The sequence below is a fragment of the Heterocephalus glaber genome, unplaced genomic scaffold, assembly GCF_053883595.1.
Source record: "Heterocephalus glaber isolate CG9 unplaced genomic scaffold, H.glaber_assembly_v1.0 deba00000768, whole genome shotgun sequence".
In the NCBI taxonomy this organism is placed as follows: Eukaryota; Metazoa; Chordata; class Mammalia; order Rodentia; family Bathyergidae; genus Heterocephalus; species Heterocephalus glaber.
In genome coordinates this window covers 67,204-136,819 of record NW_028258162.1, presented here as the reverse complement: position 1 = coordinate 136,819, position 69,616 = coordinate 67,204, and the positions used below count along the sequence as shown (strand labels likewise).

Below are 69,616 nucleotides of genomic sequence, written 5' to 3'. Positions count from 1 at the left end.
AAATGTCAGATGGAAAAAGCAACTGAAGTCCTAGAAAATAGAAAATGTAATTTTAAACTATTCCAATAAACCTGGAGGAGGAAGGGGAGTTTGACTAAAGTTCTCTTTGTTTCAAATTGTCATTAATGTTTTCTTTCTTTCTTTCTTTCTTTTTTGGTACTGGGGATCAAACTTGGGTCCTTCCGCTTGTGAGGCAGGTGGTGGAACACTGAGCTAAATCCCCGGCCCACAAATTGTCATTAATGTATTTGGTGCAAAATGCTGTATTAAAGAGGGGAAGGTAGAGGACTGAAAGCTGGAAGTTTGAACCTTTTTTTTTTTTTAACTTAGTTGTCTTTAGTAAAGAAAAATGGTGTTATAAGAACACATGGCGTTTGGATACTTAGTTTTTGCAAAACTGTAGAAAACTTTATTCTCATTATAATCCATTGTAATAATGCCCAGTAGTGCTGTGGTCATCCTGAACAGTTTTAGCACCACTACTATGTATGAGCATTTTCTGTTTTTCCTCAGCTTCATAAGGATCTGGAATGTTGGAGTCCATATTTTTTCTGGGGTCACACTTAAGAGTTTACATGGGCATTAGAAAAATACCTAGTTTAATAACCTCGCTTTATAAGTGATTAAGAACTTAGATTGGTTGATTGAAAGTCGAGCCTGGAACCCTGACCATCCTTCCCATCCCATCCTGTATATCGTGGGACCCCTCCCACTAAATTAAATTTAGCCAATGAAACATACTGTTAGCATTCCTCTTCACACTGCCTTGTGACTGGCTGTGGGTGTGTTGTGGATCTGGTCAGTTTGTTGTCTGATGTCTCACACTACTGACAGAACGCTCCCCTCTTATATTAGCGGGCAAAGCATTCAAGAAAGTGAAGTCATAGCACTGATTGATTTCTTGAGGAGTGCCATCTTGCCATCTGTTGAATGATAGTTCTGAGTAATGGTCTGTCAGCTTTTAACTAGGTACATGTTTCTTGATAATTTCATTTTCAGCCACATGTAGGAAACAGTACAACATTCATGGTCCATGACCTGTCCTTGTTTTGAGACTAACACTAAGACTGTTCACAGAAATCACAAAGGGCTCCATGATGAGTTTGTCTTGACCCGATGACTGGAGGGGTGCAACATGAACATGTAATTTTCTGGGGAATCAAACTAATTCATAGGAGCCAGTGTGCTGTAGTTCTTGGGGGAATGAAGGCTTTGTGGTGAGACTTGGATTTAAGGTGCTTAAAATGGGAATGGCCAGGTGTGCTTGGACACACCTATAATTCTAGTGCTTAGGAGGCTGAAGCAGGAGGATTGTAGTGAGTTCGGAGGCCACCCTGTCTTAAAACCAGGATACTCTAGCTGACATAAACCCACTTAGAGGAGTGAGCATTTTGTCTAGTACTTCTGGGTGATTGTAGGAGTGTGGGTACATGGAATTTCTCATTTGGAAAAAGTAAAGCTATGCGAGGAATGAGGTCTGCAATGATAATGTGAGGTGACACTTGGCTCCCAATTGTGACCATGTGCTGGTCCGCTAGTGCTTTGGCTGATAGCTGGCATAGAGTGAACCCGAATAGGTAACATAGCTGAGTTCAGAGCTTGCATTCACAGACTGGTTTTTAGAGGAGCACAAATACTGAGATGTGGCTTTAATTTTCTTTTTCTTTTCAAATGGTACACCTGAGAAAAGTAGGACTTGTAGTTGACTTTTTAAATAAGAAATTGGAATAAATGAGCATTTGGATCATACACTACACGTGTTCTGCTTGTCCTCAGCACACAAGGATCACCCTGCTTGGCTGCTCCCGCCACCACCCATGGTGGAGCGACTGGCAGCTGTGTCCCAGCCTCTGCGTGCAGGGGAACTGAACAGCAGCTTCCAGTGGGGTAGACTTCTAGATTTTTAGAAAAGGTTAAACAATTTTTAAAACCTTGCAAATTAATAACATGCTTGCTGTAGAAATTTAAGCACTGGAGGAAAAACTTTTTAGCACCTCCACCACACTAGGTTTTTGGTTTGAGTCAGGGTCTCACTGTGGGTTCAGCCTGGCCTTGAACTTATTGTGGCCCAGGATGGCCTCAAATTCTATTGCCCCTTCATCACATTGTTTCCTTAATGGGTTTTTTGAATAAGGTCAAAAAAGAAAAGGCCTTGGAATTTGGATATTTGCAAAGTGGTAAGAGGTAATGTAGAAACAAGGTTTTCTATTATTTCTTGCCCACTAAGGGTCCATCATGTGCTTAGTAGGCAGGTAGACCAGTGCTAAGCTTTGTTCCTGGCCTTTTTTTGAGTCCATCTCACTAAGTTACCCAGGCTGACCCTTTAACTTGATCCTGCTTCAGCCTCCCAAGTAGCTAGGATTACTGGTGTGTATGACTGCACCTGGCTAAAAAATTTGTTTATTAAATACATGAGTTTTTAAAATTTTAAGACTAAAAATTTTTTTTCCCGGAACTAAAAAAAGACTTGAGGGCAAGAGGATGCAAACTATAAAAATTGAAGCTTATCTATCATTTAATGAACTTTCCTTTCTCTACTTGTCCAAAGAGAGATGGATGCTATTTGTACATTTTCTAAGGGCCCTGATCTGCTCATGAAATCTTTATACAACAGGAAATAGGGAGATTCCTTAAGTGGCCCTTTGGGAGAACTCATCTGGACAGGAGTAAATGTTGAAGTCTGCCTACTTCTTTTCCTTCTGCTTCATGTGTACTACAAAATAGTCATTGCACACAATGATGAGGCCTGCAATTAGTGAAAAGCAGCTCTGGAAGCCCACCTTGCCATCTTGGCACTGGTCCAGGTCCTTCATGATTTTGTCCACAGCCAGAGGATCTTTGATTTTCCAGAAACCCAGGGAACTCCTTTTCCATGAGGACTCGCAGGTTCTCCTTCCTTTAGTAGCCTTTGTTCCCAGCAAATTTGTGAAACGTAAACATCATGGTTTCCATGGCGTGTTTCGTTTGGGATGGCATTTTGGTGAAGTCTGTTGAAACCTGGGCGTGCAGGCTGTGGGTGATGGGCAGGTGGTGGCTGTCAAGATTTTAAATTTTTTTTTTTTTTTACGCATAACAAGTTACATTTTAAAGGCATATAGACAAACATTTAAACATTTTAACTTCTGCCCTAAAATTGTTCCACTAAGTGTCGGTCTCTGAACATTTTTAGTTCACTAATCATCATCTTCATCAGAGTGCATTACTTTTCTTCTGTTGAATTTAACTGTTGTTTTCTTTTGTTTGTTGGCTTACTTTTTCAAGGACTTCTATTAAACCTTGTTCTGAGACCTTCCCACTTAGCTGTCCATACTTTGCCATCTGTATAAGGTAATTCTCTACTGCTTTCGCTTTTTCAGGCTTTACAAGTGCTAAGTTACTTAACCTGGCCCGGGCTGATTGATCCAGAACTTGCGCTAAGATACTGTTTCTCATTTCTGCTTCCCTATGCCTTGCTTCCTGTTGTGCTGCATCATTAGGATCCCCGTGTTTCGCCTGCAGCTCGGCCAACCTCTGCTAGCTCGGCCAGCCTCTGCTTCCTCAGCGCCTCCAGCTCCTCATCCGCCATGGCGCATCCGTCACGGAGTAGCAGCAGTAGACACTGGTCCGGCCCACCCGGAACGATCTCACGCAGCCCCTACGGCGCGGGTCACTCGAGATTTTAAATTTTATTTGTAACGTCAGTCTAGAAAAATACAGCAGGCTGGGCCGGGGATTTAGCTCAGTGGTTTCGCCCCCTGCTGCGCAGGCACAAGGTTTCGAGTTCGATCTCCAGTACCAAAAAAACAAAGCACAACAGGATCAATGACCTCCATTGGGGATTTGGCTTAGCTGGTGGGAGAACAAATGAATAGGTCCCCTAATTCTGTTAGGCAAGGCTTGAAGCTAGTTTGGGTGATTGACAGGAAGCAAAGCAACCACACTTCAAGTCAGTAGAGGGACTAGCACAGTGACTGTCCAGTCGGCCAAATCAACTACCATCAAATAAATGCCAGCTTGGGCCGGGGATTTAGCTCAGTGGTTCCAGCGCCTGCCTCGCAAGCGCAAGGTCCCGAGTTCAATCCCCGGTACCAAAAAAAATATATATATATATCTCCCAGCTTCACTTTCTGTAAAGCAAATCTCAGCCGTCATGCAGTTTTGCTTGTGCATGTTTTGGAAAGAGCAGAACTTTATTTTTGACAGTCCTCAGGATTGAGCTCAGAGTCTTTGCACTGAACTGCACCTCCAGCCCTCTGCCTTTTTAGAGGGGAGGTTTTGCCAAGTTACCTGGCTCATTCCAGTGTGCCAGTTTGCCTCAGCCTCCCTGAGGGCTGGGATTACTGCCTGCCCAGCACATTTTTAAAATGTAATAGTTTTGAGATATAATTCACAAATAATACCCCCATTTTTAATAGCTTGATATGTTCTGATATATCTTCACATAGCCACCCCCTCAAGATAACATTTCCATCACTACAAGAAGTTTCCTTTTGTAATCAGCTCCTACCTCATCCCAGGAAACTAGAGACTTAAAATTTGTTGAATTTTTAAAAAATTGGTGTTTTCTCTTACCCATGTGGGTGTCTGATAAAATTCACTTTCTTAATGATTATGTGGATCAGTGAGTGATTAAAACCCCTTTCCCTAATAATAAGTTTCTTTTGCGGTAGAGTGAGAAGTGTTAAGGCCCTGTGTGCATGAAAGAATGAAGAGGGCAGATGTGTAAAGACTGATAGGCAGTGAATCGAAGGCACTTGAAAATATTTAGCAGCTCTGAGCAGAATACCTTTTTTTTTTTTTTTTTGGTACTGAGGATCAAACTCTGGTCCTTGCGCATGCACAGCAGGCAGTGAAACCACAGCTAAATTCCTGGCCCAAGAGCAGAATATCTTTTACTGCTCATTCTTGGCTTTTTTTCCTTTACCTCATGTGACCAAGAGATGGGAATATTGTAATAAGGACTATAAGGGTGAGGTAGTAACAGTCTGTGATAGCACAAAGTATTAGTCTCCCAAAGTCCTGCATGTTTTTAGAGGCATGGAGTGAGAAAAGATTTTAATAAGACACTCTTACCCCTCATTTTATGAATGAAGAGACCTAGGGAAAGGTTGAGCAGCAGGGCTAAAGCCAGAGAGCTAGTTAGGGCCTATTAGTTCTAGTCCAGATGATTCTCTTAACTGTGCTTCCACAACCTGGGAGAATTACTAAGAGATCCAGAGCAAGGTGTGGTAGTATATGCCTGTAACCCTAGCCACGTGGGAGGCTGAGGAAGGAAGTTTGAGCTCAGCCTGGGCAAATTAGCCCTTTCTCAAAAAAGGCTGTAGCTGTATCTTGGTGGTAAACTGATTAACATGTACAAGGCCCTGGATTTGAACCCCAGCACCAAAGGAAAAAAGATTCAGAGTCTTGGGCTTTTTTTTCCTCAACCTGTATTGGTGTACACAGCACCGATCCCTAAGTTGGAACATGCAAGATCCTATTTAACGTTCATGCAGTTACTAAAACCATACATTCCATGTGATGGTTTATCTTGCCAAATTTATAAAATAGAATGCTACATCAAGATTTTAAGCATGTTCAAATTTCCCCATTCATATTTGCAATTCTTTTGTAATTTTTCCATGTATTATTACTATTTCATTTTCTCTATATTACTCCCATTGATAGAAATCTGTGTTAGTAAACAGCATTTACACTTGTGATTATTTGATCAGGCATCAGGGGAAGATTTCTCAACTTTAGAAATGAAAATGAGTGCCAGCACATTTCTTTTTTAAATACATATCAGTTCCTGTCTTTATTGAGAAAAAGCAAGGTTGATTTTTTTTTTTTAAGCAAAGTTTTAAAAGAATTCCTACAGCCTTTATTTGGCTGTTAACTGAGCTATCATTCCATGTGATACTTCCATAGTTTCTGTAAAGTTGTAGATCTAGAAGATTGAATATAGGTGGGCAGTGTGTTTCCTGTCAACTATTAGTGCAGAATGTCAGGTTTTTTACTTTTGGTGATTCTAAGCATCATTAGTAGGTTCAGATGACTTCAGTTTTGTTCCGTGCGTTATAAAATTCCTGAGTTTTTCATCAAATGGTTTTAATGGATTAGTAGTCATGAATGGTACATGTTCCTGATCATTTCAGTCATGATGCATAGTAAAGGAGTAAGTCCTGAAGAAGGAGAAAACCCAGCATAGAAGACCACCAGGACTTGGTGTAGGTAATCTGGAAAACTTGGCCAGGTCACCTTGCACTTTTTTGGCCAACCTCTGCCATACCTGGGGCCCAAGCCCCTTCTGGACTTAGCAGAGGAGCTTTGCTCATTCTTGAGACTGTGTAGCATCATGCAAACAAATGGGGTGCTTGGTGAGACCTCATTGGGGACTCAACTATGTCATTTGGTTTAGGTTTGAAACTGGTCAAGTACTGCCTAAGCTCCGGTGCCTGCATCTGTAAAGTGCAAGTCACTTCTAGGAAGGGTTATGTGAGCTCTTGGTAAAGGGCCTAGCACTTAGAATAATAAATGGTACCTCTATGCTTTTTATTCAGATGCTTCCTACAGTGCCAGTAGGTTCTTCCCAGGCCGCCTGAGACGAGTAGTTCTCAGTGTATTTGGCAAGTTAGAAGTAGGCCTGGTTGAACCAGTTTAGGAATACCTTTAAACATGTGGCCACTAGCTCAGGCCTCTGAAAGCAGGCAGACAGCAGAGAAATGAGTGAAGGTTATCAGCTGTGGAAGTGAAAGGGCTGTGTAGTAGGGAGCTGAGTTAGAGCACACAAGTCCCTAGTGGGGTGGGGAGGTTGGAATAGGTACTTGGGAATCTCTTATCAATTGGATCTTATGTCCCTTAAGACTGATGCATTTAGGGAGTGGTCTGCTGCTTAAACTTGGCATAATGTATTTTCTTTTTTCTTTTTTCTTTTTTGGAGACCAGGTCTCTCATCCTCCTCCCTCAGCTTCCTGAGTGCTGGGATTACAGGTGTGTACCACCACACCTGGCTGCCTGGCTTCCCCCCACCACCCTCATGAGATAGGCTCTTGCTATGTAGTTCAGGCTGGCCTCAAGCTCATGCAGTCCTCCCACCTTAGCCTCCCATGTGTTGTTGTTGTTATTTGGTAGTATGGGAATTGAACCTAGGACTTTCATATTTAGCTTCATCTCCAACCCCCCCCTTTTTTTTTTAGTTTTTGAGGTAGGGTCTCTCTAAATAGGTCAGACTTGCAGTCCTCCTGCCTCAGCCTCTCAGAGGACTGGAATGACAGGTGTGCATGACCATGCCCGGGTCTAGATGCTATAACAGTCTTTTTGCAGTATAGGGTGACTAGTCATAGGCAGGTTTGGGCATCAGGCAGTGTACATCCTTAGGAAGCCATTCTGTCTACCTTTCTGATCCTGGTCACTAAAGATTACTACCTGTTTCATGCAGAAAATGCATTTGGTCCATCCCCACATCACCCAGAGTATCAAAATGTAAAGCCTCATCACAGTCCTTGCGCCACACAATTCAATAGGATAGGCACAAGATACTTGTAATTGACATTCTCTTAAAAATGGGCGAAAAAGGGCCAGGGATTTAGCTCAGTGGTTTTGCTGCCTGCTGCGCAAGCACAAGGACCCGAGTTCAATCCCTGGTACCAAAAAAAAAAAAAAAAAAAAGGGCAAAAAAGAGGGGCCTGGGATTTAGCTCAGTGGTTCTGCTGCCTGCCTCACAAGCACAAGGTCGCAAGGTCCTGAGTTCGATCCCCAGTAAACACCCCCCCCCTCCCAAAAGAAAACGGGAAGGAAAAAGTTTATTGGTCAAAATCCTGCTGAGGGCTGGGGATGTAGCTCAGTGGTCAAGTAGTTGCATAGCATCCCCAGCACTGAAGGGTAAACCCAGCTGCACAAGCACATGAGACTTCAAGGTCTGAGTGTATGTCCAGATTCAAGCATCTTTCCATGGCCCCGTGGTTTTTCCTGAAGGGCAGCACATATTTACAGCTGAGTTATTTTCCTTCCATTGTGTCTTCTCCCTCACAGTCCATGTTGGCAGTGTTTCTTCTGGGGTAAAAATCTCAGCCATGGGCCGGAGATTTAGCTCAGTAGTTCCACCGCCTGCTGTGCAAGCACAAGGACCTGAGTTCCATCCCCGGTACAAAAACCCCACAAAACTCAGCCTTGTGGGGCTTGCTCCTCCTCTATTATGGGAATTCTATTAGACAGGTGGCCTTTCCATAGATAGTAATGGGATAATCTCACCTCTATCCCTGGCTTCTGTTGACAGTGTTTGTGGGGAGACATGAATACCTAGTCTCTTTCAAGTCCTTTTTTTTTTTTTGACTCAGCATGCTAGGCAGGAATTCTGCCATGGAGCTTCATTTCCAATTCCTCAAATATCTGACTTTTTAATCCTTTTGAATCTAGAAAACAGCCCAGTGTCACCCAGAGCACATGATAGAGAATCTCCTAGTTTTAGCATCTTTGCAATAGTGATAGGCAGAGAATTTCCCAAACCAAGTCCTTACTCCCTTTTATCAGTTCTTCCCTGAATTTATCTGTTTAGCATTGCATTTTCTATAGGAATGGTGAGGAAAGCTGAACACTGCTTCAGCTGAATATCCAAATTCACTCTCAAGTTTTGTTTTCCACTTAACTGCAGGACATATTTGAGCCAAGTTTTAAGTTTCTAACATTATATAAAGGTCCACTGCTCTTCATTTTCCAAAAACATGTTCCTCAATTCTGAATCCTACCAGCAGCACTTTTTTTCTTTCCTTTTGGTAATACTGAAGATTGAACCCAGCACTCCCCCCGCCATGCATAGCTCATAGTTACTACTGAGTGATAACCCCAAACCCCAGCTCCCCACCTTTTAACACGTTCATAATGGGGCCATGATTCCTTTGTCTCGCTGCTGGGTGGTTCTGATTTGAATGTGTTAGGTTCCCACCGACTTGAAGCATCAGTGGTACATGCATGGGATGGCATGGGACAGTCCTATTAGGTAGTTCAAGCCTATGGGGCAGTCATGTATGTAGCACTAGTGGTTCAAGTGGGCAGGAGCAGGTTAAGACAGGGTCTAAATTGCCCTGGCTGGCCTCAAAGTCCAAATATTTCTGCTTCAGCCTCTCCAGTAACTCGGGTTACATGTATGTGCTATCATATCTGGCACTAGAAGCTCTTGTTTTTTTGGAGGTTAGGTCACACTTGTAGTTCAGGCTGGGTTTGAACTCACAGCAATCCTGCCTCAGCCTCCCAAATGCTGGGGTTACGTGCATGCACCACCAGGGCTGCTGAGAAGCTTATATATTCATTCATTCATTCATTGGTTTTTTTGAGACAGGGTCTTGCTATGTAGTCCAGGCTGCCCTTGAACTGGTGATCTTTCTGCCTTAGCCTCCCAAGTGTTGGGATCGCAGAGATGGGACACCATGCCCTGCTGTTCAGCCATCAAATCTTACACCCCAGACCTCTGCCAGGGATGGAGTGGGTGGAAGAGATTAAAAAAAAAAGTTGGACACAAACAGAGGCTATAGATCTTGTCTGGTAGTTGAAAGGCCAGTAGAGCTTTGATAAAGTCCTCTAAGGTCCTGAGCCTGACCAACTGCCTTTACCTAGGGGTTAGATAAGGCCTAGTTATAAATCTGATTGTACAGCATGGAAAAAAAAAATTTTTTTTTTTTGGCACCGGGGATCAAACTCCGGACCTTGCGCTTTCGAGGCAGGCACCGGAACCACTGAGCTAAATCCCCAGCCCTAGAAATTTTTGTTTTTGAAATCATTATTGAGAACTTTAATCTGATCATTTTTTATGCAGTGTTTCCTTTAAAATAACAGCACTGTAAGGCAAATGTTCCAATTCCACAGAAGAGGATAAACCAGAACTGAAAAAAGGTAAATACTATTCTACCAACTCACAACAAGAAAAGTTACACAGAGAAGATACCTAAACCCACAGAGCTAATAAGTGGTCGAGTCAAGTTAGGACTCCAAGCTGGACAACCTTTCAAATAGGCATTGTTGGGGCCAGGGATTTACCTCAGTGGCGCCACGCCTGTCTGGCAAGTGCAAGGTCCTGAGATCAATTGCCGGTACCAAAAGAAAAAAAATTGTGGCTATGAAATAGGCATGGCACAGGTAGATCAGTGACTTGAGGGGTTGGAGGAAGGGTGCTGTGAGCAAAACTGCTGCAGGCACAGAGGCTCCATCAATGTGAACAGATAAAGGAAGGCCACTGAACTGACTGCAACAGGAGAATGGCATCAGAACGCTCTCTTTGAAGTACCAGTAGACCTAAGTCACTGGCTTTGGCACTAAAGGCAATTTATTGATTTGTCTAACTGAAAACTGAGTGGTGAGCTAACAGTCTCACCCATCAACCTATGATGTCATGTAGCCAAATCAGCTCCTTAGTCCTGAAAGTGCTGATGGCAGCTTCTGGTGTGACATCTTCAAAATCCAGTAGGACAAATTCTGTCACTCTACCTAGAGAAATGGGGTAATCAGCTCCCCTGTCCTCCTGGTCCTTGTCTAAGCATCTTTCTGGTTCCAGCGATATCCCCATCACACTACCTCTCTCTCTCTCTGGGAGACACATCACTAACCACACTCCTTCCCCAAGCAAGTGGGTGTTTCTTCCCTGGGCTTTAAATCCTTTTATTTGTTGTTATTTTGTGGCAGTAGGTATTGAACCCGGTGCCTTCAGACAGCTATATCTGCGGCCCTTAAAAAAATTTTTTTTAAGGCAGGGTCTCGTTAAATTGGCCAAGCAGGGCTCTGATTTGTGATCGTTGTGGCTAAGCCTCCTAGGGTACTGGGATTACAGGCATGCACTATCAGGCTGGGCTATTAAAATCCTTATTTTAGAGAGGGTAACCTCAAGGACTGTGCAGCTCTCCAGGGTTCCAGAAGAGGTCAGAAAGAGCACAGGCCCCAAGTAAATGGCAGAGCCCCGCTGGCTTGAGCCCCTGGAGACAGACACGCCTGATCAAGGCCGCGGGAGCCGCAGCGCCCACTGTCGGTGCCGAGCTCCACTCTGCAGCTGCTGGGACCACCATTCCCCATTTTCGCAGGCGGGGAACGATCTGGTTCAGGGACCCAGGGGGCTGTGAAGACTCAGCTCGTTCAGGAAAATAATGACGGGTAATTTCCAGAAGGGGATATCTGCTTCCACAGAAGAGCCCAGAAAGGGGCCGGTGGGATCAGGAAAGAAGCGACCATAACCCCACAGAGCCTTCCACACAACACAACGCGGCGTCGCCCGCTTGCGCAGTGCCAACAATTAACGTGTCCAGCTCCGGTGCCCCAAAACGAGAGTGATTTCGCCAACACTCCCTCACTCTCTCCAGTACGGAAGCGCACAAAAGATGCTCAGAAGAGAAAAGCCAATTCCTTCCCCTCCCAGTTCCTCCATCCACTTCCGTCTCATTACTTCCGGTCCTCCCATGCTCACGATCACTTCCGGTCCCTTCCAATTATCCTTCCCACAGCTAGCAACAATTCCAATCTTCAGTTCCCGCGAGGGTCGGCCTGGTCAGAGGCTGAGAAGCTGCCGGTACTGGGGTCGCGCGGGCCCAGGGCGGCGCCTACACCGGCACCATGGTGAGTGGGTGCTGGATGGTGCTGGGTGCTGCGGGAGGGCGGGCTGTGGGCCCTGGGGCGCTAGAGACCGCCTCAGGCTACAGGGTTCCTAGTGTCACCTGGGGCTCCTCTCCCTGTCTTGATGGTTGGCAGAAAGAAGAGAACACGGCGACTCCGGGAGCCGCCTGGCCGCCCCCAACTGCGTTTTAGTTCCCGGAAACTCTTTAATTACCCACAAGGAAACTGAGACACGGAGCGCAAGGAACCGCTCCCAGTCACAGTGCAACACGGTGGCTCGTCGTCAGGGGCCGGTCGGAGACAGAATGTGGCCTGAGTGGGTGTGATCTTGGCCCGCGTGGCTTGTTGGCCTTTTCATCCCTCCACGATGAGTAAATAGGAGAACGCCATGGTGTCAGCACAGGGAGGCTTGGCTACTGTGCATCCCACCAAGTGAGGGCCCCGTTAAAAGCCCACGAGAGGACTCAGGACAGGGACCCGAAAGGTTTGGAGAGGGCTCTAAGGTCATCAGTGCTGGCTGAGACCCGCATAACCTCCTCCCCAACAGTAGACCCCCTTGGTATTTACCTTTATGCACACCTAAGTTATAGTGATGGAACATACACAAGCATATACATGACAGTGTAAATATGAATAATGTACACACATAAAATAGCTGGGTGCAGTGGGGAACGTCTGTGATGGTTAATCTCTTTTTATTTAGTCTTATTTTTTTTGGTACCGGGGATCGAACTCGGATCCTTGCGCTTGCATAGCAGGCGGTGAAACTACTGAGCTAAATCCCCAGCCCAAAGTAATCATGCCATTTTATTTATTTATTTGGTACCGGGGATCGAACTCGGGCTCTTGCGCTTGCGCAGCAGGCGGCGAAACCACTGAGCTAAACCTCCGGCCCTGCGAACGTCTGTAATCCCAGCTACTCAGAAGGCTGAGGCAGAAGGCTCACAAGTTTGAGCACAACCTGGGCAATGTATTGAGACCCTGGCTCAAAAAAATAAAGGCTGGGGATATAGTTCAGTGGTAGAGTACCCCTGGGTTTGATTTCTAGCACTGGAAAAAATGTTATTCATGTGTACATAAAACATAGACATTCACATCCAGCTCTACTTGCCTGGGGTACTTCACCATACCAAATAGAAGAAAAATCATGAATACTCTGTACACACATGGCTACAAACCAATACATATTTCTCCTTTTTTTTTTTTTTTTAGCAAGAAGGCACCATTTATTTTATTTATTTGTTTATTTACAAAGAAGGGTAATTTTTATTGTATACAAATAAGATCTCAACAACCTAACATTTAAAAATTCCACCTAGAGAAACACTCACATATTAGGATGAAGTTGTCATATACAAGGAACGTAAATTTTACAAGTACTGTGTTCTTGTTTGTAATTAAAAGAAACTAGATAGCTCAGTGGTGCCGCCGCCTGCCTTGCAAGAGCAAGGTCCTGAGTTCAATCTCAGGTTACCCACCCCACCCCCGGCAAAAAAAGAAATTAGATGTCATGTGAATGTCTGTCATAAAGGAAGTAGACAAAATGTAGTGTAGATATGATTGAATCCTATACTTCAGTACAAAGGAATAAGCTAGACTCATACATATACATATATATGATATCTCCAATGAGTAAAGCTCAGAAATTTTTTTTTTTTTTTGATACTGGGGATTGAACTCAGGACCTTGCCTGCAAGGCATGGCATGGAAGCCCTGAGCTAAATTCCCGGCCAACCTCAGAAATTTTTAAGTAAAACAGAGAAGGGTCCAATAATTTACACAGCATAAAACCATGTAAAAAGAGATATAAAAACCATATTACACAGGCTTAAAACTACATGTGCCAATACCTAAGGAGTTTGTTGGATGATCTGTAAGACTGTTCAAACTGATAATACTCATGCATCTGGTGTGAAGACACTAGATCTGGGAGGGGTGGTTAGAGAAGAATTGAACACTGTCATTTTGAAGGCACCATTTATTTTTATTTTTATTTTATTTATTTATTCATTTTTACCATTTATTTATTTATTTATTTATTTATTTATTGGGTACCGGGGATCGAACCTGGGGCCTTGAGCTCGTGAGGCAGGCTGCGGCACCACTGACCTAAATCCCTGGCTACCATTTATTTTTGTTTGTCTGTTTGTTTTGTTTCTTTCTAGGTACCAGGGATTGAACTCAGGACCTTGTGCTTGTGAGGCAGGCATCAGAACCACTGGCTCAGCTATTTATTTTTGTTTATTTATTTTTTTAATTTTTAAATTTTTTTCCAGCTATTTATTTTTAAATGTTTATTTATTTTTAATTTTTTTGGTAGTGCTGAGGATTGAACCCAGGGCCTCATGCATGCTAGGCAAACACTATAGCACTGAGCTACACTTCAACACCAGTATATATTTACGTTAACATAAAAACAGACACATAAGCCAGGTGTGGTGGTGCATGCCTGTAATCCCAGCACTAGAGAGGCTGAGGCAGGAGAATTGCTGTGAGTTTGAGGCCAACCTGGGCTACATAGTGAGTTCGAGGCCAGCCTAAAGTACATAGTGAGTGAGACTGTCTCAAAAAAAACAAAACAAGACAATACAACCAGACACAAAAAATAAAAAATCATATGATTGCATAGTAGGGTAAAGGAAGATACATTGGAAGCATCTTGCTTGTGACTGTGTCTTTAAAAAAACTTTTCACTAAAAAGTAAATGTAGCCGGGGATGTAGCTCAGTGGCACAGTGCCTGCCTGGCAAGCGTGAGGTTCTGAGTTTGATCCCTGGTACAAAAAAAAAAAAAGTAAATGTAAAAAAATGAAAAGGGTATTTTATTTTATTTATTTAATATATTTTATCCCATTCCCCCACTCAGGCCCCCTCCCTTCCCTATGTACAAAAGCTAAAAGGGTTTTTAAACATGGTTATTTTTCTTCTTTTCTCACTCCTCCAGGCCCGAAATGCAGAGAAGGCTATGTAAGTATCATCTCATTTTTGGCTGAATGTTTTTTGTTACTTCATCACCACAGGGGTCTGTGGTCCTTTTAGTACAGGACCCATTCAAGAAGCCATTTCCTTCTCTACTTGTGTAAAATAGCACCCCCATATCTGTCCATTTCTTTTCCCCATTAGTGTTTTCTGACAGCTTCCAGAGCTTATACTGAATGAACTTTTGTTCAGCTGTGAATGGTGTGGGAAGGACAGCTGGGGCATTCTATGAAATTAATCTTTTACCACCTGAATGTATTATTCATCACAGTGGCCTGAGGAATTGAGTTTCCTGAAGTCCTTATGTGCAGTATAATAAACTAGATACTTGGGTGTTCAGGGACACAAATGGCTGGGTGAGGGAGGCTGAGGCAGGGATGACTGAGTGAGACCCTGTCCCCCTCTGCCTCCTCCAAATTAAAATGGTATGGGGATGTAGGTCAGTGTGAAGTCCCTGCTTTCAGTCCCCAGTATCACAAAAGAAAGAGGAGGGCCGGGGATGTAGCTCAGTGGCACAGCGCCTGCCTGGCAAGCACAAGGCCCTGAGTTCATTTCCCAGTACCAAAAAAAGAAAGAAGAGGGAGAGAGGGAGGTAGAAGAAGAGAAATTTTGGCAGGTGATTGTAGCACATGCCGGTAATTCCAGCTACTCTGGAGGCTGAGGCAGGTTGAGGAGTTCAGGGCCAGCCTGGGCAATTTAGACTGTGTCATAAATCCAAAAATTAAAAAAGGGTGTCGGGAAGTAATTCAGTTATGGAGCACCTGACTAGCATCCATCAGGCATTGTGTTCAATCCCTAGTACCATTCAAACTGGCCAACCAACCCACAAATGGCTTTGTAGGCCTTGTTGCCTGATACATGGAACTCCTGAGCTGCTCTGTAGTTTCAGTTTCTTGCTTGGTGTTCATGTGAATGACATTAAATGTGGTCATGAGCAGGTCTGCCCCTTCCAGGAACTTGGGCCATCAGAATTCAGAGTGGACTCTTTAACAGTGCCTTTCTTTTTTTCTGGTGCCGGGGATTGAACTCAGGACCTTGTCCTTGCAAGGCAGGCACGGTGCCACTGAGCTAAATCCCCAGCCCTCTAACGGTGTCTTTTGTGTCCCTTGCAGGACAGCTTTGGCAAGATTTCGCCAAGCTCAGCTGGAAGAGGGAAAAGTGAAGGTGGGTGTCAATCTTTCTCATGGGCTGTGGTGCGTCCATAACAAGTGCAGCGGAACTCCCTCCTGGACAGACTTGGAGGCCCACAGCCGAGGTTGAATTTCAGATGTTCCTCTGGGTAGCTGGGGCTCACCTGGCTGCCCATTTTTCCATTTTTTCTCTAAAATGATGACCCTTAGCAGGTCAGCTCTGTCTAATATGGAATAACAGGAAGTAAAGCGTGACGTGGGAACAGCTATACGCTGATGCCAATGCAGAATCTCAACTCAAGGGGACCTAGCCAGATTAGGGATGATAGATACTAGGCTCTGTGTAGTTTTCTTTGTTTTTTTGCTTTAAAAAAAAAATTTATACACACGTGTATATACATTTACACATAGGTGTATACATACATATTTATGTATGTTTGGCTTAAATACTGACATCTATCCTTTCTCAAGGTAGTATAAACATGCTATGATTGCTCCATTACGGGGCATTTATACTGTTTCCAGCCTTTCATGGTTCTAGGCCAGCATTCGTTGTATGTTTTTGTCTGTAGTTGTTTCCTAGGGAGAGAGTGGAGTAAAGTTTAGGGGCCGAGGAGGAGAGCCTGTTACTGAAACTTCCAGTGTACTGAGCCTATAGAGCTATTGGCCTCAGGCCTGGATCTGCCGTGCCTGTTGTATGAGCTGTAGCTAGTCCAGTGGGTACATGTGCCCTTTTCTTCCCCTTAGGAAAGAAGACCCTTCCTGGCCTCAGAGTGTACCGAGCTACCCAAAGCCGAGAAGTGGAGACGACAGGTGACTTCTGGGTGAATCTAATTTCCGTAGAAGTAACAAGTCTCTGGTTGTTTGTTTTTTATCTAAATGACCCTTAAACAGAATTCTAAGTAGTTTTTTTTTTTTTTTTTTGCTACTGGGGATCGAACTTGATCTAAGTAGTTTTATTAATTTTTAATTAGAGTTTGCCTGTGCTTTCAGATATTTCAAAAGTCACGAGCATATACTGTCCTTTATTTCACAGATCATTGGAGAGATTTCAAAAAAAGTGGCTCAGATTCAGAATGGTAAGCTTTTGTTTTGTTTGCTTGTTTTGTTTTGTGTTTTTGAGTCAGGGTCTCAGAGACTATGTAACTCAGGTTGACTTTCAACTAACTGTGTAACCCAGGCTGGCCTCAAACTCATGGCAATCCTCTTGCCTCAGCCTCCCCAGTGCTGGGATTACAGGCATGTAGCACTATGTCCAGCAAACAAATTTAATTAAAATCATACAAATTGTGTTCTTTGATTTTTAAGAAAGGTACCTGAAAAATTTTTCAGATAGGTGCCTGAAAAATAAAAAGATTAAAAATTGCAGATGTTGCCAGGTATAGTGCCTCACCCCTATAGTTCCAGCTCTCTGGAGGCTGAGGTAGGAGGATTGACAGAAGTTCGAGGCCAACCTGGGCTACATATGTGTTCAAGACCAGCCTGAACTACACAGCGAGACCCTGTCTCAAAAAAAAGAAAGAAAAGAATTCCAGATGTTGAGCTTTATGTATATGGTCAGTTGACTTTTGACAAAAGTACAAAAATAATTCAGTGGAGAAAGGGATAGTAATAAACTTTATCTTTTGTTTGTTTTGAATCAATTCAAGACATCAATGTAGGCCATGACAGGGCCTCATTATGTAGCCCAGTCTGACCTTGAACTCATGGTGATCCTCCTGCCTCAGCCTACCAAGCACTGGGTTTATAGGCATGCGCCACCACACCTGGGTAATAATGAACTTTAAAACTCAACAATAAGAAAATTTGAAAATTTTTAATGTTTTTAAATTTTTCTTATCCCTTCCTTCCTTTCTCCCTCCCTCCTCCCTTGTTCCCCTTCCCATTTGAACATTTTCTTCCCATTTCCCCATGTCTATTATACATTTTAGTCCTTATTTCCACACCAGAGAAATAATGCGATATTTAAACATGTGTGCCTGATTTATTTCACTTAAGAGTATGGTCTCAAGGTCCATCCATTTAGTTATATAGGTCTCAAGCTCATCCTTCTTTGTGGCACAGTAGTACTGCATTCAACATTAAGAAAATTAATTTGTTTTTTAAAAAAAGGTGGGCTGGGAATTTACCTCAGTGGCACCTCACCTGCCTTGCAAGTGTGAGGTCCTTGAGTTCATTCCCCCCAAAAAAAGTACCAAAAAAAAAAAAAAAAGAGCCAGGCTTAGTGGCACATGCCTATAATCCCTATAACCCTTGGGAGGCTGAGGTAGGAGGATTGCTATGAGTTCGAGACCAGCTTGGGCTACATAGTGACTTAGCATCTCCAGGGGGTTTGCGGGCTCAAGTCTCAAAATGGAGGTGTAGGCCTGTTTCCTTCTTTTTTTGTTTTGTTTTGTTTTTTTGGTACCAGGGATCGAATTTGGGACCTTGTGCTTTTGAGGCAGGTGGTGGCTCCACTGAGCTAAATCCCCGGCCCAAGAGACTGGCTCATGTAATGTTGCCCAGGCTGGCTTGGAACTCATAGACTCAAGCAATCCTTCTGCTTCAGCCTCCTGAAGATCTGGGACAACAGGTGCATGCCACTGTGCTTGACTGATTTTCTTTTGTTTTTGTTTGAGATGGTCTGGCTATGTAGTTCAGGCTGGCCTTGAACTCACTATAGAGCCTAGGCTGGCCTTGAACTTGTGGTGGACCTCATGGCTCAGCCTCCTGAGTGCTAGAGTTACAGGTGTGCACCACCACACCTGGCTTGTATTTTTTGTAATTCCATAAATAGAACTGCAGGATTGTTTTTGTTTCTACTTCCTCAGTTGCTAGTGAGGATGTAGTTTTTTTTTTTTTGTAGGATGTAGTTCTTTTAAAAGATGTTTTTCTCCTACGCTAGTGGGAATGGTGTGTATAATCCTTGCTTTTTAATTTATTTGGATATTGGTAGTCTTCATATCCATTTAAATGAGTATTTCATGCAGTATCCCTGGGGTGGGGACATTCATGTTGGAGGGATGATGTTGAATGTAAGTGTTGACATTTATTTTTAAGGTGTGCTGATTTGAAGAAATGATAGTAACTTCTTGTTTTTCTAGCTGGTTTAGGTGAATTCCGAATTCGGGACCTGAACGACGAGATTAACAAGCTGCTAAGGGAGAAGGGACACTGGGAAGTCCGGATAAAGGAGCTGGGTGGCCCCGACTATGGGGTAAGTGTCTGCATCCCAGCAGGGTGGGGGACCGAGCTGGGGAGTCCCAGCCCAGGCCTGCCTCAGGGGGTCTCTTGGCAACCAGGGGCTGCTGCCTGGGAGGAGGCTGGGGAAGCGCTGGACTCCCATCTCCCTTGGCCGCAGCCCCCTCTGTGCCCCTTGGGAAGTGGGGCTTCCACTTGGTGGTGTCTTTCTCTGAGGGGCCTTGAAATGCTCCATTTTGTCCTTGCTGGGGGCTCTTGCCATTCTGGGTTTTGCCTTTTCACAGTGGTAACTTTGATGATATAAACAGTACATACTTTACTGCCTGAAAGAGAAAAAATATATAAAGAATGGAAAAATACGAAAATATTTAAAAATATACATATTCTATGTATATGTATTATATATACCACCTAAAAATAATTGCTATTAATAATTTTTTTTTGGTACTAGGAATCGAACACAGGACCTTGTGCTTATGAGGCAAGCACAGTGCTACTGAGCTAAATCCCCAGCCCCAATGTTTTCTTTTGGTTTTTTTTTGAGACAGGGTCTCACTATGTAGCTCAGACTGTCCGTGAACTCACTGTATAGCCCAGGCTGACCTCAAACTCCCAGCAGTCCTCCTGCCTCAGCCTCCCGAGTATTGGGATTACAGGTTTGCACCACTACACCCAGCCTAACATTTTCTATTTATTTTTCTAAAGTTTTTTCAGTCATTTTCATACATTTTCATTCATCATTTTTATAGAGATTGGTTTATATTCTAAATACATACTTTCTTAACAGTATACCAGGAACAGAGCCGGGGATTTAGCTCAGTGGTTCTACCGCCTGCCTCGAAAACGCAAGGTCCTGAGTTTGATCCCCGGTACCAAAATAAATAAATAAATAAATATACCAGGAACACAGTTTCATACTAATAAGTAATCATTTATTCCATTTTAAAAAATGTTTTGAGTGTGAGGTGCTGTCCTGTAATCTCAGTACTCAGAAAGCTGAGGCAGGAGGATTGCAGGTTTGAGCCCAGCTTGGGCAATTTAGCAGACCCTGTCTGAAAATAAAATCTTAACATAATTTTTTTTTTGGTACCAGGGATCGAACTTGGGTCCTTGCACTTGCGAGGCAGGCAGCAGAACCACTGAGCTAAATCTCCAGCCCTTAACATAATTTTTTGTTATTTATCCAAATTATATGAGGTTCCAAACTACAAGGCTTACCTGAGTTCACGAACTTAATTCTTTCCATGATTCTGGTCATGAACCAAATCACATTTCCCCATAAGGTCAACATTAAACCTAAAATTGAATTTGATTTGGTTTGTGTCCAACTTGGTTTGTGACCAGAATGGTGGAAAAAATTAGTTTGTGAATGGAGGAACTATACATAAAAATAATAATAAAAATTAACATAAGAAATAAAAAACTTAAAGAAGACTGGCAATGTAGCTCATCATGAAGGTCCTGGGTTCAATTCTCAGTACCACAAAAAACAAAACAGAGCAAAAAACTAACAAACAAGAAGGCTTTGGGTTTGGGTCAGGTAGAGTGCTTACTTGCATGTGTAGCCCCTGGCTTTGCTCGCCTGTACCTGAGGAAGAAGGAAGGAAACTTAACTTGGGTGTGGTAGCTTCACCTGGTACTCCCAGAAGTGGCCCTGCCAGCCCCTACTTAGGACTTGGGCCTAGTCAGCATGGGCAGTTGCCAGCGTCATTGTTTTTAATAAATATGATTTCATCTTCTGGGTGGGTTCATTTGTCTGTTACTGATTGTCATTAAGGTAATTTGAAATTTTTAAAAAAGTTTTTGTCATTTCTAAGTCAGTGTAAGAATTTATTTTTTATTTTTTATTTATTTTTTTGTTTTTGTTTTTGTTTTTTTGGTACGGGGGATCGAACTTGGGACCTTGTGATTGCGAGGCAAGTGCCGGAACCACTGAGCTAAATCCCCGGCCCCAGTGTAAGAATTTATAAAGATCGTGACTTTTAGGGTGTGGAATTAGAATGCATCAGTGAATATGCTATAATTTACTTAGGTCCTATTTTTAGACAGGTTAATTTTTTTTGTTAGGTTAATTTTTAAGGGGTAAGGGAAGTACATATTTTTCTGTATATAAATATTTTCCATGTTTAACATTATTATTTTTAAATGTATTTGCAGAGGTGAAAATAGTAAGTTTATGGATCAGATTCATTTTGTCTTTTTCCCTCCCAATAAGAAAGTTGGCCCTAGAATGCTGGATCATGAAGGGAAAGAAGTCCCAGGAAACAGAGGTTACAAGTACTTCGGAGCAGCAAAGGATTTGCCTGGTGTTAGGGAGCTGTTTGAAAAAGAACGTAAGTAATAGGCTTTTGCAGGTTTTAGCCTCTAACTGTTACCAGTAGATATGCTATATTCCTGTATTATTTCTTTTCTTCTCTTTTTTTGAGACAACATCTCACTATGTAGTCCAGGCTGGCCTTGAACTCACTATGTAGTTCAGGCAGCCTTGAACTCATGGTGATCCTCCTGCCTCAGCCTCCTGAGTCCTGGGATTACAAGCATGTGCACCATACCCAGCTCTTCCTGTATTATTTCTTTTTTTTCTTTTTGGTACCGGGGATCAAACTCAGGACCTTGTGCTTTTGCAGCAGGCACGGTGCCACTTAGCTAAATCCCCGGCCCTCCTGTGTTATTTCTTAACTGTACCACAGCCTGTAGTGTAGGAAGTATTGTTCTCAGGTTTTCAGTGAGAATGCTGAGGTTAACGTCATGGGCCCAAGGCACACAGTTGGGGCTGGAAGTGTGGCCAAAGTTGGCTGGCATCAAAGGCCACCCTCTCTACCTAGGCCAGTCTGTCAGGCTAGAAAAGGGCTTTCCCTGTTGGATGTTTCCCGAAACTATCAAGGCAGGCTCTGAAATTCACCAAGTCAGGCATAGGTTTCAGTTATTTATTAGCTGAAGAGAATTATAACTGAAGAGCAACAATAACAATAAAATCTTGGAACAAACCCCAATTTGTAAAAATAGAAAAGAGCCAGATGGTGGTGGTACATGCCTGTAATCCCATTACTAGGAGGCAGAGGCAGGAGGACCACTGTGAGTTCAAGGCCAGCAGGGTGTTGGCCATGGTAGAGAAGTGCTTTACCACTGAACTACATCCCTAGCCCAAGAATGGATTCTGTTTAAATGCACTAACGTGTCCAAAGCACTGATTTAAAAAGGGCTGCATCACTTCTATGGCCCTATGTGTAGTATTGGGTGGTATTTTCATGAATATGAGATAGGATAAAGAAAAGTGTTTATTTTATTTTTTTTTTGGTACCAGGGATCAAACTCAGGACCTTGTGCTTGCTAGGCATGCACAGTGCCACTGAGCTAAACCCTGACCCATGTTTTTACAAGCTGCTTTTCTGTTGGATGGGGCTTGCCAACAGTATTCACCATAATTTTGATCCCACCTCATAAAGACACTCAGGAAAGAGGATTCCAAAGCTGCTGCAGAAAATGACAAGAGCAATTGGAAAAGTGTGTTTGAAATGAAGGGGGAGGATTTGGTTTTTTTAAATTTTGAGACAGGGTCTTGCTACGTATGCCCAGCTGCCCTTGAACTTGCAGCCATCCTCCTACCTCGGCCTCCCGAGTGCTAGGATTACAGGTGTGCACCACTTTGCCTGGCAGGAACATGTCTTTTTCTTTTTTTTTCCGGTACCAGGGATCAAACTCGGGACCTTGCACTTTCGAGGCAGGTGGTGGAACCACTGAGCTAAACCCCCGGCCCTCTGTGATATATATATACATATATATATTTTTTTTTTTGGTGCCAGGGATCGAACTCAGGTCCTTGCGCTTGCGCAGGCGGCGAAACCACTGAGCTAAATCCTGGGCCCTCTGATATATTTTTAAAAACGTGAACATAGACTACATACTTTGATCACTCTTGTGTGTGCTCTCTGACTGCACAGCGCTGTTTGGGGAAGGCTGGGCTTCAGTGTCACTGACCCAGGAATGAGCTAAATTGCCGCCGTTTCCTGTAGCTCTTCCTCCTCCCAGAAAGACTCGTGCCGAGCTCATGAAGGCGATTGACTTTGAGTACTACGGCTACCTGGATGAAGATGATGGTGTCATTGTGCCTTTGGAGCAAGAATACGAGAAGAAACGTAGGTCTCTGGGCATCTCCTCAGGGACAGCCTCTGGTTTCTCTACTTTGGAAACAGGAATAGTGTGTTTGGCAGAAGGGCGTTTTCCTCCCTGCTGACTCAGGTCTTCAGAAGTCTTGAAGCACTGGGGCCGTGATCCGGTCCCAGGGCCATGATCCGGTCCCAGGCGGCAGGTGAGGGCTGCGTCTGATCCCTCCCTGCCCTACACGCAGCCGGGGGGCTTACAGCTGCAGGGTGCGGCTCTTCCCTGCCAGGCCCTGTCCAGGTAGTGTGCTTGTGCTAATCCTCATGGCACACGGTGAGCTAGGGCTTTGGAAGCAAGCCCTGGGGAATGGAGCTCCTTCCCTGTCTGCTGTGGCCTTCATTTTCTTTTCTTTTTGCGGGGGGAGGTGGCTTTAAAACAAGGTCTTTCTGTGTAGCCCAGGCTGGCTTTGAACTTACGGTCCTCTTGCCTGAGCCTCCCAAGTGCTGAGGCACGTGATTGTCCTTGTCCCTCATTGTCATGTGGGTGTGTCTGGAAGCTACTCAGGTTGCTGGCCTTGGAAGGGGACAGTCCCCAAAAAGCTGCCATGTAGTGACTTAAAACCAGAGGTGTTATGGAACCAGCCCGCCCTCCCAGCCATGCCCCTGCTCAGGGCAGAGAGAGGGGGTCCCTTTCCCGAGTGCTGTCTTGGCCTTTCCTTCAGAGATGTCATGGTAGCTCCTGTCTCCCTATCTGTAGTCAGAGCTGAACTGGTGGAAAAATGGAAAGCAGAGAGGGATGCCCGGCTGGCAAGAGGAGAAAAGGAAGAGGAGGAGGAGGAAGAGGAAATCAACATCTACGCTGTCACCGAGGAGGAGGTACCAGTATAGGTCCCAGCTTGTGCCCTCTGCTCTGAGCCACAAGCCGTGAGGCAGAGGGAGGGACTCAGTGTAGAAATCAGCAGTCGGGCTTACAGCCCAGCTTCCTCCCTGCAGGATGGCTGTGAAGATTGTTTTTTCTGAGACAAGGTCTTGCTATGTGGTCCAAGTTGGCCTTGAGCTTACTATGGAGCCCAGGCTGGCCTTGAGCTCTCAGCAATCCTTCTGCCTCAGCTTCCTGAGTGCTGGGATTGCAGATGTGGACCACTCTGCTTGACCTTTCCTGCTGTCTTAACAGTTAGCCCTCCAGAATGAACTGGCGTGGGATTTAGAAGCCAGGAGAAGTTGTACAGGTTCCAGCCCCAGCCTTACTGTCTATTCACATGGCACCACCAGTAGCTCTTCTGTGCCCGACACCCGATTCCCGATGGAGTCAGAAGGGACCTGTAGAAGCTCATAGCTTGGAGGAACTGGGCTCCAGGGTTCTGGGCAGGCGCAGCATGTGGAGGCCTTGAGTGAAGACAGTGCCAGGCGGGTCTGCTTCACTGTTCTGAGAGAGTGGCGCACAGACACATGTGGCTCAGGCCGTGTTTGAGGAGGAGAGGCTTCACCATCACCTGTGAGGAAGCAGCTCTGAAAAGTGTAGGGGCTCAGTGAAGGTCACACACGACGCAACAGGCCAGAGGCTCCAGCTCGGGTCCCACTGACCATGGCGGGGCTCAGGCAAGGCTGGTGGAGCAGAATGGGGGTGTGGCCAAGGAGGTTTTCCCAAATGCTCTGCAGCAAGTGTTTGATGAGTGACTTGTGTGAGCCAGGCTCGCTCTAGGTGCAGGGGCAGAGCTGCCATCCAGGCTCAGGTATGGCTTCCAGTCCCGGCAGATGCAACCTGAGATTGGAAACCCAGGGGAGTAAAGCAAGGGGAGTGTGTGCCCTGTGCTGAGGGACACTGAGGAGAGCAGGGGATGCACAGACAGAGGGATGGGTGCTGGGAAGCATGATCGGCCGTGTAGGGCTGGTGCCCTAGGAACAAGGTTGTACCCCTGGTGAGAGCCATGGAAAGCATGTCCTTTTCCTTTTTCTTCAGAAACAACTGCAGGTGTCTAGGTCATTGCAGAGATAGTTCCCAGAGCTCCTATGGGCCCTTCCCCGTGTCCCTAGTAGTTACATCCTATGTGACCTCAGTGCAGCACCAAAATCAGGGTGCTGGGCCTGGCGCGATGATCATCGAGTCCTGTGTCTTTTTTTTTTTTTTTGGTACTGGAAATTGAACTTGGGACCTTGTGCTTGCAAGGCCAGTGGTGGAACCACTGAGCTAAATCCCTGCCTAGTCCTGTGTCTTTTATCTGCTGGGACTGTGTCCCCTCTCTGCAGCCTGGACACAGACTGTGTCCTGGCACAGAGACTCATGTTGCTCCTTTCCCATCGTAGCTCCTCACCTCCCCGTCTCTCATCCCCCGCAAAACCCTGTTCTGCTCACTGTCTCTGTAATTGTCATTTCAGGACAAAACTAGAAATTAGAGCTGTTGTAGGACCAGAGTGTTTTATAAGTGGAGTCCTCCTGGGGGTCACTTGTTGATGGCCTTTACACACAGGAGAGTGCCCTGGAGACCTTTCTGGGGTGTGGAGTTCAGATTTCCTCCTGTTTACTACCGAGTAGTCTGCCATCTGCAGAAAAGCATGCAGGTCCCGAGTGCGGGGGGTCACATGGCAATGCCAGGGCAAGAATGGAAGTGCAGCCCTGCCTGAGGCTTAATTTCTCAGCCTCTGGTGACCACCTTCACCGTTGCTGACCATTTGATACCCAGGAAATCATGGGTACTCTTGTGTCTGATGTTCATGGGTTGTATTTAGAGTCCAGTTTGTGGCTCTAACAGATAAGGTTGCTGTGAAGTTTGTGTTTGCACGCTTTTGTTGAGTGTCTAGGAGGAGTGAAATTACTAGGTCCTAGGGTAGGGTTTAGTGGTCGTAGATACAATTGTTTTCCCAAAGTGCTAAGCCAGTAGTGGAGGTGCATGCTTATAATCCTGGTACTCAGGAGGCTGAGTCAAAAGGATCTCAAGTTCAAGCCCAACCTGGGGGTGCTTAGTGAGACCCAATCCCCTCCAAAAAAGAGCAGGGGGAAACCTAAGTGCTCATTCTGATGGCACTCCTACCAGTGCCTTAGGAGAGGGTCAGGGTCCCTGTGGCAGCCAGAATGGGGCAGAACCATGCAGGCACCTGGCACAGAGCCCCGCCAGCAGCAGACTCCCAGTGTGGCACAACTATCCTATCCCTTATTTCCAAGTCCACGTTATTTTCTTAGTTATTAGTCATCCACTTTTATGTAGCCTCTGTGTTGATCTTATTTCTCTCTGTGGGATATCTTTTCAAACTTTTTTTTTTTTGGTACTGGGGATCGAACTCGGGCCCTTGCGCTTGCACGGCAGGCAGTGGAACCACTGAGCTAAATCCCCGGCCCTCTTTCAAATTTAAATTTTAAAAAATAGGTAATGAAATCACAAGTTTTCAAAATAAACTGTATAGAGATTCTCCATCTTCTCCCTGTTCTCTGCTGTTTCTGTCGCCTTTCCTGTTTAATAATGTGTCATGGGCATCTCCCCGTAGAAGTGCAGAAGAGCGTTCCCTTGTTTTTCTCCTGACAGCTGTAAGGTGGCATCTTAAGGAGGTGACATTACTGGTGTCGTGGGCACCCTGCAATGGCCGTGCTCCTTCTCTTTGCAGTCTGATGAGGAAGGCAGCCAGGAGAAAGGAGGAGAGGACGGGCAGCAGAAGTTCATTGCTCATGTTCCGGTGCCGTCGCAACAGGAGGTAGGGTGGAGGCTGCCAGCTGCCCAGGGACAGGGGCCGCTCCTCTGGAACAGGTCTCACAGGGTGCTCTGTGCTCGGTGTGCTCTTGAAAGGGTGGGGCCCCGAAAGGTCAGACGTTCCTGATGGAAGGGAGTTGGGGCTTTTGGAGGCCACCCTGGTGTGTGAGTTGCACTCCCTCCCAGAGGGGCTCCTGGCTGAGGACTGAGCCCATTCCTCTGCTCCCTGCAGATCGAGGAGGCCCTTGTGCGAAGGAAGAAAATGGAACTGCTCCAGAAGTATGCAAGTGAGACCTTGCAGGCCCAGAGTGAAGAAGCCAAAAGGCTCCTGGGCTACTAGACTCCTTGGAGTCTAGAAATCCAGTGGGCAGCCTGCCATGCCTGCAAGATCCATAGGCCACTCAACGTGGCCACTACAGTTGCAGACAGGCTGCTGGCACCTGGAGGCCCTGCTCCTTTCTCATCCTTCATCTCTCACGTTTCTTGGCCTCCAGGGCTGATCCGAGGGTAGGACTCTCTCTTCTGCCTCCCCTGGTAGGCTGTCTTCACCTTTGTACAGGTGATTTTTGACCAGTGAACCCATTTATTTTGGGCTGTATGAGCAGCCATATGAACTCATTTCTAAGTTGGCCTGTATGAGGTACCGTATGAACCCATTTCTTTTTATTTTGGCCTGTGTGAGCTACTGTATGAACCTATTTCTTTTTACTTTGGAGTGTGTAAAATAGATTGCCCTCTGCCCATTAAGTGTTTTGTTCTGGCATGTACTGTGATTTTGGAGAGAATCAAGTAGTGGCCAGCATTTTAAAAATGCAGCCAGGTCCAGCACATGCCTGTAATCCGGGAGGGCCTGAGGATCGCTGTAAGTTTGAGGCCAGCCTGGGCTACATGCTGAGTTCAAAGCCAGGCTGCACTACCTAGTGAGACTCTGTCTCAAAAAACCAAAAGCAAATAAAATATGTAATTTTCCTAGAAAGACACATCTTCTCTTTAGAACTAAGATGATGTGTCAGCCTTGAGCCCACTCCCTGGGGCCAGTAGCCTGAGCTCCCTGCTCTGCCAGGCACTGCCCTAGTTCTCTGCCAGCCCCCTTATTTGCCTGGGGGGCTGGAATTTTGACTTTGCAACTTCCGTGTTGTAACCTGTTCTGCAGAGATTCATTTTTATTAAATATGTTTTTAAGAAAAGGAAACTGCCATGCCTGTTCCCTGGGGTGACTACACTGAGGTGGCATAAGGTCACCCACAGGGAGGCTCCCGAGGCAGGCACAGGACACATCCTGAGCTCCACTGGGGAGTGGAGGGTGGAGCAGTGAGGCCCCCTTGGAATCCTGTGCTGGCCTGTGTGGTTGCCCATGATGGACATCCAGGAGTCTAGAGGTCAACGAGCTGGGTCCAGTAAGGACCAGTAAGGACCTCCTGCAGAGGCTCCAGGCCTGGGTAGTCCGGGACTTGGGCCTCTCTGTAGCGTTGTGGGAACATCTGGGTTCTCTGTGTCAGGGCCAGGTGGCTGTCCTTTGAGTGTGGGGCTCCGACTTGGGCTGTTGAGAAACAGGAGCTCCTAGCTTGAAGAAGTGCATCCCGAAGCAAGAGTGGGGTCTTCAGTGTCTGGAGAGGGTCGCCTGTGGGAGTGCCACCAACAGGGACTGAAGAGCTGTGTGTGGCTGCAGGTGGCTGTGTCGGGAGAGCTGTCCAGCCAGCTGGTGGTGTTGGCTCCCTCTCCAAGGAGGTGATGCTGTGGGAACTGTGGAAATATTCTGACAAAGGAGAGACCAGGTCTTTGGTGACTTGCTCTAGGAAGCTCCCTTCCTGAAGGGCTGACAGGGGGGCCCACCCCTGAGCTGAGGCTTGGGCAGATCTTCAGATGTGCAGAAGGAGGAGTCCAAGGTGGAGGTTGGTGGCAATCAGAGCCAGACAGGGTGGGTTCTGGGCCCCTCACCCAGCCTGTGGCTCCTTGGAGCTATAGGCTCATGAGGGAGCTTCTTGAGGGCTTTGAGCAAGTCCTGGGACCTAGCCTCATTTTCCCTGCTCTGAGGTTCAAGATTACACCTGGAGCTTTATGATTTTCCCTGAAGTCTGAGTGGTATTGGGGCATGGGCAGAGGCATCAGAGAGCCTGGGGACACCCTGATCTCTGTCCCAGCCTCTGGGGTGTGGGGTGTGGGTAGGTTTAGGGCATAGGGGATTTCAGGCCCAGTCATGAGCTTTTCTCCCAAGAGGTACCCACGGTAGTGATGCTTTCTCACACACACAGAAAGGCAGGAAATCTCCACATCACACATTGCTTATCCCTGGAAGAGGGCACACCCAGAGCAAGCCCATCCTAGAGGCTGAGGGCTCCAGGTTCCCCAGTGTCTCCCCTCAGGTCTCATCAGGGCCTCTTGGGTCCCACGTTGGGGAAAACAGGCTTGGAATGGAGTAGCATGGGGCTGGTGGTCTTATAGGTGTCCCTGGTGGTGGCCCAGTAAGGCCTGGAAGCAGAGGGAAGGTCTCAGCCGGCCTCCTGCCAGGCCTGAGGACAGCAGGGAAGCAGTCAGAGTGGGTGTGACCACGGGTGTGGATGTGGCTGGCTCAGCCCAGCTAACCATTTTTGGCAGCCTTAGTTTAGTTCACAAAATCTGATGACTTATGTTAGCTTTGGCTCTGTGTAGTTTCCGAAAGGCAACTTTTCCACAGACACGTTGCCATTGACTTCCTCCCCCTGGCCTCCTGCCCGTCCTCTGGTGAGGCTCTAGCACAGTCTCAGCCTGTTCTCCCAGTCCTCCTTCCCCTCCCCACCTGCCCCTGCACAGCAGGGAGCTGAAATCCATCCTCTTCCTCGCTTCTACCCAGCAGTGCCTGGAAGGGGACATGCTGTGGTCTTGTCCCCTGTGCACTGGACCACTTCCCTGCATCCTTGATGCTGGAGCAGACGGGTCCCTGGAGAGTCCAGGGGTGGTCCCTGCCCATGTGCCCGGCTGAGGGGTGCAGAAGGCTCTCTCTCAGGGCTGGCCTGGCCTGTGCTCTGTTCTCCCACCGGGTGCTTGTGGGCTACAGCTTGCTGGGGCCCTAAAGCTACTGCAGTCTCTCCAGCAACAAAGCCAGGGTGGGGGTGCTACTCGAGTTCCTCTGGTAGGCAGCTGCTCAGGCAGGGCCTTTGGCTCCATGAGGGAAGGGTTCTGGGAGCAGGGAGTACAGATTTGGAGGGGACAGAAGGACCTTGCATGTGGGCACGGGTTCCTGGGAGCTCTCCTTGAAGTGGACTGGGAAGCAGGACTGTGTGAGGTCACTTCGTCCAGGTAGATTTGGTTGAGTGGGGCCTATACCTGGACCAGGAAGAAAGCCAGGGCAGCCTTCTGGGACTGCTCGGGCCTGGCCTCGGGCTGGCAGAGGGGATGGGAGGGCACAGGGCATGGTGGAGTTGGATTAGAAGTGCTGAGAGGCAGGTGGCCTGCAAATCATGGGTCACGGTCTCCACTGTGAGATTACCACTATCAGAAGGCCGGGGGTGGGGTGGGGAAGTCATCTGTCCCTGTGTTTGTGACATTTCTGAATCCTGGAAGGGAAGGAAGAGCAGATGCCTGCTGCTGCTTTGGCTACCAGGTGTGCCAAGGGCCACTTCCGGCCTACACCAGCCCAGAGCACCTGGATCTCCATCGCTGTGGCAGAGTTCTGGATGTTTGCTGCTTTCAGTTTCCTGACATTTGGTAGCAGGCACTTTTCCATATTCAAGACCCAAAGTCTCGTGGTTGGTGTCTAGTCATCTTTTTGGTGACTTTTTACCCTACCCCCCTTTTTTCTGAGTCAGGGTCTCAGCTTCGTAGTTCAGGGTGCCCTCCAACTCATGATGATCCTCCTGAGTCCCAAGTGCCGAGATTATAGGCATGTGCCACCATACCTGGCTGTCCAGCTTTTTTTTTTTTTTTAAACTCAGGTCCTTTTTATTTTGAGATAGGGTTTTGCTAAGTTGGCCAGGCTGGGCTAGAGCTTGCCCTTTTTTTTTTTTTTTTTTTTTTTTGGTACCAGGGATCGAACTTGGGACCTTGCGCTTGCATGGCAGGCGCCGGAACCACTGAGCTAAATCCCCAGCCCTAGCTTGCCCATTTTTAACAGTTGTGGATATGCATTATTTCAAATCTGGGGCACTAAACTAAAGGAGACTTCTAAAATATTTTGAACTATCCCATTTCAGATGAACGTAATTTACTTTTGGATACAATGCCACTGCTCTTCATGAATTTAGCTCCAAAAGACAGAAGTGACGGATATATTTTTTTAAACAGTTTTGCCGAGGTATAATTTATATACCATGCTGGGCATGGTGTCTCATCCCTGTAATCCCAGCACTTGGGAGGCAGAGGCTGGAGGATCGCCATAGGTTTGAGGTCAGCCTGAGATACATAGTGAGTTCAAGGCCAGTCTGAACTACATAGCAAGACCCTGATCAAAACAAAACAACAAAAACTCCTTAGGGACTGGAGGGAAGGAGAAAAAAAAGAAAAAGACAAACTGAAATGTGTTATGTAAATGTACCAATTCCCTACAGTGAATGTAATCATTATATACTAAAAACATGTACTAATAAAAGTAAAAAAAAAAAATCCAGGCCCAGACCAGAGTCCTCCCTGCCTGGCTCTGCACGAAATCCAGACTGGGTAATGTTGAGGCCAGGTGTCCACCCTTGGCCCACGACCCTCCCAAGCCCTGGCCTCAGCCTGCCTCCTGGAACCTCATGCTACCATGCCCCCCATGCCACCATGCACTGTGAGTGGCCACTTGAGCCTGCATCGTGCCCACCTGGCAGAGCCATCCCCAGCATATGGAGACCCTCACCCCTGTCCTCAGGTTGCCCTCAGCCTGGGAATGGAGGGAGGCATTTTCTGCCACCACAGCAGGCCCTTGGAGTGGCTTTTCAGGGCGCCCTTGGGCTTGCTGTGAGAACCCGTGGGCGTTTCCCAGGGGATGGAATTCTCTGGGCACAGACCTCTGTCTGGCCCACACCTAGTGTCCTTGCCTGCTCCTTCCTGCCTGGCCAATGAGGCTGGCTGGGACCCCAGGGTCGGTTCCTTCGGGCTCTTTGCCGCCGTGGGTGCTCCCCAGGGACAGCTGAGTTTCCACCTGCTCCTGCCCTGATCCAACCTTCGGCCCCACAGCAGTTACTGGTCAGAGCAGGCACTCATCACGCGGTTACAGGAAACATGCGCCATGTGGGGCTGTCAGACAGGGCAGGGGTTCAGACCTGAACCCCGCTCCCTCCCGGCTTCGAGTTGAAGCTTTTGTTGTTTTTGGATAAGATCTCGACTTGTAGACCAGGCTGGCCTCGAACTCAGGCGATTTTCTTGCCACAGCCTCCAGAGGCCACTAGGCCTAGCTCAATCTCGGCTTCTAACAGATGTCTCGTCTCATCTTTCCCAGGTCCTCTGGCTCCCGGGCCGACTCAGGAGTCCCGTCTCGGGCTCCTCTTCCCGGGATCCCGGGCTCTAGGCTGTGTCAGTCCCCGGCCTGTGCCCACTACCTCATCCGGGCTAGCCCTTCCCGCGCACGGGGGCAGCATCTCCTGGGAGTGCCCCTGCAGGGCAGGCTGAGGAAGGGACTGAGCGGGCAGAGGGAAGCTAAGGACTGAGGGACGCAAGAAACTGGGGTCTGGCAGGGACCCCGGCGGCCGGCTCTGCGGGCACTGGGGGCGGGGGCGGGGTGTGAGCAGAGCCTTATGTGGGCGGGGCCAATCGAGGCTAAGGCGAGGGGCGGATGGACTTCCTTCCCGGATGCGGGGCGGGGGGCGGGGCAGGGATGAGGGCGTAATGGGTGTCAGGTTGGAGTCGGTGGCGGTGCTGAGGGTGCTGGGAGTGGGGGTCAGAGTCTGAGGGCGGGGTCAGTGCAGAAGGCAGGGTCAAGTGTTGAGGGATGACTGGAGTGGTGCTGAGGGAAAGATCTGGCTCTGGGGGCGGGGCCGGGAGCAGAGGGGAGAAACCAGCGCGTGCTGGAGGCGGGGCCAGGGTGCTGAAGGCGGGGCCAGGGTGCTGAAGGCGGGCCCGGGGCGGTCCTGAGGGGGAGGCTCGCGCGCTCGGGGCGGGGCCAGGAGCCGAGTTGAGGAAACGGTCGCGTGCTGGGGGCGGGGCCAGGGTGCTGAAGGCGGGGCCGGGGCGGTCCTGAGGAAAGCTAGCGGGGTTGAGGTGCCGCCGGGCCGGCCTGAACGAGCGGGCGCAGAGGGCCGGGCCGGGCCGGGCCGGGGGAAGGCGGGCGGGGCTGAGCCCGCGGGCTCCGGGCGGGCCGGGGCGGGGCGGAGGTGCGGTCGGCGATAGCACTTTTTCAGGTATCGCCTCGGCTCCACGTCGCCAGAGGGCCGGTGGGCTGGAGCTTGCGGAGCCCAGGCTGGTGGCAGCGTGCGGAGCTATGGCGGGGCCCGGGCCAGGGGACCCGGACGAACAGTACGACTTCCTGTTCAAACTGGTGCTGGTGGGCGACGCGAGCGTGGGCAAGACGTGCGTGGTGCAGCGCTTCAAGACGGGCGCCTTCTCTGAGCGCCAGGGAAGCACCATCGGCGTGGACTTCACCATGAAGACGCTGGAGATCCAGGGCAAGCGGGTCAAGGTGGGCCGGGCGGGGACGGGGACAGATCTTTCCCGGGGAGCCCCTCGCGGCCCCCACACCTGGAGAGCAGCTGGCGGGGGCGAGCAGGGACCAGGAAGTGGCGGCTTCTGAGGCTCGAGGGCTGAAAGTTTCTGCCCGAATTTCCGGCCTGGCCACGCCTCCTCCCGCGCAGTTTTGTGGCCCCGAGGGCTGTGGCGGAACTTTCCTCGGTCCCCTCCCCCGCCGGCCCGAGCGGTCCCAGAACTCGGCGGATCCGGAAGGGGGAGGGGAGCGAACCGGGCTCAGCCACCGAAAGGGCCGGCAGGATGTGGCTGCCACCGTGACCCGTGGCGGCGGGATGAGTGACAGACACTTAAGATGAATGAAATCGAGGTGCCAGCCCCCGCGACGGAGCAGGAGACCGAACAGGACCCGGCACTGCGGGTTCTGAACTGCACTCTGCATGCAGATGCGCGGTTCCAAGTTCACGGGTCTCAGGACGACCCTGGAGAGCTCAGGGGAGGAGCTGTCGCTGTCGCTATTGTTTCCCACAAGTGGGAGTCACTTTGGTGGCTCTGCCTGTCTGGGTGCTGCAGGTCTGCTGGTGATTGCCTTTGGCTGGGATAGTTAGCTCTTTGTTTCTGTAAAATTGGGATAATTCCCGGGGTGTTGCCTCCCTCCTGCCCCACCATGGAGGAAAAGTAAGGCATCAACCTTTATAGGATGGTGGGGCCTCTAGAATAGAGGGGACTGGGGAACCGGGAACTCCTGCCTCCAAGGTTTTCCAGTCTTTTTGGCTGCAGGGTATTTTGATCTGCACAAGGTAAACAAAGGCAGATTGCAGGCAGCCGCCTGGAGTCATTTGGGGACCACCCCTTTTGGTGCAGGTGGCAGGGAAGGGCAGCTATGGGTGGAGTGTACCCTCGGTTGAGCCTGTGCCCTGGGGTGATGCCAGCAGCCACACTGAAAGGGCAGTGGAAAACAGAGGCGCCCATGAAGAGCAAGAGTCCTTCAGGAAAGCAGCTGGCTGTGTCCGCAGTGTTTGTGGTGGCCCTGTGCTTTTGGTAGACAGGGAGGGGGCGGGGCTCTTGTTTACCTGTCCAGATAACAAGTGTGGCCCAGCAGGGCTGGGCGGACTGTGCACTCGGCACAGGTTATGTAATGCAGGTCCAGCAGTTCATTATTTCTTTTCCTTGTCACCTCTCAATTGCGAGACTTAGGAAGTGGCCTGGTGGGGCTGTGTAAAAGCCCAAGCACCTCTCAACCTCTCAGAGTTATAGCAGCTGCCCTTCTGGGGAGGCTGCTGTGAGCCAGCGATTGTACAGTGTGCTCTGCTCACCAGAGGGCATTCTGATTGTAATAATGATATTTTTTTTCTTTTGATACTGGGAATGGAACTCAGGACCTTACAGTTGCCAGGCAGGTGTGGTACCACTGAGCTAAATCCCTGGCCCGTGATAATGTTTTTTAATACTAGGGATTGAATCTAGGACCTTAAGAATGCTGGGCACATACACTGCCACTAAGCTACACCCTCTGGCCCTAGAGGGAATTATTACCCTTGGTTCATTGTGCACGGGCTTGCCTCAGACACAGCCAGGGAGTGACAGGTGTGGAAAGGTTCTGCCGAGTTTTTGTGACTCCAGAGCACTGAGCTCTTTACCTTCCAGCAGACTAGAGGTAGGATGAGTTGTTTGCAGGGGGAAAGCCTTTAGCAGTGATTTCCCTCCTCACTTTGCAGTAGGGGAATCCTGAACCCCAGCCCCCAAGAAAGGCTGGAATTTAACTCAGCAGCAGTGAACATCATGGGAACCCCGTCCTTCACCTTAGGAGAGCAGGGTTCTCTTAACTAACTCAGCAGGAGTGAGTCATTTTCCCCTCCTGGAGTCTGTCTCCTCATCTGTAAAGTATCTTGGAGGGGTCTTTAGCCCTTCATGTGATTGTGTGTGTGTGTGTGTGTGTTACTGGGGATTGAAACCAGGGCACTGTACCACTGTACCACTTGCTATGTGGTTGAGCCTGGCTTCATGGCGATCTTCCTGAGGGCTGGGGTTATAGGGGTGTGCACCACCATGTCTAGCCTTTATTTTTTATTGTGAGATAGGGTCTTGATAAGTTGCCCAAGCTAGACTTAAACTTGCTCCCTTCTTGCACTGTGATTTTCTTTTTTTAAAGTCACTTGTCACAGGCTGCGTCTGAGGGTCCTCAAGGCCTGAAATAAGGAACTCATCCCTCCCCTTTACAATAAGTAGGTGGGTTCCCTGACTTCTGTTATGGAAAAAGAATATTCAGAACACAGCGATAAAAGAGGTTTGAGAAGGGTTTATTAGGCGGAGATAGAGACACTCTCAAAAGGGGAGTGCAGATGCCACAATATAGTCAGGAACTGGGGATCTTTTGTGTGTTTTGGGAAGTGGAAATCTGTGGAATTTGATAATCTCTCACCTTAGTCTTGGTGGGTGGGAGAGGATGGCCCACCTCTAGTGAGATAACGCTCTATTCCTAGGGGAAATGGCAAAAGGGTGGCCCTTTCATGAGTGAAAGAGAACCATTTGCAAGTAAAAGGGAATGGGCAGACCCGAAAGGGATTTGCCCTGGTTTGATGATTTGGGAGAAGGAAAAAAAAGTAAATAAACTGGGCCTGTGTTCAGAAACTGCAGTTTTTCTTTAAAGTACAATCTATTTATTTATTTATTTATTTATTTATTTATTTATTTATTTATTTATTTTCCCGGTATCAGAAATTGAACTCAGGACCTTGGACTTGCCAGAGAGGCTTGGTGCTGCTGAGCTATGTTTCCCAGTCCTAAAGTACAGTTTTTAAAATCTCGATTTCCTTGTCTCCTTTTTACCTAGCTTTATTTCTTCTATCCTATCTCAATTTTATTAAGGTTTAATTTGCACGCAGTAGACTCTGCTCATTTTGAATGTACAAATCTATGAATTTGACAGATATTTACAGACATGTAACCTCCACCACGATCAGGAGAGAGGATAGTTTCATCAGCCGAGAAAGTTCCTGGTATTTTTGTAGCCAGTTCTCTCTTTTCACTGCATCTCCTGGCAACCACTCATCTGTTTCTGTACTTTAGTTTCAGCAACATGATTTTAGTTGGGATCTTTTTGTTTGTTTTTTTGTGATAGGATCTCACTATGTATCCCAGGCTGCCTTGAACTCACTCTGTAGCCCAGACTAACCTCGAACTTGCAGGCTGAGACAGGAGAGTCTCTGAGTTCAAAGTTAGCCTGGGCTACATAGGGAGACCCTGTCTCAAAACAAAACAAAACAGAACACTTGTTTGTAGTGCTGGGAACGGAACCCAGGTCCTCACACACACTAGGCAAACTCTACATCTGAGTGCATCCCTAGCCCTTTTTACTTTCTTTACATTTATTTATGCTTTGATTTTTTGAGCCAGGATCTTGCTGTAGACTTCAGGCTGCCCTTGAACTTGTAGTGATCCTACTGAGGCATCAGGCCCTGCTCTTTTATTTTGAGACAAGGAGGTCGTATTAAGTTGCCCAACATAGCCTTGAACTAGGGTTCCTCCTGCTATAGTCTTCTGAGTAGCTGGGATACAGGCTTTTATCACCATACCCAGCTCTCCTTAGCTTGTTTTTGAATGGATAATCCATTCATATGATTCAAACCAATTTAAATTTCAAAGACTTAAAAGGACATACTGTATAAGAGCCAGGCATGATGTGCACACCTGTAATCCCCAGGGCTTGGGAAGTTGAGGCAGGAGGATCATTGTGAGTTCCAGGCCAGCCTGGGGTACATAGTGAGTTCAAGGACAGCCTGAAGTACCTAGTGAGATTCTGTCTCAAAAAGCAAAAACAAAAAAGGAAAAAAAAAGATATATAGGAAAATGTTTGTCCACCTTTGTCCCTCAAGCTACCTAGTGTCCTCTAAGAAGAAGCAGTGTTGCAAATTTCTTGTTTATCCTGAAAGATAAGGATTTCTTATGTTTAGATAAGACCAAAATTGTATAATGTTAGGCGGGGGATTTAGCTCAGTGGTGCCACTGCCTGCCTTACAAGCCTAAGGTCCCGAGTTTGATCCCTAGTCCAAAAAAAAATGAAACCAAAAAACCAAAAATGTATAATGTAAACCAATATAAGGGCTGGTTTCATTATTGGTGTTCTTACCACTTTCCTCCCAAGATGACAGGAGTTGTCTGAGTTAGCCTCTCCCTACCTCCTCTTCCTCTCTACACTGTCCCCCAGGAAATCTCAGCTGCTTCCAAATCCCTGAAACACTCTAACTGGCTCTTGTCTTCCCTCTTATCTGGGACAGCACAAAGGTCTGTTATATAAATAAAGTGAGTTTTGCAGCTTACTAGGCACACGGGCTCAAGTGCAGTGCTGAGGTCGACTTTGTCTGCACTGCACCCCTTTCCTCAGTGCTGCTTATTGGGGATGCTGCCAGGTGTCTGCTGCAGAGAGGTAGTCTGTGCCCTTGGGCCTGGGCCTACAGGTTGCAGGACCTTTGGTCTTGGTGTTCAGCTGCCCTTGGCCTAGAAGTCATTTTTGTTTTTCTAGCAGTGCCTGGTATCTCCCAGAGAAGGGGGCAGGGAAGGCTAAAAGGAAATTTTTTTTCCTTTTTAGTGTCTGGGTTTGAATCCAGAGTCTTGTGCATGTTAGTCAAGCACTCTACCCCTGAGCTCCACCACCAGCCCAGAAATGTTGTTGTTGCTGTTGTTGATGCTGTAGGTGTTTTAGATGTGCCTTCTCAGTTCTTCCCATTGGGGGTCTGGTTTTGGTCCTGTATGTTCTCTCTTTTTTTTTTTTTTTGGTTCGGATCCTTGTGCTTGCACAGCAGGCAGCGAAACCACTGAGCTAAATCCCCGGCCCTGTATGTTCTCTATTTGGATAAAATCAGTTTGACTTTCATTCTTGATCAGAAATAGCAAAAAGACTGTTAGATAAGAGAAGTTCTGGGTCATGCTGGTTTTCTAAAGAAATCTGCTCTTGATACCAGTGGCAACCATCCTGGTTGCAAAATAAACTTTGCCTCCTGAGGCTTCTTAGCACCTGGGCAGACAGTGGGAAGAAAACCTACCTTCGAGCTGCAGGCACCAGGTTCGAACCTTGGCTCTGCCAAGTGTTGCCTTGGGGACATGATGCCACCTCTCCCAGTCCATTTCCCCTCCAAACCCCAGCCCAATGGGTCATCGGCACATAGGTGATGTTGGTCTGCAGCCACCTGCGGAGGCGGGAAGCTGGTGTTCTCAGCCTGCCTGTTGGGTGACCAGAGCAAGTCACTCATCACTCTGGTGCCTGTCACTGAAGGGGGGAGAATTGTGCAGGTATTACCTGCCCTGAGGAAGGAAGAGAAGAGGGTGGTCTCTGAGGGTTATGTTAGCACTGGAGGGGACCTGAGCAGGCATCATTTAGCATAGGCACTCATGCTATCTTCCATCCTCCTGGTGTAGGGTTTTCCTTGGGTGCCTTGAACATTCAAATTCTTCCAGCTCTTTGGTAAGAGCAGCCCTATCCCGAACAAGTGCATTTTGTCCATTTTTACCACTTTGCTCGGGCATTGTTCTGTTTGATCCTTGTGGCCACTCTGGAGGAGATGTCCCCATTGTCCAGAGGAGGACAGGAGGGCCTGGATGTGACAAAAGAGTGTGACGAGGCTTCCTCTTCCTTGCTGTGTTGTGCCATCTAACATCCTCTCAGACATATACAGACAGCAGCCAACTAAGAGAGAGGTTGGGTGCAGTTTAAATCTAGGTCATCATGGATCCTTGCATTTTATGTTTTGATTAGCAGTATGATATGATATCAACATTGTAATGTCAGGTGCTTATTAGACAAATGAACAAATCCTTACTAATTTAGATTAACTGGGGTAAATGTTGGAAATTACCAATGCTAGAGAAAAAGCCTATCTTCTAGACTGGCCTATGGAGTGCTGTTTTATTGTTCCTAATGCAGCAGAAACCAATCAGATCCTGCGAGACAAGGGACCTCTCTAACCTTGTAGTTCCTGAGAAAGGGCCATTTGTCATTTTTATTTTATCACTTTGTTTTTTAGGACAAGGTCTCACTGACCAGCCCATGCTGGCCTCAAACATGTGGTAATTCTCCTACCTTAGCCTCCTGAGTGCTGGGATGACAGGCCTTCACCACCACCACTTTTTTCATTTGTTTTTAAGAGCCCTGCCTAGATAAGATTCAGAATGTTCTCCTCTCTTGATTACACCACTGTGGATTGCAAACCTCCTATTCCTGAATGGGGAGGAGGCAAACCTAATCCTGGAGTTGTGTGAGTGATGGTTCTTAAGAGATTTCTTGCATGCTCAGGAGCAAGCCCAGTTACTGTCCCACACATGGACTGTTAGGTCTCACTGCTCAGGAGGCTGAGGTGGGAGGATCATTGGAATCCAGAAGTTCCAGACCAGCCTGGGCAACATAGTGAGACCCTGCCTCAAAAACAAAACAGAGCAAAACAAATATGGGGTGTAGCCAGAAAGTAGTTATGTGCCTGGATTTTTGAAATCATCTACACAGTGGGGGTGAACCTGTAGTGTGCATGCTACAGCCAGCTGTTTGTTACAATTAAAAGCTCTAAAAGGTTCGCCATCACTGATAGAAATTCAGCTTGTGGATGATTGCTGTTCATTTCAGAGTTGTCTTCCTGAGAACATGTATTTCCTGAGTGTCGCTCTTTATTCAGAATCTGTTTGGGAACCCACTGGTTTTTCTTTTGGCTGGTCCTTCAGGGTTGGATTTGGTGATCAAGAAGAGTTCCTGGGTTCCATCTCCAGCATTGACAAGTAAATAAATACATGCATAATGCCTGTGGGGCTTCTTAGGCTGGGGACTTACCCAGGTCCTGAAGGCAACTCCACATGCATTGGGTAATGAAGGCCATGGCAGTAGGCATGTTGCCTCCTCAGGTGACTGCTTTCTGCAGGAATAAAGTGTGTCTTGACTGGAGAGACCTATCAGTTTGGCCTCTAGCTAACTGTGTGTTAGATTTCTGGCACTGTGACAAAATGCCTGAGAAAGAAAATCAACTCAGTAGGAAAGTTTTGTCTGAGTTTCAGTCCATGGTCACGTTGCTGGTGGTGGCACAGCACATAATGGCAGTGGGAGCCTGTGGTGTAGGAAGCCTGTTCACCACATGATAGCCAGGAAGTATAAAGAGGAAGGGATTAGGGTCCCAGTTCCCCATCAGAGGCAAACCCTAGTGACCTGACTTCCTTCCATGAGGCCCCTGCCCCATCCATTAGCACTGGGCTGGGCAATGACCAGGCCTTTCAAAAAAGGGCCTTTGGGGAGCTTTTTCCTGGCTCCAGAAAGCCTTCATTCTCTGAAAAAATTCCATCATGTCAAGCCAGGTAATCCCCGTACCTGCCATTTTTGAGATTTTTTTTTTTTTCTTTTTGGAACTGGGGGTTGAATTTAGGACCTTACATTGCTTGCCAGGCAGGTGCAGCACCACTGAGCGAAAAACCCAGTCCCTGTACCTGCCATTTTTAATGTGTGAAAATTAGGTGTGTATGTGTGTGTATGTGCTGGGCATTGAAGCTAGAGCCTTGTATGTGCTAAGCACACCAACACTGAGCTACTTCCCAGCCCCCAAATTATTTTTACAACTAAAACTCAGGTTTCCAATGAAAACCTGAGTTCTTTCCCCTTGAGTTTAACTGAGTACACTAATAGGGGGTGATTTCATCACATACCCAGAAAAAGCAACAGTTTGTTAGCTATGAATTCTTAACTTCTGTCGTGTTTGTATTATGATAAAATGCACAGAAAAAAGTCAGTTTTAGGAAATGTGTGAAAATTCTATGAAATACATAGAAAAGTTACACAAAAAAATTTTATTATTAAAATGCTAAGGTGCATCCCTCAACATAAACTCTTACTCTTCTTTGGGGTTGTTTTCCCCAGAATGATATTCCTAAGCAGTGTTGGCTATGTGTGTGGGAGTGGGAGCCACTTCTAAGCAGGTAGAGTCCCTGGGTTCCACAATGGCTGCCTGGTTCTGCAGGCTCTGCCCGGGCAGGGGGCTCCAAGGAGATGTGTGTGGAACTGGAGCACATCCAGATTCCAACGCAGAGCACGCGGAAAGTGAAATGAGTGTGTGGTGGGAACGGGACCGGGGTGGGGTCCCCTGGCTCTGGAGGAGAGAGGTGCAGGGGTGGGGGGTGGGGGGTGGGTGGGTGCTGTGTGTCTGGATTGGCTTTGGGCCAGTTTACAGTGATTGTGCACACACATGCACATCTACACGTTATTCCTACCTAAAGTAGCACTCTGTCAGCAAGTTCCTTTTCTCTCCCTTCCTTCCTTCCTTCCTTCCTTTTCTCTCTCTTTTTTCCCTTCTTCCCTTCCTTCCTTCCTTCCTTTTCTCTCTCTCTTTCTCATTCTTTTTTCCCTGCCTCCCTTCCTTCTTCCCTCCCTCCCTTCCCTCCTTCCCTCCTTCCCTTCTTCCTTTTTCACAGTACTGGAGATTGAACCTAGGGGCTTTGTACTGAGCTACATCCCCTTTCCCTTTTACATTTTTTGAATTTTGGGACAGGGTCTCACCAAATTCCTAAATTACCCAAACCAGGCTTGGATTTACTATCCTTCTGCCGCTGCCTTCCATAGTGCTGGGATTACAGGGGGGTACCAAAATGCCTGGCTTGAAAAAATTATTTTTGATGTTTTAAAATCTTATTGTAATCTGTCTAGATGTGGAGCTCTGAACTGGATAGGTATTTCTTTTTTTTTTTTTTTTGGTACCGGAGATCAAACTCGGGATCTTGTGCTTTCGAGGCAGGCGGTGTGAACTTGATAGGTATGATCATTGTGAGAATTTCTCTATTTCTACAGCTCAAGGGCATTTTGAAATAGCTGCTTTGATTACCTCTTTTTTTTTTTTTTGCGACAGGGTCTTTCTATGTAGTTCAGGCTGTCCTTGAACTCACTATGTAGCCCAGGCTGGCCTCAAACTTGTGGCGATCTTCCTGCCTCAGCCTCCCAAGTGCTGGGATTACAGGAAAGTACCATCATGCCTGGCATGATTACCTCTTTCTTGTCATTCTCTCAGTTCTCTCTTCTGAGAGAGAGTTGTATAAGACAGGAGCTGAAATTTAGACACTTATTCCCTTACCTTTTCCTTAATCTTTTTTTTTCTTCTTCATATTGAAGATGGAACCCAGGGTCTCACAGATGCTAACCAAGTGCTCTCCCACTTAGCCACATCCCCAGCACCTCAGTTTTGTAAAATTTGAAATTAAATTGGAGGGATCATACTTGACTCCTAAATACCTGAATATGAAAGTTTTTTGTTTTTGTTTTTGTTTTTTGGTACTGGGGATCGAACTCAGGACCTTGCGCTTGTGAGGCAGGGCCAGTGCCACTGAGCTAAATCCCTGGTCCTGAAAGTTTTAAGAATAAGGATTATATGAATAAGTATAGCTGGGGGTGATGGTGCATGCCTGTAATCTCAGCACTTAGGAGGGTGAGGCAGGAGAATTACTGCAAGTTTGAGGCCAGCCTATGCTACATAGTGAGTTCAAGGCCAGCCTGATAGCAAGATCTTGTCTGAAAAACAACAAAAAATGAATAGGTATGAGTTTTGGCTCAGTGGTAAAGCACTTGTCTAGCAAGTGAAGGCCCTAGGTTCAATCCCCAGTACCAAAAAACCCCAAAAAACCAACATCATGATTATGCCGAAGCGTATTGTATTTTTTTTCATAGAATCTATTGTCCAGTTCGTTTTTAGGTTTTCTCAACTATATTAGTCAGCTTTTCATCACTGGGACACAATACTCAGCACCCACCACTTAAAGAAGGAGAGGTTTATTCTGGCTCATGGTTTCAGAGGTTCAGTCCACGATTGACTTGCTCTGAGGCAGAAATGGCATGGCAGAAGGATCTGGTGGAGGAAAGCTGTTCACTTCATGGCAGCTAGGAAACAGCGTAGGGGAACTATGCCACTGAGAAGAGGCCAAGGACCAGATATGGGACCCAAGATTATGTCTACTTGACACATCCAGACTACTCTGCTTTACTAATCCCTTAGGTGGTTCTAAAGCCAATCAAGTTGAGAATTCATCTAAATTGTCAGATTCCAACCCTTGCTAACTTGACACCCAGAGATATGTCCTTAAATCATAATTTCTGTATGTAGGCAATAATGTCATAATTCTGCCTAACATCCTGTAGTTATCATGTTTGCAAATAAAAATGCAGTAATGTGCTCCCCAAAGTCTCAACAGTTCCAGCATTGCTTAAAAGTCCCAGTCCTGAGCCCGATGTGGTGGCGCACGCCTGTGACCCCAGCACTTGGGAGGCTGAGGCAGGAGAATTGCCTCAAGTTTCGGGCCAGCTTGGGCTACATAGTGGGTTCAGGGCCAGCCTGAACTACAAAGGGAGACCCTGCCTCAAAAAACAAACAAAAAAACTACAACAAAAGTCCCAGTCCAAAGTCTCCTCTAAAACTCAAGGCAAACTCAGTTTCAAATCCTTATAGCAATCAAATAATCTGAACATACAATGGCATAGTGTAAACATTCCCATTGCAAAAGGGAGCAATAGAAGGATAGAAAAATATAGGACCAAAGCAAGACTGAAACTCCACAGGGCAAACATTAAGTCCCATAGGTCCATGTCCAGTGTCCAGGGCACATAGCAATGAGATGTAAGTTCCAAAGGGCTTGGGTGGCCCCATTGTATGGTTGCAGCCCACCCAGCTTCTTGTAGGCTGGTTCTGCTTAATGCAGCTTTCTTCAGCAGATAGTCCACATTCCTGACATCTCTAAGTTCCTAGGGTCTCCACTTCATCTTCAGCTTCATTCTCACAGCTCTGCATCCCTATCCCAAGAACAGCTTGCATAGCCTCCAAGGTCTTCCTCTGAAATCTAGTGGAAGCCTCCATGACCCTACAACTCTAGCATTCTACATTCCTAAAAAATCAACATTATTTGCATGAAGGCAGGGTGTACCACCAGCTCACTCAGTAGCCAGGCCCTCTTCCACCATGGCTGTAGTGGCCCCGGAATGCCTAGATAGCTGAACACAGTTAAATGAATCCTGCAGAGCCAATTCCCTAGGTAGCCTTCCTTCAGTGAGGGTCCCAGGGACTCTTCTCAAGTGAAAGGTTGACACCTTTGCACCCTGGAACCTCTGTTGGGTGGGGGTCTTGCTGATTTTTTTCTTTCTGTTTTTGTTTTATTGTTTTGAACGAAGGTCTCACTATTCCAGGCTGGCCTTGAACTTGCTGCAGTCCTCCTACCTCAGCTTCCTGAGTGCTGGGATTACAGGCATGCACCACCACATCTGGCCTGGGGTCTTGCCAATTAACTAATGTTCTCTCTCTCTCTCTTTTCTTTCTCTCTTTCTTTCTTCCTTCCTTCCTTCTTTCTTTTCTTTACTTTTCTTTTCTTTTCTTCTTCAAATAGCCATACAATTAAGAAGCCAGAACTTATTAAACCCTAAAATACAGAAGAGCCTTGCTATTTCTGAGATACCCTACATGCATCTTTTTGTCCCTGTTCAAAGTACTTGGTTTCTTTTTTCTTTTGTACTGGGGATCAAACTCATGTCCTTGCACTTGCAAGGCAAGTATGGTGCCACTGAGCTAAATCCCCAGCTGTACTTGGTTTCTTTTTAATGCCACTAATCTCTTCAACAACCACACCTCCTTTGGTCTCTGTATTACATAAGCTTCTTTCAGGCCAAAATTTAACTTTTTCCAATCATTCTACTCTATTGTTTGCTCCTACTTCTTGCTATAAGTCTGACTAAAGGCTGCCAGCAGTACCTATGCCACAGTTTGAATGTTAGGCTGCCTTGAAATTTCCTTCACCAGATGAATTAGTCTTTCACCCTTAAACTCAGCTTCCTGCAAAGTCTCAGCACATGGGCAAAATGTAGACAAGTTCTTTGCCAGAATGTAACACAGATGGCCTCTAGTCTTCATTCCCATCTGAAATCTCTTGAGCCTGACCTTTACTGTCTGCATTCCTATCAGCATTCTAGTCTTCTGAGCTCCTAGCAGAACTGCCTGTCAGGCTCTGCTTACAGAATTCTGGGGCTTCTCTAGCCCACATCTCCAAACCTTTCCAAATTCTTCCTGCAAACCAGTTCCAAAGGCTACTTAACCACGTGGCCAGATATAGTCAAAGCAACAAACCCTGCTTCTCCAGTACCAATTTTCTGTATGAGTCAGCTTTTCTTCACTGGGATACATTGTCTGATATCACAACTTAAAGAAACAGAGGGTTATTTTATTTTTGTTTTTGTTTTTTTGCACTGTGATTTTTTTAATTAGTACTTATTTGCAATCCTTTTTTCTTTTTTTTTTGGTACCTGGGACTCAGCACTGGACCTTGTGCTTGTGAGGCAGGCGGCGGAACCACTGAGCTAAATCCCCGGCCCTGCAATACATATTAAATGCATTTAACATGGGCAATTGGTACATAACCATATTACATCTTAATTCTTTTTACTTCCCCTTTCCCTTCCTTCTCCCTATCTCCCACATTGTTAGATCTCCTTGCCGTCTCCACAAAGACTACCTTTACAAGACAAGATTTTAAGTATTTAATTCTAAATTAAGTTTCAAATGTTAAAGCTTGCCAGCCCGAGACCACCAGGAGAATACATAAGGAGCACACAGGGAGACACAACATCTCAAGTGATCATGTGAGGATGGGTATGACCACAGGACAGGTCTTGGAAGGGCTGGTTCACCTCAGAGCTAGGAGAGCTCCCTGATCAGCATCTGACCTTTTGAATATAAAGAACAGAAAGTTATTTTGGCTCACAGTTTTAGAGTATTCAGTCCATTTTTGGCTGGCTCTGAGGCAGAAATGGTGTGGTGCAAGAGGCCTGGTGGAGGAAAGCTGCTCCCCCATGGTGGCCAAGAAGCAGAGCAGGGAAACAGTGCCAAAGAGGAAAGGGCCAGGGACCAGATATAGTATCCAAGATCATGCCTGAGTGACCAACCCAGACACACCCTAGAAGTGTGCTTTACTGATCCCCTATGGGCTTTAATGCCAATCAAATTGATAATCCAATTTAACTCTCACACCAGCTTTCCACTATTTTTATGTGTATGTGTATGTAAGGATGGAACCAGGGCCTGGTGCATGCTAGGTAAGTGCTCTATCACTGAGCCACATCTTCAGCTCTGCAGTATCTTTTATAGTGTTTTTCCCAGCCCAATCTCCTGGGGTCATGCTTTGCATTTGGTTGTTGTGCCCCTTTGATGCCAAGTCTCGACAAAAACCTCAATTTTTTTTTTTAAAGTGATGGTATCTTACTGTGTTTCTCTGGCTGTCCTGCCTCAGGTTCCTAGGTCACTGAGACTATAGCATATACTATTGTGCCTGGCCTTACTTTTGTTTTTTTGGTACCAGGGATTGAACTCAGGTCCTTGCACTTGCGCAGCAGGAGGCGAAACCACTGAGCTAAATCCCTGGCCCCTGGCTTCACTTTTTAAATATATTTTACTTTTTTGAGTCAGGGTCTTGTGTGTAGTTTACGCTGGCCTTCAACTCACTATAGCCAAGGCTGGCAATCCTCCTGCCTCCGCCTCCTGAGTGCTGGGATTACAGGTTTGTACCACCATATCCAGCTCCTTTTTAAAAAAACAATACTGATTTTTTTGTTTTTGTTTTTAAAGAATCACCTTCTGGTTCTCATGGTGTCTTTTCATTTATTCCTTTATCCCTTATATTTTCTAAAGTTATCTTTTTTTTAAAAAAATTTTTTTTATTTTTTGGGTACCGGGCATCGAACTTGGTACCTTGCAGTTGCGAAGCAGGCACTGGAACCACTGAGCTAAATCCCCAGTCCTATCCCTTGTATTTTCTAAGTTGGAAGCTAAATTTACAGGCTTCATGAGGCTCAGATTAGGCTGTTTTGGCAAGAATGTGCCACAGGTGATGTGTGCTTGGTCCAGCAGCATTCATGTCAGGCAGCCTGCCATTTCAGCCCTTCAGTGGGAGTGAGGTCACATTTGATTACGTCATCAGGGTAGTGTCTTCTAAATTTGTCCACTTTTGTTTGTTTAAAGACTTATTGCCAGGTGCAGTGGTGCATGCCTGTAATCCCAGCTATTCAGGAAGCTGAGGCAAGTTCTCACGTTTGAAGCCAGCTTGAGAAACTTAGGCCCTGTCTCAAAAAAAAAAAAAAAAATAACAAGGACTTGGAATGTAGCTCAGTGGTAGAGCACCCCTGGGTTCTATCTCCAGTACTGGAAAGAGAAGAGGAAAGAGAAGGAAGAGGAGGGAGGAGGAAGAAGAAAAAGATTCCACTTTGCTCTTTCAGCTGAGGATGTAGCTCAGTGGTAGAGCACATAACATGCTCTAGGCCTTGGGTTTGATTCCCCATCACCAGGGACAACAAAAGAGCCCCTGGCCTGGGAGTTGACCTTTTCTGTATGGAACGGCAGGCAACCTGAGATGGGTTTAAAAGGGAAGAATTCCTGAAACCTAGAAGGTGCTCTGTTGGGATTAATTATGGTTGTTGGCTAGAGGTTACCCAACTGGCACCCTGAGACTTCAGCTCCAACTCAAGGAGATAATTACAGTGCAACAGTTCACAGTTGGTTCATCGTGTAAGTTCCTGCCTTCTCCCAGCCAACACTGTAGGCCCAAAGAGAGAAAGATAAATCAAGGCAGTCCCTGGGCTTCCGGGTCACCTCAGGTTGGGGCAACAGATGTGGAAATGAGTACCAAGGGTGTGATGCTGTTAGTGCTGTCGCTATGGTGACTGGGATTTCTGAGCCAAGCATTGGACCACGTGGCCCAACAAGTATGCTTGCAGATTTATTGTGGTGACAGCAGCACAGAATGTTGACAATGAGGACTGTTCCTGCAAAGTAGGGCCTGCAGTTGCCATGGCTGTCATGGAAATGTGTGCTGCATGCTAGGGAGGCCCCAAAGAGGTGGCAGTCAGACCTCCCCAGGGCCATGGAGATGTGGAGGAGGGACAGAAGGGCTTTGGGGACCTGGCCATGAGAGTGCAGGGAGGAGGTGTGCTGTTTGCCCAGGTTGGGGAGCTTCCTCAGGTTGGGGACTGAGACCGAGGACAGCCCCTGGCCAGACCAGCTTGCTGCAGAGCATCCCCTGCTTTGTTCTGAGGGTGGCTGGAAGGGCAGTGGGCGGTTGGTTGAGGCTCCAGGAGGCTGCCTACCATTGTTTGTTCCTGGGAGTTGATGAGGTAACTGAGCGGAGGGGATAATGAGAACAGAGGTCCCTAGGTCTGTCAATGTCCCAGTGTGGCCCACCCTTCTGTGATCAAAGTATTGGGAACCAGGAGGTAGGATTGAGAGGCAGAGAGCTCAGTTTGGGACTTGGCACCAGAGTCCCCTGCAGGCTGGCTCTTGGGCTTGAGGAATTTTGGGAAAAGAGAAGGCTTAGATTTTAGGGGGTTATGCAGAGGCTGTGAGGGTGAAAGAAGGCAGAACTTGAATTGTGATTAAGTGCTGCTGGCTCTCCAGAACCTTTCCAGATGGGCACAGTTGTTCACAACCCACTCTTCATCTGGTGCCTGCCTGGTCCAGCGGTGCCTGCCTGAAATGGGCTGAGTTGGCTTGGTGGCTGCTGTGTGAGTGTGGCCATTTCATGTTTCCCCCGGTGCAGAGTGGAGCCTGTGCGTGTGGTTGGGGCAGTGGCAGGGGAAGAGGCCAGGATGTGAAGCATGCACAGCTTGGGTGGCTGCTGCCCTGCAAGACTGTGGGGAGGAAATTCAGGTGGCAGTGTGACTGTCCTCTTCACACAGGTCAGGAGCCCCAGACCCTGGGCTCCTCTTTCACTCTGCACAGCCACAGAACCGACTCGGGGAGCTGCATTGTAACAAGGGACAAAGAAAGTCCCCTCTGATGCTGGATCCTAAGAACCCCATTTAGGGAATAGGAGGGATTTGTTTTGAGGATGCTGTCCCAAGCCCTTGGGTCCCTCTGGCACAGGCTGAGTTCAAGCCCACTGTACTTTTCTCAGCCTGTGACACTGAGCCACTGTACCCCACTTCGCCCCACTGTTTGCTGTCCACCTGTCTGACCACCCACATGGGGCCTGTCTGCGGCTTCATGGAACACACCGTGTGTTGGCAGCCGCTTATTGTTGTCCTGTTGCCTGGCAGGGCTGGTGTGTGGTCTTGAAGCTTCCCTGGAGAACCCACTGCAGGAGAGTGAGCCAGTGACAGGAGAGATGTGGAGGATAGGCCACAGCTCCACCTCTGGGTTTGACCCATGCATCCCAAGACAGATTAAAAAATAGCTCAGGAATTTGTATTTGGGTCGGTCTGATCACTTTAGTGTCTGTCCAGACAGCTAACTTTGCCAAGGTCCTTTTCTAAGATGGAGGAGTGAGGAACTTTCCGCTGCCTATCTTATTACTCAGGAAAAAAGACATCAATAAATGTCACTTGTGTTCCTAACAGGAGGGACAGAGGTGGCACAGATGTTGGCACTGAACTTCCATAGTGCTTTTAACCTCATAAACGGGATGGTTTCCCATCAGGGCACCTGGGAGCTCGAGCAGTGGGACCAGCAGCTATGAGTTCCAAGAAAGCAGCTTCCAGGAACTGTCTTCCATAGATTCCTGATTTGCTGAGGCCTGTTCCATGCCAGGCACTGTGCTGGTGCCTGGTGGTGCAGGGAGGTATAAAGGTGTGGTCCTTGCCAGGTGTGGTGGTGCATACCTGTGATTCTAGTACTCAGGAGGCTGAGGCAGGAGGATCACCATGAGTTTGGGGCCAGCCTGAACTACATAATGAGACCCTGTCTCAAAAAAAGATGAGTGGCTGGGGCTCTACCTCAGTGCTAAGGGCCTAGGTTCAATTCTCAGTACTGAAAAAAAAAAATAAAAGATGCAGTCCCTTACTGATAAGCTGGAGTCACCACTGACAGCCCTGGGCTTATTCCCACTCAGACCCATTTTGTTTGCCCTACAGAAGAGTGATTAGTTGTCTTTGTTTTGTTTTTTGCTCCAGGCACAGTGTGCTTTCTCTCTTTTCACTTTGTAAAGAAAAGAGGTTTATTTTGGCTCTTTCGGTTTTGGAGGTGCAGGGTTATGGGCTGTGTCTGGTGATGGCTTTCTTGATGGCGGAGCCTGAAAGGGGTGCAGGGCACCACGTGGGAAAACAAGGAGCATGCATGCATGTGTTCCTCGTGTGTGTGCCATGTGTGTGCGCTCACACGCACATGCACACATGCGTGTGTGACATCTTTGCATCCCCTAGTCTCGCCATCTTGCTGGCTTCTGTGTTCCTGCCTAGGCCTCAAAGCCATCCTAATATGGGACACATGACAGGACACTGATGTGTGCTGCTGTAGACGAGGGCTCAGGGACACTGGGCTACAGCTGTGGAGTCAGGGACAGCTATTGTGGGGTCCTGAGGGATGATGGAAGAATGATGGACCTGTTCTAGAAAAGGAGTGATGGCGGGGATGTGGAGACTCAGTGATAGCGTAGCTGGGACCTTGAAAAGAAAAGCCCTGTGGAGCTTTGCCAGCACAGAGATCAAAGACTTGATGTGTCCACTCAACCTGTTTAATTAAACTCACCTGCTTCAGTCTTGCTGGTGGGGAGGGAGGTTGGCACCCTTTCTTGAGCATGCATGCTGGGGGAGCCCTCCCTGTTCTCACTGGGTCTCAGCAATGCTGGTCCAGGAGATGTCGTGGACTGACTTCAGGTATCAGCAGCCAGAGACTTTCCCTGCAGGTTGTGCAAGATCAGAAGCCTGGCTGGGGAGAGCTAAAGGAGCTGGGGTATGCTCAGGGCACAGTACCAAACCCACCAGCTGTCCAGATTCTATGGATGGGGGTTACTACCCAAGGCCTGAGTGCAGAGAGTGACAGGATCTTCATGGGGTCTGGGAGCTGTGATTTGGCTGCCATGGGAGGAAGCCCGGCATTGGGTGGAGGCTGCTGGGAGTGACCTATGGATACTGGGGCGGTGCTGCAGCTTGAGAAGGGGTGCAACAGGGGAAGATGTAGTGAGGACTTAGTGCCTGGGGTTCCCCTTGTGGCTGGAATCAGTGTTATGTTGCTTGGATGCCTTGGCCGTGCACCATCCCCCTCAGAACCTGGCTATTTCCTCTCTGCAGGCCTCAGGGAGAGTGACAGTGACTCTGCAGGGACTCCTGCCCAGTCCACATCTCAGAGCCTCTGAGCCCAGGCCTGTCCTCTGCCATTGCAGGCTCACAGTGCCTCCTGGCTGGGGTGTCTAGCCATCTCGCCTAACACTTGGCACCTGCCTCCCTTGGGTGCTTCCTTGGGGAGTGGGGTCTCTCCTGGCATGATTTTCCCATCCTCTTAGAATGCAGCAGGGCTTGGGACCAGTAGTGAGGAGCCTGTCACTAAACCTCATGCAGCCCCATGAGACCATTCTCCACCCAGCACCTGGAGTGGTACTTTTAGTGCATCCATGTTTTTGGAGATGGGGATGGAGCCCAGGGCCTTGGGCATGTTAAGCATGTGCTCTACCCCTGAGCTGTACCCCAGGAGTGTTGTCACTGCCTGGGCGTCCCCTGGAAAATGGCCTGAGCAAGGACTTGGGTGCAGGGGACCTGCTCTGGGAATGCTAGGGGGTGCTGGTCAGGGCCACATCCTACAGCTGGTTACTGCTGTGAGCGGATTCTGACCCTGGCTGGACTCTGGAGGGTGGGGGATGTGTCTCACGGTTGCCCCTCTGAGGGGTAAAGAGAAAGCTTTTGCCCTCTACTTCGTTGGTCATAGGGATCCCAGGTGGCCGGCCCTGCCTGTCTGGGTTGTGAAGGCATGAGTGCAGGTGGCTTCTAGCAGACTGCCCCGGCCAGACTTGAGTGCTCTAGGGCTAAATGAGACCTGAGTGGCAAGGGTCGCCTGAGCAAAGCTGGGTGCTGCAGCATGGCTGGAGAGCAGGGGCCTTGATAGAGTTGGCTACTTCAGACGTCCACAGCTTTTCATTGTCCTGACAGTAGAATCCACGTGAGATCCCATGTGCGCTGGCCCCAGCCTGCTCCCTGACACATCTTCTTCACGATCATCTGCTCACTGCCCTCTCTCTGTCTCATGTGTGTTCAGCTTTTTCCTAACTCTGGGCCTTGCATTCTTCTTGCTGCCCGGACACTGCCCTTTGATTGCTTCCTCATCATCTAGGCCTCTGTGCAAATGTCACCTTCCAGGCCATCCCAGGTCATGTAGGCAGCCTTTGCTGCCCTTGGAGTGCTGGGCACTCTCTACCTGCTCAAATTATCTGTCTGTGTATTTGTCCACCCGCCTCTCTTACAACAGGTGCTGTTTGTGCTTCATTCCCTGCGACATTCCCAGTTTCTAGAACAGAGGCTGAGATGTGGCAGGAGCTCAAGTACAGGTTGAATGAACAACCAAGGAGCCAGGTGTGGTAGTGTACTCTGGGAGGCTGAGGCAGGAGGATCACATGTTTCAGCCCAGCCTGGGCAACTTAGCAACTTAGCAAGATCTTGTATCAAAATGAAAAATAAAAAGGAATGGATGGTAGCTCACTGTGAAGGCCTCAATTCTACAAAAAACAAAAACAAAAACAAAAAACAACTTGTGCACACAGCCCAATAGTTTTCTTTTGTTTCTTCATATACTCTACTTGGGATATATTAAAAACACTACTAGCTACACAATTATTATGGCTCAAGAAATATTGTTACATGGTCACATTTATCCATGCCACCACTGCTCACTTTGGTTTCATTGTTTGGCCCTGCAGCACCTTTATAACAGATGAAAATGGACACAAGTTGTAGTGCAGAGGCACAAAGCAGGTAAGCAAAAGAACAGGGTCACCATCTCAGGAGCGCTGGGTTCCAGAGGACCAGAGCTGGGTTCAGAGGTCTTTTCCTTCCCTTCTTCTAATTTAGGGGCAGGATAGGAGTGTCACGGTCCTGAGAAGGGTCCCTATCCCAAAATACTTCTTCCCAATGCCCACAGTGTCCCAGGAGCTTGGCCTAGAGCCCTTGGTCTGTAGCTATTTTGTTGGTTTTCCATTTCATTGTACTTTATTTTTAGTGTTCTTTTTTTATCATATATTTTTTTTTTTTTTTTTTTTTTTGCTTAAATTCTTTTTTTGGTACATTTTAGGTATACAGTAAGTTTACATTTATCATTGGGTGCTTGTACCTGTACATGATATATCTTGGATCTTATTTTTTCCCCATTACCTGTGCACCCTTCACCTCCTCCACCCTTCCCTATTTACATTATTATATAGACTTCATTTCCATTTTTTCCTTTTCTCATAATTTTTCCTTTCCCTTCTTCCCTTTCCCCTTCCCCTCCCACTTCCCTTACCCCTTTGGGCCTTTTCGTCCTATTTCAAATTATCAATTATTCATTTTAATCCTTATTTACACTTTCAGTTTCTCATACCAGAGAAACTATTCAGTATTTACACATGTGTCCTATTTATTTCACTTAAGAATATGGCCTCAATATACATCCATTTAGCTATAAATGTCTCTAGTTTCTCATTCTTTATGGCTGAGTAGTACTCCATTTTATAAACCAGTTTATCCAGTTTCCAGTTGATGGGCACTTGGGCTGTTTCCAAGCTTTAGCTATTACAAACTGTGCCACTATAAACATGGGTGCACATATATCCCTGTGGTATGAGTCTTTTGGGAAGATACCCAGCAGGGGAATAGCTGGGTCAAATGGGACCTCTAGCCCTAGTTCTTTGGGTTATCTCCATACTGATTTCCACAGTGGTTGCACCAGTCTGCCCTCCCACCAACAACGGAGAAGGGTTCCTTTCTCTCCACACCCCCGCCAGCATTTGTTATTGGTTGATTTCTTGATAGCAGCCATTCTTTCTGGGGTGAGGTGGAATCTCAGTGTTGTTTTCATCTGCATCTCTTGAATGACCAGTGATGTTGAACATTTTTTTATCTTTTTATTTGCTGGTTTTACTTCTTTGTCTGAGAAATGTCTGTTCATTTCAGATGCCCATTTTTGCATTGGGTCTTTGAATTTGGGGGGTCTGATTTTTTTGAATTCTTTATATATTCTAGATAGTAGTCCTTTATCTGAGGTTCAGATGCTAAAATTTTTTTCCCAGATTGTAGGGTTGTCTCTTAGCTCTGTTGGTTTCTCTTGGAGTGCAGATGCTTTTTAATAAGATAAAATCCCAGTGGTTGATTCTTTGTGCTAGTTCCCATGCTACTGCAGTTTTGTTCATAAAATCATTTCCTATGCCAATGTCTTTAAGAGTTCTACCTAACTTATCTTCCAGCAAGTTTAGTGTTTCTGTTTTAATATTTATATCTTTAATCTACTTCGATCTTAGTTTAGTGCATGGTGATAGGTATGGGTCTAGTTTTAATATTTGGCAGGTTGAAATCCAGTTTTTCCAACATCATTTATTAACTAGGCTATCTTTCCTCCAACGAGGGTGGTTGGCTCCTTTGTCAAAGACGAGGTGGTATCATCATATATCTTTTTAATTGACACACTGTGGTTATACATATTTATGGGGTACGGATTTCAATACATATGTTCAGTGTGTAAGGATCAGATCGTGGTAATTATCTGTCCCCTCAGACATTTTTGTTTTTTTGTGTTGGGAAATACAAAATACTCTCTGCAAGCAGTTTTGAACTTTTTTCAACGAATGGTTATTAACCGAGGTTACCCTCTCATGCTGTAGTGCATTCTACCCTATTCCTCCTGTCCACCTGCACCTCTGTCCCCCGTTCCCCTCTCAGACTCTGGTTTAACTAACCAATTAATGCCTTTCAGTTCTGTTCATCCATAGTACTGATTTTTAATATTTTTGGTTATTTATTTTTGAGACAGAGTTTCACTGTGTTGCCCAAGCTGGCTTCCAACTCTTGGGCTTAAGCAATCCTTCTGCCTCAGCTGTCTGTGGAGCTGGGACTACATAGTATGCTACTATGCCCTGTGTGTTGCTTTTATTTTAATCAGACTTTGACCTGTGTGTGGTTTAAAGAGTTATTTGGTTCTAGAAAGGTTGTTACAAGGTCTGAGGATACCCTAGCCCCACCTCCAGGGTAACCAATTCCAGCCGTTGATTGATAGGCTTTTTCCGCTTCTCTTGCTTATATTCCTTTTTTTGGTGGAACTGGGGATCAAACTCAGAACCTTGCACTTTTCCAGCCAGGCATGGTGCCACTGAACTAAATCCCCAGCCCCTGCTTGTACTGCTTTTTATTCCCCCTCCAGTTGTAGGCATAATCCATGAACTTCTTGCTTTGGAAGATGAAGGTGTAAAGAACTCTCCACAAGGCCCGCCCCATATCCTATGTCTGCATCCTTCCAGTAGAGTGCGATGGTGATGTGGACTCAGTCAGAATTCAGTCTCTTGCGGCCTTATTCTCAGACTATCTCCTGACTTTGGTCACTTCTCTTGGGGCTGGATGCTGGCAATTGGTCTGCTCCTCCCCTCCTCGTTCTCTTTGTATCTACCTCATCCTCAGTGCAGCAGTCAGAGGTACCCTGTTCAGAGACCTGATGGGTCCAAGACTCCCTGTGCTTCCACCTCACCCACTCCCCTGGTTCTGCTCTCTCATCCTGTGCTCCTGCTCCTTTTCTCCATTGCAAATGCTGTCTTTGCCTTCTTTCCATACCCGCCCCTGGGCTGCCTCGGGCTGAGGTGGCCCACTCCCCGTTGCTATGACAGAGTCCCTTAGGCAGATACTTTATCAGGAAAAGAGGCTGATGCAGCTCATAGTTTTGCCTGTCTAGGCAGGACACCAACATCTGCCCTGTCCTTATGCGAGTTCCCTTGGGTCCCTTGGCTACATTGTGACCTAGCAAGTGGTATCATGGCTGGAATGCTGGTGAGCTGGACAGAGGGCTGTAGTGACACAGGCGGAGCTGGGAAAGGAGCTGTGCTCCAGCACGTCAAGTCTTTGTCTCTGGAACTTTCTGGGGCCTTTACCAGGGCAGCGCCCCCATCACCCAGTCCCCTCCCCTTTGGGCCCACCCCTTAGGGCCAAGCTTCTGCCCCATGAGCCCATGGAATGCTCAGGCTGCGACCATAGCGCACAGGGCCTTGGTGCTTGCTCTCTGTCCGCAGAGTGTGTGTGCCAGGCCTCTGGGCTTCAGCACATGCACTGTGGTCACCTGGCCAGGCCACTGCCACCTCCTTGCTGGGGCCGTACTCCCCCATACCCCGCAGCTCTGCCCTGCTTCTTTAATTTTAATTTTTATTAGCACACGTTCGCAGTACATGATCACATTCCTCATGGAGAATTGGTGCCTGTACAGAATACATCTTGGTCCTTTTTAGTTTGCATTCCCTTGCCCCTCCCTCCATCTCTTGGTCCCCTTCCCTTGTGAAACTTCTATCTCCATATTTCCTATGATCTCTCTTTTATTTTGCTCTTTATTTATTCATGTTCTCATAAAAAATATGCAATATTTAAGCTTGTGTGTATGATTTACTTCACTTAACATTATGGTCTCAAGGTGCATCCATTTTCCTACAAATGACTCAAGTGGCTCCTTCTTAATGGCAGAGTAATACTCCATTGTGTGAATACCACATTCTCTTTATCCATTCATCTGTTTTTGGGGCCGGGGGTTGGTACTGGGGATTGAACTCGGGTCCTTGGGCTTGTGAGGCAGGCGGTGGAACCACTGAGCTAAATCCCCGGCCCTATCCATTCATCTGTTGATGGATATCTAGGCCTCTTCCAAGATTTAGTTATTGTGAATTGTGCTGCTGTAAACATGGGTATGCAAGTAATCACTGTAGTATGATGACTTTCTAACTCTTTCAATCAATTCTGATGCTCCAGCTTGTTTTTTCCTTCTTACTACTATCTAGCATACTTCTTCTGTTTTTTTCTGGTACTGGGGATCGAACTCAGGACCTCGTGCTTGCCAGGCAGGTGCTGTGCAGCTAGGCTAAATCCCTGGCCCCTGCATATTTATTCTTTATATTTATCAATATTTCTGATATATTAAAATTATTAATAGAATAAATTATCAATAATATTGAACAGATCATATATTAATATTTTAAAATATTTAAATATAACAGGTTAAAGCATTATGAATATAATAAAAGTTAGGTATGGTGACGTACACCTGTAATCCCATGTACTTGGGAGGCTGAAGCAGGAGGATCACAAGTTTGAATACAGCCTGAGTAACTTGGTGAGACACTTGTCTCAAAATAAAAAGCAGTAAAGGGCTGGTAATGTAGTTCAGTGCAGACCCCATGGGTTTAATCCCTAGACAGAGTCTTGCTATGTAGTTTAGGCTGTCCTGAACTCACTATGTAGCCTGGTCTGGCTTTGAACTGATGATAATCCTCCTGCCTCAGCCTCCTGAATGCTGGGATTACAGGTGTGCATCACCACGCCCAGCTTTTCCTCTACTTTGGAAGGATTTCTTCTTTATCTTCTAGCCCTTATGTTGTATTTTTAATTTTCATATTTTTATTTTCTTTCAGAATGCCAATCCCTTTTCTAAAAAGATTGTGTTCTAGGCCTGGGGCATAGTGTAGTGGCAGAGCACATGCCCAGTGTGTGCCAGGTTCAATCTTCAGCTCCTTGAATAAAAAAGTCTTGTATTCTTCCGAAATGGTTTTATGGCTCTCTACCTGTTTCGCATTGTTCTGAGGTGGTGGTGTCTGTGGAGTTTGTTCCTCTTGTCAGGCTGCTCTTGTCCTCTCTCTGCTCTGTGTTTCCCTCTTTACAGAGAGGAGCCTTTGCCTCCCATGCTCCCTGCGTGTGCAGGGACACCAGGAGCTCCAGAACCAGGGCTTGCTTTTCCTGGAGCCTCTCAGCTGAAGCATCAACAGGAAATCTGCAGAGGAGCTGAGCTCCCTGTTGTGGCCTGCACTTTAACCCTCCACCTGTGCCTAGGGCCTGGGGAAATGGCAGTCACTGCCATAGCCCCACTTTCAGGGACTGCCTAGGCAGTGATGATGAAACTTTTCGAGGCAGTGTGTACTGCAACCCAAAATCCACTTATTCATCGCAGAGTGTCAACACTGCAATTAAACGTGAATATCTGATACTCAGCTCTTGGGCTGATTGGCTTGCACACTAACAGAACGGGCTCTGCATGCCCCCTGTGGCACACATGCCATAGATTTGCCACTATTGGCCTAGGGCCTCTGAGCTTGTCTCCTCTAGACCTGGAGAACTGGATAAGGAGGTACCAGAGGGCTGGTGGAGCACTTGCCTGGCACGTAAGGTACAGTCCCTCGCGTGCTGGCACCAGTGGAGGAGGGTGAAGAGGAGGGTGGCCTGCAGCTCTGTGTGGACCATAGACTGATGCATTTGCAAAGAGTCTGGCCTCCTGCCCAGGCCCACCCTCCACAGGGTTGCTTTAAAGGAAGCCGGGCAGCTTCTCCCCACAGCCATGTCAGCGAGGGCACCAGTGGGCATTGGTTAAATGAAGACACTAAGCCCCTTGCTTTGGCTAGTTTGGGTCACCTGATGGATGGAAGTGGCCTTGTACTTAAAGGCTCCCGAGGAGGACTCTGTCATCACCCCAAGATGCCTGCTGGCCTAGCGCAGGCTCTGGGCTGTGTAGTCACTGGGAAACCCCCCTGCTGTTGGGGCCCAATGCCCCTTGAGGGCAGGGACCCAGATGTTCTTGATTGCAGCACCCCTGGAGACAGCTGTTACTACAGTTGTGTGGGCACACTGGGGACTGGGCCAGGTCACAATGTATCCTTTGCTTGTCCCCTTTTCCTGGGGAACCCTAAAGCTCTGAGACAGGGCTCCCCACCTTCCCTTCACTTCCTTCTTTTTTCCCCAAGGTCTGGCCCAGAAGCCAGGTCCTTGTGTGCCACCTACTAGGCCAATGGAGCTGGTGCTCTGTGTGGTGTGTCCACTGGGTTCAGCGGAGGCCCTGTTTCTTTAGCTGCAGATCTGGGACACTGCTGGCCAGGAGCGGTTCCGCACCATCACCCAGAGCTACTACCGCAGTGCCAATGGGGCCATCCTTGCTTACGACATCACCAAGAGGAGCACCTTCCTGTCAGTGCCCCATTGGATTGAGGACGTGAGGAAGTATGCAGGCTCCAACATTGTGCAGCTGCTGATCGGTGAGCAGGGGCTGGGCAGGGTTGGGAGGGCCCTCGGGGACACAGTTACTGTTGCCCCGTCTCGGCCCCCTCTTCTTTTCTTTTCTTCTTTTTTTTTTTTTTTTGTGATAAGCTCTTGCTATGTAGTTTACACTGGTCATGAACTCACTATATAGCCCAGGGTAGCGTCCTGCCTCAGTTTCCTGAGGGCTGGGTCTTTCTCTTCCAAATGCAGGGCAAGCCTAGAGCAGAGAGGGGTGAGCTTGCCCAGCAGGAATGGAGCAGAGTTTGAATCCTGAGCCTACAGGCTCTGATCCTGCTGTCATTTACAGTGCTGGAGTCATAACAAAGAGGATACAAGGAAGGGTGCTGGCATTCACTCTGTAGCTCGAGCGTGTGTTTATCTGTCCCTGGAGCTGGTAACATGATACCACGGGCTGGTAAGATAGGGAGAAGATTTATTTGGCTCCCAGGTTTGGAGGGCCAAGGCCAAGGGGCTGTGTCTGTTGGTGGCCTCCTTGTGGGGAGTCCCCAGATGGCACAGGTCTCACGTGGCAGGAGACAGGGAATGGACACGTGTGCCGCTTGTGTCTCTGCCTGTTATAAAGCCACCAGGATCAGTCATGGGGGCTCCAACCATGTCCATGTCCATTGTTTTCCACCCTCTCCTCTCCCAGCAGAGATCAAGCTCTAGCCTGAGTTACAGAGGGGACAGAAACATCTTCTGTGTAGCACTGAGTGTCTGACATGGCCAGCACTGTGGCGTCTTCATAGTCACAGGGGATTTGCCTCTCAGCCCTGGCTTCTCCTGTGACAGGAGGCTTGGAAAGTCCCTCAAGCCCGTGAGCTCAGATGAAGTTTAGGGTTGGCTTCTCTGAGCATAGCCCTGCCTGGGCTGCACTGCCCTGGCAGGACCCAGCTTGCCTTCCTGGCCCTCCTGCTTCCTTTATCCAGGCCATTTCTCAAAAACCTGTTACAAAGCACCTCATACAGGCACAAAGAGAGAACGATGTAATGAACCTCGGTCCCTCTCAACCTCCTCCGGCCATTTGCACTTCAAATCCAACTCCTTGTTTCTCTGCCCTCATCCTTCCCTTCGTTTTGAGACCGAACTCACATTCCAAACAATTCCATGTCTGTATGCCAGTGTGAATCTATAAAAAACAGATCAGAAATACATGACAATACTATTTTCATATCTAAAGATATTGACAGTTCTTAGCTAGGTGTAGTGGTATGGACCTGTAGTCCCAGCTACTCAGGAGGCTGAGGCAGGAGGATCACTTGAGCCCAGAGATTTTTGAGGCCAGCCTGGGGCAGTCCTCCTGCCTCAGCCTCCTGAGTAACCAGGATTACAGCTGTGTGCCACCATGCCTGGCTAAGAATTTTAGGTCTTTATAGACTCTTACTCTTTGTTTTTGTCCTTCCTATAACCATGTTAAAATGATAACCAGAGAGGAACCTAAATTCTAGAAAGAGATCAAGCAGTGGAAATATCTTAGAGAAGACCAAGGTGTGCCTATAGGTAGAGTAGCAGCCTGAGCTGTTACTGTCAGAAAAGCAAAATCATCCAAAACTAGTCTTAAAAGAATAAAAGCATTCCAAAGAACAATAGAAGAGAATAAATAATAAGTGTAATAAGTTTTAGCAAAAGCAGAAACAAGGGATTGGGGATTTAGCTCAGTGGGGCTGCCACCTGCCTCACAAGTCGATCCCCGGTACCAAAAAAAAAAAACAAGTCAAGCACCCTCAGATTTATTAAGTAAATGGTAAGTGCATGATAAGTGTGCCCCCCCCCATTCGTTGTATCATTTAATCTGTGCTCTGCCCTCCTGTGCTGAAGGTGGCAGGATAGGTGTCGGGGAAACTTGAGACCCAGAGACAGATGACCCAGTGTAGGGTCAGAGCAAGTGTGGGCATGGAGCTCCCTGTGCTTCTGATCCCTCTCCTCCTCAGGAGGAAGCAGCAGGCTACGGACAGAGCTCAGCTGCAGAGCGCTTGGCTGTATAGGGGCCTTGGTTCCATCCCCAGCACTCCAAAATAAAGCAAAGAGAAGCAATAACATGCCAGGGTTTTACAAAGCTATGAAAGAGGAAGAAAAAGAGAGAGACTAAAGGATGGAATAAACAGGGTGTGGTGGCACATGTCTGTGTCCCCAGCAATCTGAGAGGCTGAGGCAGGAGTACACCCACAAGTTCAAGGCCAGTCTAGGCTGTATAGTGAGACCTTGTCTTAAAAACAGCAACAACAACAAAAAAGGGCTGGGGATTTAGCTCAGTGCAGAGACCTTGAGTTTAATCCCCAGTACTAGAAAAAAAAAAAAATGAGTAAGATAGCTACTGGGGAGGCTGAGGCAGGAGGATCATAAATATGAGGCCAGCCTGGGCAACTTAGGAAGACCCTATCTCAAAATAAGAAAAGGGCTGGGGTATAGCTCCCTGGTAGAGCTCTCACCTAGCATGCACAGGCCCTGGGTTCCATGCCCAGTGCCAGGGGGAAAAGAAAAGAATAAGAGCTGCAAACTTAGGAAACTCTATTTTGTTTTCTTTGCATGTGTGTGGTTTTATTTTGTTTTTAAGACAAGGTCTCACTATATAATTCAGGCTGGCCTCAGACTCACTATGTAGCTTGTATGTCAACCTCAAACTCTCGGCGATCCTCCTGCCTCAGCCTCCCAAGTGCTGGCTTACAGGCATGCGTCATCACACCCAGCTAGGAAAGTGTTTTACATAAGGCAGTTTGTGTGTTTCTCTGTAGCTGGCAGAGGGAGCTTGTAGCATGGGGGCTTTCAGGGTGGCCCTACTGGGCAGAGCTGGGTTCATCCAGCCCCCATGGGTCTCACCATGCTGCTCCCGGTCTCTCCGTGACAGGGAATAAGTCTGACCTGGCTGAGCTTCGGGAGGTCCAGCTGGCTGAGGCGCAGAGCCTGGCTGAGCACTATGACATCCTGTGCGCCATCGAAACATCTGCCAAGGACTCAAGCAACGTGGAGGAGGCCTTCGTTCGGGTCGCCACTGAGCTCATCATGCGGCATGGGGGCCCCATGTTCAGTGAGAAGAACACCGACCTCATCCAGCTGGACAGCAAGGACATCGGGGAGAGCTGGGGCTGTGGGTGCTGATGCGCAGGGGTGGGCTCCCTCCCTCCCTCAGACTCTGCACCGGAAGGGGATGCTGGGAAGGAGGAGCCAAACTCCCTGCAGTACCCGGGGGGCCAGGGCTGGTTTTCTACACATTCTAGGACTGGTCTGCGCCTGCCAGCTGACCCCAGCGTGGGATGGGTCCCTTGCCTGTGTCACCTTCTCCTTTGCCTAGTGACCTTGACTTTGCAGCTGGTGCCCAGATTCTGCCAGGCCACTGGGGGCTCTGTCTGCAGTCTAGTGAGCAGGAGTAGCTGGACAGTTTCTGAGTGCAGCGGCACAGAGTCCTCTGGCCTGAGTTGGCTTTCTCCCTTGTGTCAGCCACAGCCCCAGTTGCCTCCTGGGCCCAGCCTGTTGCCTTATCAAGACCTCAGTTTACTGGCTCTCTGTGTGGCTTCTTATTTTCATCAACACAAGAGTGGGGATCTTGGCCCATGGCAGCTGGAGATGGCCACAGTGGCTAACCCTTTGGCCTGGAGGGTGGGGATGTGGCAGGAGAGGGACACTGAAGGTAGAAACAGTGGTTTTGAGGCAGCAGCATGTGGTAGAGTGTATGCTTGGCGTCCAAGGCTGGGATGGAGCCTCAGCAACAAACCATACAGCCACCTGTATCCTTCCCTGTAGATGAGGGCCCACGGGACCTGCAGGGCACTCAGCCTCATTCCTGGGTGCACAGATCCTCCTGCCACCATGTCCATGATCACCCGCTGCCCTGGGGCCCGGCAAGCCGTTTCTCAACAACAAAGGCCTCACCTGGTAACCATGGCCTGGACACCTTTATCCACTGGGCACACAATGGCCTCAACCTGTGTTGGGTGCTGAGGTTGGACAGCAGGCAGGCACCCCTAAAAAACAGCGCCATCTTCCCTGGGCCTGGCAGAATGGCTGCTCTCTAAGCCAGGTAGTGCTCAGTGTTTATGTGGTGGCAGCTGTTTCCTGCCCAAGTTGCCCTTGCCATGCTCCAAGCACTGTGGCCACTCCAGCCCCTTCCCCTGCTGAGACCTGGGTACATGGCTGAGCATGGCACCCATGGGAGACAGGGTCCATGTCAGTGAGGAGCTGGGTTCCTGTGGGTGGGAAGAGTGCAAGCATAGGCAGCAGCCGCTGGGCCTCTGGCCTCATTGTGAAGCTGGGGTTGGGGTGGGCCTGGGGCTTCTGCTAGTTCCAGTTGGCCTGTGCTATTGGCAGGAAGTGCCACTGCCAGCCTTCTCCCCTGCTGCACCCGGGCCCCACGACCTCTGCCAAAGCTGAGGTGTCTGGGGTCACCATCAGGACAGATAGAGCCTGGCTTTCTACCTGGGCACAAAGAGTCACTTGGAGGGTGACCCTGCAGAGCCCTGCTCTTCTCAGGGGTGATGGAGCACACATGGGGTCAGGTGAGACCTCAGGGCACAGGGCCATGCTGCACTGTTCCCACTCTCCTCTTCCTCGGGTTGGACGCTGCACCTTTGCTGTGGATCCAGGGCTGCCTGGATCCAGAGAAGGCACAGGACAGAGCTCACTTGTCACTGTAGGCTGTGAGCCACCACCCTTGCAACCACTGTCCACCGCTGGCTGCCTGGGAGCAAGGAGAACAGAGCCAGCTCAGCCGGGACTCCTCCTCCTTGGTGGCCCCTTGGCTGGCTCAGCCACCAGGATGCCATCCCGCTTCTGTGTTTCCACAACCCAACATGTCAGAGTGTGAGTGAGGGCCGCCCCTGCCCCCACCCCATGGACAGGAGCAGCCTTGTGCCAAGTTCAGCCTAGAAGCCCAAATTGCCCTGGATGTCCCCCAGCTTTCCCTCTCAGCCCTGTGCCCCACCCCTCCCCAGTGCCCCCATCGCTCCCCGTCCTCTTATGGCCCATCCCACTGCCCCGTCCCTCCCTGTCCTCCCCTGCCCCAGAACTCCTTTCCCTGTGCTCTCACCTAAGGGCCCAACTGGCCTAGGGCTCCAGTTCTACTGCCCAGACCCCAATCCTGCTCCATGGCACTTCTGAAACCTCACCTGGTCCAGGGCTCTGAGGGATCTCGGTCCACACTCAGCTTCTCCCTAGCAGCTATCCCTGCCCAGCACGATTCCGGTCCCTTCCTGAGCTGTCTCGGCCAACCTGGCCTCCCTGTCCTGACCCTTCTCTCCCCCATCTCCATCCCTCCCTTCCATTCCTGTCACTCAGAATCCTGCCAGTGACCCAGCTGCCCCACCACAGTCTGCGCTCTTGCTCCTGATCTCCGGGGAGAACAAGTCCTTCCCTGCCCTGTGGCCACCAGGTCCCCACAGTCAAGCTGAAGCCATTTCCTACAGAGCAGCCGGCCTCCCCTCCGGCCTCAGTGGCAGTGGCCAGGCCTCGGGCCCCGTGTTGGACCCCTGCCCTACAGTGTCCCATCAGGTGGGGCTCACTGCCCCCTGGGCTTGGGTAAGGAAACAGAAGTGTGTGGGACAGAAAACAAAACCAGCCTGTCTCTCCTGCCAGCCACCTACCAGCTCCCAGCAGCCTGGTCTCAGGCCAGAGGGGACCAGTTTCATCTCTTGTTTCCAAATCACCCAGTGGAGGAGCAGCCGGGCAGGGGCTCCTGTCCCCCCCAGAAGGGGTCGGCCCCAAGGTCACGGCCCCAGCCTTGATTCACATTGAATTCAGCTCCTCTCTTCCCTGGGGATGCCAGCCAGGCCCTCTCAGACCCGAAGGCCTGGACTCAGGGGACGGGGTGGGGACCTCAGCCAGTCCAAGGATGCCATTTGCATCGGGAACTTTTCACGTTACCTATTTATGAATGTATACATCTTTATGTAGCAAATCTATTTTTTAAACACGGAAAATTGCCTTTATGGAAACTTTCAGAGCCAGAGTGTAACAGGCCTCACCCATTAAACAGATTTCTGTCACGAGCCCACGTGCCCAAGACTGGTTCTGTCACCCACCAGACGGTCCCCTTGTGCTGCCCATTGCCAGTCCACCACCTGGAGCTTTGAGAGACCTTCCCCAGCCCAGACCCCGTGGCCCCGTGGGCAAGAATCACTCAGCGCCAGAGGGGCAGGGAAAGTGTGTAGCCTTGGGCAAGTCATGGCCTCTCTCGGAGGCTCCCATACTTGGCATTGTGCTGGGCAGGGCTTCTTGGTGACGCCTCAGCCCGTGAGGCAGGGTCACTCTCGCTTTTTAGGGCAGCAGATGGGCTCAAACCTTGACTTCCTGGGAGCAGAGCTTGACTTCCTGAGCGTAGAGCTTGACTTTCTGGGCACAGAGCTTGATTTCCTGGGCACAGATTGATTTCCTTGCCACAGAGCTTGACTTTCTTGCCCCAGAGACTGACTTCCTGAGCCAAAGCTTGACTTCCTGGGCACAGAGATTGACTTCCTGGGTGCAGAGCCTCTTGGCCAGGAGGAAGCAGAGCTGTCATCCCCAGAGAGGAGCTGAGAGCCGCATGCAGGCCCAGCACAGAGCAGGTCCAGGCTCACAGTGGGTGCTCAGGATTACTCAAGTGCCTGCAGCAGGTGCCGCAACCCAAAGCCATCAAGTCCTCGTCCCTGGGAGGTCATCCCAGTCTATTCCCTGTGGTCGAAGCTCACCGTGCAGACCCCAAAAGTATGGACTCAAAGACATGAAGTATAGCAGAAGCAAAAAGAATGGTGATTCTGCAGAAACAGCTGTCTGTCTGCAGGAGGCAGGCACATCTTATATAAATAAGCAGTTGCTTTTACCCCCTAGCTCACAAAGTCCTTTCCCCTGTCCTCATTATCTGAGGTCAGGGGTGCACAATCTTTTCAACTGCCATCTAAGCTCCCCTTGATTTCTTGGTAAACCCACCCCGTGAGATGGGTTTCTCTGTGCATTGGAGGACTGTTGTTTGCCCATCAATTATCTTATTCCAACATCTGATTCTGAGACTTCCTCAGTGGGGTCATTCTTTGTGGTTAAGTTCAAAATAACTGCCTTAACTATCTGTGCATTGGCCAGTATATTTCCATCCAAAGCCAGAAGAAAAAAGACCATCTATCTCTCTATTTCTTTCATCCCTGCCACTAGAGCAGGTCCTCTGCAGAGAGGTGCTTTTGGGCAGCACAGCCACTAGCCTGTCCTCTCCTGGAAGGAAGGGGCAGCAGGGACCACGCCTGCCCGCCAAGCCCAGCTCAGAGACTGACCTGAAGGGGTCACACCAGGCCCCATCAAGTCCCACATCTGCCCTGAGCAGTGTGACCTTCAGCAGTCATTTCTCCTCTTGGGCCTCAGATTCCTCAAAGGCAGGGTCTTAACTCTGGTCCTGCCTGGGTCTCAGTGGCAGAGCTGAGGTGTAGACCCGGGGTGCAGGCTTCAGCCAGTGCCTCACTCATGAGCTCTGTGAGGGGACCCTGGGATTCTTGGGGAGACCTTGGCTGCAGGGATAGCTACCTGTCCTTAGGTCTGCTGGACACAAGCAACACGAGTACCTGTGAGTCGGCATTTCTGAAACTCGCACCTTGCTGTGGTGTATCTCAGGGTAGAGTGGCTGCAAAAGAAAAACTAAAATCTGGAGGTGAAAATGTTCACAGTGGCGAAGGAAAGAAGGCTTTCAACCCTAACAGGTCCCTCAGGCAGGAGCTTCCTTCCTTTCTTCGTCTTTGCCTCTTTCTCCTCCCCTCCCCTGCCCCGGGCAAGACTATACATATCACCCTGGTTTTGTTGCATCCCTAGCCCTTTCCTTATTTTTATTGATTTATTTTTGGTATCTAGGATTGAGCTCAGGACCTTGCACTTTCCAGGCAGGTGGCAGCACCACTGAGCTAAATCCCTGGCTCCTTATTTTTATTTTTATTTTGAAGACAAGGTCTCGATGTCACTAAGTTGCCCAGGCTTGACTGGAATTTACAGTCCTCCTGCCTCAGCCTCCTGAGTGCTGGGATTACAGGAGTTTAACATCAAATCATGCCCCGTTCCTGCTGCTTTTCTTTAGGGGGTGTCTTTTTTTTTTTTTTTTTTAGTAATAATGAAAGAGATGGCCACCCTCCTTTGGCCCCCACAAAGTGTTGCTAAACTGGCCTCTGGAATCACACTTTGAGGGCTGCTGGCCTGGAGAAGCCCTGTCTGGTGGTGGCAGGACGCCTGGTGGAGAAGGCAGAGCTCTGTGCAGGTGGCAGTGAGCCCTCTAGGTGTTCCTCTGTGCTGGATGCAGTCACTTCAGTTCACAAGTGTGCCCTTGGCCCGTGAGTCTCGGCAGGATCTTAGCTGCAAGTTGAAGTCGGGGCTTAGAGAAAGGAGTGACCCATAGGAGGCTGGTCACGAGAGGTGGTGGGTCCCCACCTGTGCCAGTTCTCTGACCCCTGTAACAGCCCTGTCCCCAATGATTCTGAAGTGACAGAAAGGCTTATGGTGGGGCAGGGTGCCGAGTTGAGTGCTCTCTCCTGGCCACCCAGGACAGTGTCACCAAGCTCAAGCAGAACAAGTACAGAATTCCTCGATTAACGAGCAAGTTCAGTTTCTGTGGCCAGGTCATTAAATGAATCGGTCGCTAAATGAGGAATTGTATACAGTATGCACATTGCAATATTCAGAACAAAGAAATGGTCAAAGGAAACTCCAGCCTGATGACTTTGCTTTCATTTGTATAACTTTTCCACGCAGCACTGTAATGTATAACAGAACATAAAACTATGGTACTGTACTGTGCAGTACAATCAGCAAGAATTACAGGACTGTGCTGTAGAAGAAGCCACCATTAGGCCACACTGCTGCTCGTGTTCCTGTGTCGTGAGCCAGAGCAGGACCTTGGGTTGGATCACCTGGGCTGGATGCCAGGGGCTGGCTTGTGACGTTGTGCACACTAAGCACCGGCCTCTGGTGTGAGCCATGTTGCTGGGCCCTGGTGATGAAGCAGATGGCCGATGTCCTCGTCATCCTGTATGGCACAGTGGCCGTGCTGTCAACGGCCAGCGGCTCCTTCCCAATTGGACTCTGGGACCATGATCTCAAGGTGAGCACTGCTCAGCCCCACCCAGGAAACTGAGGCTCAGAGACCCTGAGTGACCCGGTCAGGTCTGGATCCGGGCGGGAACAGAGCCACGCTGTGACCTCTGAGCCAGTCTGTGTTCCCTTCTACATTAATGAGGCCGGTGGCTGGGAGTGGGAGACCCACCTCTCAGTTTGTCCTGAGGGCTCAGGCTGCCCTGCAGCTGTGTGGCCACATCATGGAATATGTGGCTCAGGGTCTCTGTGTGACAGCTCTGCTGCCAGAGTCAGAGTGCAGAGGGCTACTGGGGGCCTCGCCTATGATTCCTGTGGTCCCAGGGGTGGTCCAGGCACTGGCATGGCGGGTGGGACTGTGACCTGCTGTGGGGGTGACCAGATGGCTTCTCCTCTTGTGGATCATTTGCTGAGCAGGGCCTTTCCCCAGCCCCACCACGAGACCTGGAGCTCAGAGGAGAGGAGGAATCTTTGTCACCACTGGCCACCCAGAATCACTCCCCAGGGGCTTGCAGTGGGGGTGACTTTGTTAAAAGTGCCCCTAGTGTCCTCACAGTGGCACAGGAAGAGCCCTACTCTCTCTCTGCCTTCTCAGATGATCCTGGAGACCTGGATGAGCAGGTTAAGGAAGTGTCTTGGCGAATCCCGGAGAAGCGGACCTATGTCTGTGCCCATCCCCTGGACAGGACGTCCTGAGGCAGGGCCAGCCCCAGGCCACGCAGCACCAACCTCACCCCGACAGCCTCTGGTGAACTGTTACCCCGTGGGGATCAAAGGGCTTTCTGCCGCCTGGTCTCCCAGTGCTGATGCCCATCCTTAGTGGCTGTACTGGGTCCCAGACCCCTCTGGGGAAGAAGCTGCAAGGCCCTCTCCAAGGCATGGGCAGCCATGTCACCAGATCCACGTACAAGAAACAGTGTGTAAGCTGCATGTGATCACTCTGTGAAACCAGAACTAGGACACTTGCAGCGTGTGTCAGGAACCACTGACATGAAAAGTTAAATGGCACAATTTGTCCCCTCTTCTAGCCTTGTGGTACTAGTTACATTAGTCCTTAGAATTAGCCTTCAGCAGCCTGGCCTGATGCCGTACACCTGTGATCCCAGAACTCTGGGAGGCTGAAGCAGGAGGATCACTTAGGATGCTAAATTCAAGATCACCCTGGGAAATTTAGCCACTTAGCAAAACACTGGCTCAAAATAAGAAAGGGCTGGGGATTGTTACTGTCTGGCTGATGGGTTCTTCTCTCAGTCCAAGAAGAATTACAAGGTAGGGGCTCAAAACAGGACTAAGCAAAAGTATTTATGGTAGAGTGAAAACAGGAAGCAGCATTTATTGTAAAGTGGAAGCTGAACACTCCCAGACAAATGAACCTGGGATGTGCCTCAAAAAGAATTGTCAAGGGGACTCTGTTTAGAGATTTTATA

General features: G+C 48.2%; 3 protein-coding genes across 18 annotated transcripts in view; all 3 read left to right on the top strand.

Moving 5' to 3' along the window:
• Positions 1-99, top strand: part of Cnbp (CCHC-type zinc finger nucleic acid binding protein) — a 52,046-nt gene extending 51,947 nt beyond the window's left edge. For 13 of the 14 annotated variants that reach the window (XM_087207073.1, XM_087207074.1, XM_087207075.1 and 10 more), the window contains one exon: positions 1-99. This exon is cut by the window's left edge and continues 902 nt beyond it. The gene's annotated coding sequence lies outside the window, so the exon portion shown is untranslated. 14 annotated transcript variants of the gene reach the window in all.
• An 11,320-nt stretch (positions 100-11,419) lies between these two features.
• Isy1 (ISY1 spliceosome associated protein) lies at positions 11,420-27,809 on the top strand. The gene is made up of 11 exons (XM_013069300.3): positions 11,420-11,553; positions 14,493-14,515; positions 15,640-15,691; positions 16,405-16,470; positions 16,694-16,736; positions 18,741-18,853; positions 21,053-21,170; positions 22,851-22,973; positions 23,695-23,813; positions 26,535-26,621; positions 26,850-27,809. Exons 1-11 carry the CDS (start codon positions 11,551-11,553, stop codon positions 26,955-26,957), a joined length of 855 nt encoding a protein of 284 aa, XP_012924754.1. The 5' UTR covers positions 11,420-11,550; the 3' UTR covers positions 26,958-27,809.
• Positions 27,810-32,789: 4,980 nt separating this feature from the next.
• Rab43 (RAB43, member RAS oncogene family) lies at positions 32,790-62,662 on the top strand. 3 transcript variants are annotated; one of them, XM_004874855.2, is made up of 3 exons: positions 32,790-33,185; positions 58,978-59,161; positions 62,011-62,662. In XM_004874855.2, the coding sequence occupies exons 1-3, from the start codon at positions 32,988-32,990 to the stop codon at positions 62,259-62,261; spliced, it is 633 nt and encodes a 210-aa protein (XP_004874912.1). In that variant the 5' UTR covers positions 32,790-32,987; the 3' UTR covers positions 62,262-62,662. The 3 variants fall into 3 exon arrangements, with proteins under 3 accessions (XP_004874912.1, XP_012924755.1, XP_012924756.1); XM_013069301.3 differs by having other exon boundaries at positions 32,862-33,185; positions 58,984-59,161; XM_013069302.3 differs by having other exon boundaries at positions 32,862-33,171; positions 62,011-62,661.
• Positions 62,663-69,616: the final 6,954 nt, after the last annotated feature.

Coding starts and splice junctions, on each gene's coding strand:
- Isy1 (XM_013069300.3), top strand. Junction 16,471..16,693: donor CCGAGAAGTGGAGACGACAG/GTGACTTCTGGG, acceptor TTTATTTCACAG/ATCATTGGAGAGATTTCAAA. Junction 26,622..26,849: donor CGGTGCCGTCGCAACAGGAG/GTAGGGTGGAGG, acceptor TGCTCCCTGCAG/ATCGAGGAGGCCCTTGTGCG.
- Rab43 (XM_004874855.2), top strand. CDS start 32,988: ATGGCGGGGCCCGGGCCAGGGGACCCGGACGAACAGTACGACTTCCTG. Junction 33,186..58,977: donor TCCAGGGCAAGCGGGTCAAG/GTGGGCCGGGCG, acceptor CTGTTTCTTTAG/CTGCAGATCTGGGACACTGC. Junction 59,162..62,010: donor CATTGTGCAGCTGCTGATCG/GTGAGCAGGGGC, acceptor TCTCCGTGACAG/GGAATAAGTCTGACCTGGCT.